This window comes from Gossypium hirsutum, unplaced genomic scaffold (genome assembly GCF_007990345.1).
Source record: "Gossypium hirsutum isolate 1008001.06 unplaced genomic scaffold, Gossypium_hirsutum_v2.1 scaffold_27, whole genome shotgun sequence".
Classification (NCBI taxonomy): domain Eukaryota; kingdom Viridiplantae; phylum Streptophyta; class Magnoliopsida; order Malvales; family Malvaceae; genus Gossypium; species Gossypium hirsutum.
This window is the reverse complement of record NW_024402771.1, coordinates 63662-135750: the sequence shown is the minus strand read 5'-3', so window position 1 is coordinate 135750 and position 72089 is coordinate 63662. Positions and strand designations below refer to the sequence as shown.

Here is a 72089-nt window from a genome sequence, read left to right as displayed (position 1 = left end):
TCGTTCTCAAGTTTCGGTCGGACAATCATATAGAAATTCTAAGAAGCAAATGTGGGTCTTAATCTCAGACTACTTCCGTGGCTAGTGTGGGGAATTTGAGATTTGTTAAGTCCAAGTGCCAACGATGTGGTAGAAATCATTTTGGCCCATGTAGAGCGAATGAATGTTTTCGGTGTGGTTCTCTTGATCATTTTATTAGAGACTGCCCAGAGAGAGTTGAAAAAGAAACATTTCAGAGTATAAAAGCTAGTGGTGCAGACTCGAGGGGAAGATATTCGAGAAAAGCTAGAAATGAAGCAAGCAGCAAAAATGTAGTCAGAGATTCAGCAATTAAACCTGAAGCAAAGGCTCCAGCTAGAACTTATGCCATAAAGGCACGTGATTATTGGTATATTTTCTCTTTACGATGTTAATGTTATTGCTTTGGTTAATCCTGGTTCTACTCATTCATATGTGTGCATGAAATTGGTGTCTAGTATGAATATACCTGTTGAGTACACAGAATTTATGATTAGAGTGTCGAATCCATTAGCCAAATGTGTGATAGTTGATAAAGTATGCAAGAAATGTCCTCTAATGATTCGGGGTCATTACTTTCGGGCCGACTTGATGTTGTTGCCGTTTGATGAATTTGATGTTATTTTGGGTATGGATTGGTTGACACTGCATGATGCTATAGTAAATTGCAAAGAAAAGGTTATAGAATTAAAGTGTGAAAGTGGTAAAATTCTGCGGGTTAAACCAGGCAAATCAGAGGCATTATCTAGTGTGATTTCTTCGATGTCGGCTCAGAGATATTTGAGGAAGGGTTATGAAGCTTATTTGGCATATGTACTCAATACAAAAGAAATTAAAAAGTAAGTTGAATCAGTGACGATTGTGTGTGAGTTCGTAGATGTATTTCCAGAAGAGTTGCCGGGTTTGCCTCCAGTCAGGGAAGTAGAATTTGGTATTGAATTGATACCAGGAACAGCTCCAATCTCGATGTCTCCTATAGAATGGCACCAGTAGAGTTGAAAGAATTAAAGTCACAGTTGCAAGAGTTGACTGACAAAGGCTTTGTGAGACTGAGTTTTTCACCTTGGGGTGCTCCTGTATTATTTGTGAAAAAGAAGGATGGTTCTATGAGATTGTGTGTTGACTATCGGCAATTAAACAAGGTGACAATCAAGAACAAGTATCCGTTGCTGAGAATTATGATTTGTTTGATCAGTTGAAAGGAGCAACATGGTTTTCAAAGATTGACTTGAGATTTGGGCACTACCAGCTGCGAGTAAAAGAGTCGGATGTGCCTAAAATTGCTTTTAGAACAAGGTACGGTCATTATGAATTTTATGTTATTCCATTCGGGTTAACAAATGCTCCTGCTGTGTTTATGGATTTGATGAATCGCATATTTCAGCCATACTTGGACAAATTTGTTGTATTATTTATAGATGACATTTTAATTTATTCAAAAGATGAGACAGCGCATGCCGAGCACTTGAAGATAGTTTTGCAAACTTTGAGAAATAAGCAGTTATATGCCAAGTTTAGTAAAAGTGAATTTTGGCTTCGGGAAGTTGGATTTTTGGGTCATATTGTTTCAGGTGATGGTATACGGGTTGATCCTAATAAAATTTCGGCTATTGTTGATTGGAAACCATTGAAAAATGTAACCGAGGTTAGATGTTTCTTGGGGCTAGCTGGGTATTATCTGCGGTTTATAAATGGATTTTCTATAATTGCTGCTCCTTTGACTAGACTACTTCGAAAGGATGTTAAATTTGAGTGGACGGAAGAATGTCAACAGAGTTTTGAAGAATTGAAAAACTTATTAACTAAAGCACCAGTGTTGGTACAACCCGAATCAGGTAAAGAATTTGTGGTGTATAGTGATGCTTCTCGAAATGGCTTAGGATGTGTACTTATGCAAGAAGGAAAAGTGGTGGCTTATGCTTCGAGGTATTTAAAATCTCACGAAAGGAATTATCCGGCTCATGATTTGGAATTGGCTACTATAGTGTTTGCTTTGAAGATTTGGCGACATTATTTGTATGGTGAAAAGTGCCGAGTATATACTGACCACAAAAGTCTTAAGTACTTGATGTCACAAAAAGATTTGAATTTGAGACAGCGAAGATGGTTGGAGTTATTGAAAGATTACGAGTTTGTTATTAACTATTATCCGAGAAAATCGAATGCGGTTGCCGATGCTTTGAGTAGAAAGTTGCTATTTGCTTTGAGAGCTATGAACACTCAGTTAAAGGTATCAGATGATGGTTTGATTCTAGCAGAGTTAAGAGCAAGATCGATGTTTTTACAAGAGATTTGTGAAGCTCGGAAAGGCGATGAAAGCTTGCAAGCCAAAAGAAAACAATGTGAGGTTGATGCAAGGTCAGATTTCAGAATCAGTTCTGATGGTTGCCTGATGTTTAAAAACCGGATTTGTGTACTGAAAAATGATGAGCTGATTCAAAAGATTTTTCATGAAGCACATAATGGTTGTTTGGTAGTTCACCCGGGCAGTACGAAAATGTATTGGTGGAGTGGAATGAAAAGATATATCTCTGAGTTTGTATCAAAGTGCTTAATTTGTCAACAAGTGAAAGCTGAACACCAAGTACCTTCGGGACTACTCCAGCCTATCATGGTTCCTGAATGGAAATGGGATCGGATTACTATGGATTTTGTATTAGGGTTGCCGTTAACTCGGTGGAAGAAAGATTCCATCTGGGTAACAGTTGACAGACTGACTAAATCGGCTCATTTTATTCCGGTACGTATGGATTATTCTCTTAATAAGTTGGCTGAATTGTATATCAGTAAGATTGTTAGACTTCACGGAATACCTTTGTCAATCATTTCGGATAGAGATCCAAGATTTACTTCACAGTTTTGGCAAAAGTTGCAAGAGGCAATAGGTACGAAGTTAAATTTCAGCACTACCTTTCATCCACAAACTGATGGACAATCAAAGAGAGTAATTCAGATTCTTGAAGACATGCTCAGATGTTGTGTATTGGAATTTCAAGGAAGTTGGGAAAGGTACTTACCGTTGGTGGAATTTGCTTATAATAATAGTTATCAGACGAGTTTGAAGATGGCACCTTATGAAACATTGTATGGTCGTAAATGTTGAACGCCATTGTATTGGACTAAACTCAAGGAAAATCAGATTTATGGAGTTAATCCAATAAAAGAAACCGAATAAAAAGTAAAAGTGATTCGAGATTGTTTGAAAGTTGCTTCGGATAGACAGAAATCTTATGCGGATTTGAAACGAAAGAAAATCAAGTTTCAAGTTGGTGATAAGGTATTTTTTAAAAGTGTCTCCATGGAAGAAAGTTCTTAGATTCAGACGAAAGGGCAAGTTGAGTCCGCGTTTTATTGGACCGTATAAAATAATTGAAAAAGTTGGACCAGTAGCTTATCGGTTAGCATTGCCATCTGAATTACAGAAGATGGATGATGTGTTCCATGTATCTATGCTACGATGGTATCGTTCGGATCCTTCACATATGATTTCATCGACAGAAATTCAGCTACGACCGGATATGACTTACGAAGAAGAACCGATTAAGATTTTAGCTCGAGAGGTCAAGCAACTAAGAAATAAAAGTGTCACTCTCGTGAAAGTGTTGTGGCAAAACATGGGGTAGAAGAGACTATATGGGAACTTGAGGAAACCATGAGAAATCAATACCCACACCTGTTTACTGGTAAGATTTTCGAGGACGAAAATCCTTAAAGGGGGGAGAGTTGTAATATCCCGAATTAGGGCCTAATCAGAATTGTGGTTTCGTGACCACAAATCTGATATAGAAATAATTATTTTATAATTATTTTGAGGTTTATGATATGATTGCATGATTGTGTGAAAAATTCGTGACAAAATTCTATGCATAAAGTGCTTAAGTTGAAATTAGGGACTAAATTGAATAATTTGCAAAACTTGCATTCGAGAAGTTTTTAGTATGAAATTGCTTTAGAATATTAATGAGGAGGTCTTAAATAGAAATTTGACCAATTTCTAAAATTTTGGACAAAAATGGGCTTGTACATGAAAATTTTCAAAGAAAGGTATTAAGGGTATTTTGGTCATTTGGTAATTAAAAGGGAAATTAAGGCCAAAATGTGTTCATCTTCTTCTTACCTTGGCCGAACCTTACCTCTCTCCATAGCTAGGGTTTCTTCAACTTCCAAGCTTCATAGTAAGTGATTTCAAGCGCCGATTTTAATGATTTTTATGTTTTTGGAATCCTGGTAGCTCGATTTAGCTTATGCTAGCAATAATTCAACCTAGGGTTCATATTTGGAAAAATACCCATAGGTGAAATTTGTGTATTTTGGTGTTTTATGATAGAATATGAGGTTTTAAATTATGTTAGATAACTTGTGCTACTCGGTTTTAAGTGAAAATGAGAAAAAAGGCTTAATCGGTAAAAATACCTAATATTCATAAGTACATGTTAGAGTGTGAATTTGATGTTGCTATAGAAGGGAAAAATGATCAGCATGTCATAAAACACAAGAAAATAGGATGAGGTTTAATTTTCGAGCCTTGGGGAAAAAGTGTATATATGTGAAAGTTTAGGGGCAAAATGGTAACTTTTCCAAATTTCGTACTAGGGGCTGTTTCGATGAAGGTATGTATTAAATAAAGTAATTTGGTATTATAGATCAAGAGAAGCAAGATTAAAGTCATGATCGAGGGAAAAACAAAGTTTACGAGGAATAGGCTCGATTGCTAATATTTTGTATCGAGGTAAGTTCATGTGTAAATAAAGTAATATAATTTTTATTTTAAGTGATTTAATGTTATTTATATGATTTCATATTTATCACCATGAAATGTTATGCTTTGTGAATTATTGTTTGATAATATGCAAATTATATGAACAACTTGATAAGTATTAGATACTAGCAAATATTGGTTTCTATATTTTGAAGAAGGCTGTAATATCCCGAATTAGGGCCTAATCAGAATAGTGGTTTTGTGACCACAAATTCGAGAGAGAAATAATTATTTTATAATTATTTTGATGTTTGCATGATTGTGTGAAAATTTCGTGATGAAATCCTATGCTTAAAGTGCTTAAATTGAAATTAGGGACTAAATCGAATAATTTGCAAAATTTGCATTCTAGGAGTTTTTATTATGAAATTGCTTTGGAATATTAATGATGAGGTCTTAAATAGAAATTTGACCAATTTCTAAGTCTATGGACAAAAATTGGACATGGATGGAATTTTTGGAAATTTTAGTAGTAAGGGCATTTTGGTCATTTGTATATTAAATGAAATAAAATGGGAAAAATAACACAAAATGATCATCTTCTCTATATTGTTGCTGTCGAATTTTACCTCTCCCCATAGCTAGGGTTTCTTCAACTTTCAAGCTTCTTAGTAAGTGATTTCATGCACCGTTTTTAATGATATTTAGGTTTTTGAAATCCAGTAGCTCAAATTAATTCATGCTAGCAATAATTAAACCTAGGGTTCATATTTGGAAAAAAACTCATAGGTGAAATTTGTGTATTTTGGTGGTCTATGATATATTATGAGGTTTTAAATTATGTTAGACAACTTGTCCTACTCGGTTTTAAGTAAAAACGAATAAAAGGGCTTAATCGGTAAAAATACCTAATAGTCATAGGTACATGTTAGAGTGTGAATTTGATGTTGCCATAGAAGGGAAAAATGATCAGCATGTCATAACACATAAGAATAAGGGATGAAGTTTAATTCCCAAGCCTAGGGGAAAAAGTGTAATTATGCAAAAGTTTAGGGGCAAAAATGTAATTTTCCAAAAATTTGTATTAAGTGCTGTTTTGATGAATGTATGTATTAAATAAGATTAATTTGGCTTTCTAGATCAAGAGAAACGAGATTCAAGTCGCGGTCGAGGGAAAAACAAAGTTTACGAAGAATAGGCTCGATTGCTAATAATTTTGTATCGAGGTAAGTTCATGTATAAATGTAGTAACATAATTGTCATTTTAAGCAATTTAATGTTGTTTATATGATATGATGCTTATTATTATCATGAAATGTTATGTTTTGTGGTTATTGTTGAATAATATGTAATTATCTGAATTACTTGATGAGTATGAACTATCACCGAGTATCGATTCCGATATTCTGTGGAAGACAACAAAGATGTGAGATCGAGGAAAAATCCCGTTTGAACCTTGGGAATAGATTAGAATACAAGTGACATGTCACTAGGATACTTGAGTTCCGAACTCGTTGAGTTGAGTCCGAGTTCTTGAGAAGTAACTAGGCATCCGAACTCGTTGAGTTGAGTCTGAGTTCACTTATGGATGTGAATGCCCGAGCTCGTTGAGTTGAGTCTGAATTCACTTATGGGTGGGTTACATGGTAGCTTGGCTACATAAGTTCTGCAGGCTATTGAGTTTGTCTAGCTGCGGGTATGGCACTTACGTTCATGAAATCCGCGTATTCGAACTATATTCTAATGTGGTCAACGGGGGAATCTTAAGTGAATGAGAAGAATGCCTAAAATGAAGGTGAAATGTTGGTAAGTGTGGTGAATGAGAAAATTTGACAGGTATGTGCTTAAATCCTAGGGTTGAGAACTTGATATGATGAAATCGTAGAAAGATATTAAATGCAAATGAAACATGAATGTCTTGGCGTTGTTTATACAAATGGTTTTATATAGAATTGCATGATTATGTTACTTGCTATTTGCATGTGAACTTACTAAGCATTTATGCTTACCCCCTTCTTTTCATTCATTGTAATCGGGATAGGTTGAAAATCCGTCCACACTATCCGAAGGCCTAAATTGGTAAAATGGCTTATGTGTTTTGAATGTGGCATGTATGGCAAAATACTCACTTTGTGTAAATGATCTTATGATATGGCTATGGTTTGGCAAGAAAAGGTTTTGTAAATGATTAGCCATTGGAATGGCCAATCTAAGTCATATTTGATGTTATGTATGTTTAAAATGCTATTTAGTCCATGAAAATATATAGTAAAGTAAAATTTGCCATAAAACAGAATCTGACAGCAGCAGTGATGTAAATTTTAAAAATCACTAAAAATAGTAGAAATGGAATTAAATGATGACTAAGTTATGAAATTGAATTTTGGTGAGTCTATTTTCATATGGATGGAACAAAACAGGTATATGAGTTATATTTTGTGAGATATTTAAGGTTTGGTGGAACAGGGTCAGAGTGATCTCTGTATCCCCTGTTCTGACTTTAAAAATTCGCTATAAATTGTAGAAAAACAATTAGGAGTTTTTTCTTACATGTATGAAATGCTTATTAAGTCTAGTTTTATAAAAAAACAAACAGAATAGACATTGAAACCCTGCACAGTGAGATATCTGATTAGTAATACACAGGGGTCAGAGTAGTCGAACCCTGAAATAGGGGAGACTTTAACTAATAAACTGTACTAATTGGATCGACCAAAAATTCTAGAAAAAATTAGTAAATAGATATATGAGTCTAGTTTCATGGAAAATTTACGGATATTAATTTAAAGTTTTAGAACTCGAGATATGAATTTTTAAGCGACTGTGATGCAGTTGGCCAGCTTGTCTGGAAATTTGAAAAATAAATTGTTTGAGCTGTTAAATTAATGAATTAAGTTTAGTAACACCTCAAGCTCGACTCTGGCGACGGTCTCGGGCATGAGGGCATTACATTTGGTAGTATCAAAGCAGGTTTAGTCAGTTCTCGGACTAATGTGTTGTATGTACAGGTTTTGTTATACATGCCATATATATATATTGTGATAGTGTGACGACTTTTGACCTTTTAAATGATTTTTTATAGTAAATGGATCCCGATCCAGTTGCAGCTGATGATGTAGAGAGTAATGCACCAGCTCCAGCTAAAGGGCGGTGCCAACTAAAAATCCACCTCTTACTGTTGGTCAAGGAGGAGGAGAAGGGGCTCGGGAAGCCTTTCTCCAGATGATCAGTGCCTGGTATACTGAGTTCGTTCGTACGAACCCGAATGGACAACCTCCCCCACCTCCCCCGATTCCTCAACTTGTACCCTCGATGCCTCAAGGTGTAGATCTGATGAAATTTCACAGAACTCCAGTTGGCAAAATCCGTAAGTAAGGGGTCGAAGAATTCAGGGCAAATATTGATGATGATGACGAGAAAGCAGAGTTTTAGCTTGAGAATTCTATTCGAGTATTTGATGAATTGTCTTGTACACCTGAGGAATGCTTAAAATGTGCTATATCGTTGTTGAGGGATTCAGCTTATCATTGGTGGAAGACATTGACTTCAATAGTACCAAAAGAGAAAATAACTTGGGAGTTCTTTCAAGAAGAATTTCAGAAGAAATACATCAGTGAAAGATTTATTGATCAGAAGCATAAAACGTTTCTTGAATTAAAGCAGGGGAACATGACAGTTACTGAATACGAAAGGGAGTTCGTCAGGTTAAGTAAGTATGCTAGAGAATATATTCCTACAGAAGCTAAAATGTGCAGACGATTTGAAGACGGACTCAATGAAGACATCAAAGTATTTGTTGGGATTCTTGAATTAAAAGAAATGGTAGTACTAGTTGATCGAGCTTGCAAGGCTGAAGAACTACTTAAAGAGAAGAAAAAAGTAGAGGCTAAGACTAGAAATTGGAAGAAAAGACCGATGAGCAGTTCATGCTCACAGTAATCCAGAAAATCTAGAAATTTGAATCCTCGTTCACAGGTTTCGGCTGGACAATCATATGGAAATTTTAAGAAGCAAAATGTGGGTCCTAAATCTCAGACTACTTCTGCGGCTAGTGTGGGAAATACGAGATTCATTAAGCTCGAGTGTCAACAGTGTGGCAGAAATCATTTTGGCCCATGTAGAGTGAATGAATGTTTTCGATGTGGTTCTCCAGATCATTTTATTAGAGCCTACCCAAAGAAAGCGGAGAAAAAAAAATTTAAGAGTGTAAAAGCTAGTGGTGCAGACTCGAGGGGAAGATATTCGAGAAAAGTTGGAAATGAAGCAAGCAGCAAGAATGTAGCCAGAGATTTAGCAGCTAAATCTGAAGCAAGGGCTCCAGCTAGACCTTATGCTATAAAGGTACGTGAAGATGCTTCATCACCCAACGTGATTACGGGTATATTTTCTCTTTATGATGTTAATGTTATTGCTTTGATTGATCCTGGTTCTACTCATTCATATGTATGCATGAAACTGGTGTCTAGTATGAATACACCTGTTGAGAACACAGAATTTATGATTAGAGTGTCGAAGCCGTTAGGCAAATATGTGATAGTTGATAAAGTATGCAAGAAATGCCCTTTAATGATTCGGGGTCATTACTTTCCGGCTGACTTGAAGTTGTTGTCGTTTGATGAATTTGATGTTATTTTGGGTATGGATTGGTTAACATTGCATGATGCTATAGTAAATTGCAAAGAAAAGGTTATCGAATTAAAGTGTGAAAGTGGTGAAATTCTGCAGGTTGAACTAGATAAATCAGAGGCATTATCTAGTATGATTTCTTCGATGTCGGTTCAGAGATATTTGAGAAAGGGTTGTGAAGCTTATTTAGCGTATGTACTTAATACAAAAAAAGTTGAAAAGAAAGTTGAATCAGTGCCGGTTGTGTGTGAATTTGCGGACGTATTTCCAAAAGAATTGTCGAGTTTGCCTCCAGTCAGGGAACTAGAATTTGGTATTGATTTGATACCGGGAATAGCTCCAATCTCGATTGCTCCGTATAGAATGGCACCAGCAGATCTAAAAGAATTAAAGTCGCAGTTGCAAGAGTTGACTGATAAAGGCTTTGTGAGACCGATTTTATCACCTTGGGGTGCTCCCGTGTTATTTGTGAAAAAGAATGATGGTTCTATGAGATTGTGTGTTGACTATCAGCAATTAAACAAGGTGACAATCAAAAACAAGTATCCATTGCCAAGAATTGATGATTTGTTTGATCAGCTAAAATGAGCGACATGGTTTTCAAAGATTAACTTGAGATCTGGGTACTACCAGCTACGAGTAAAAGAGTCAGATATGCCTAAAACTGCTTTTAGAACAAGGTACGGTCATTATGAATTTTTAGTTATGCCATTCGGGTTGACAAATGCTCCTGCTATGTTTATGGATTTAATGAATCGCATATTTCGGACATACTTGGACAAATTTGTTGTGGTGTTTATAGATGACATCTTAATTTATTCAAAAGATGAGACAGAACATGCTGAGCACTTGAGGATAGTTTTGCAAACTTTGAGAGATAAGCAGTTGTATGCTAAGTTTAGTAAAAGTGAATTTCAGCTTCGGGAAGTTGGATTTTTAGGTGACATTGTTTCAAGTGATGGTATATAGGTTGATCCTAGTAAAATTTCAACCATTGTTGATTGGAAACCACCAAAAAATGTAACCGAGGTTAAAAGTTTCTTGGGTCTAGCTGGGTATTATCGGCGGTTTGTAAATGGATTTTCTATAATTGCTGCTCCTATGACTAGACTACTACGAAAGGATGTTAAATTTGAATGGACGGAAGAATGTCAACAGAGTTTTGAAGAATTGAAAAAGTTATTAACTAAAGACCAGTGTTGGTACAACCCGAATTAGGTAAAGAATTTGTGTTGTATAGTGATGCTTCTCGAAATGGCTTAGGATGTGTACTTATGCAAGAAGGAAAAGTGGTGGCTTATGCTTCGAGGCAGTTAAAATCTCACGAAAGGAATTATCCGACTCATGATTTGGAATTAGCTGCTATAGTGTTTGCTTTGAAGATTTGGCGACATTATTTGTATGGTGAAAAGTACCGAGTATATACCGACCACAAAAGTCTTAAGTACTTGATGTCACAAAAAGACTTGAATTTGAGACAGCGAAGATGGTTGGAGTTATTGAAAGATTACGAGCTTGTTATTGATTACCATCCGGGAAAAGCGAATGTGGTTGCCGAAGCTTTAAGCATAAAGTTGCTATTTTCTTTGAGAGCTATGAACACTCGGTTAAAGGTATCAGATGATGGTTCGATTCTAGTAGAGTTAAGAGCAGGACCGATGTTTTTACAAAAGATTTGTGAAGCTCAAAAAAATGATCAAGATTTGCAGGCCAAGAGAAAACAGTGTGAAGCTGATACGGGATCAGATTTCAAAATCGGTTCTGATGGTTGCTTGATGTTTAAAAACTAGATTTGTGTACCGAAAAATGATGAGTTGATTCAAAAGATTTTTCATGAACCACATAATGGTTGTTTGGTAGTTCATACGGGCAGTACGAAAATGAATAATGACTTGAAGAAAATGTACTGGTGGAGTGGAATGAAAAGAGATATTTCCGAGTTTGTATCAAAGTACTTAGTTTGTTAACAAGTGAAAGCTGAACACCAAGTACCTTCGGGCTTACTCCAGCCTATCATGGTTCCTGAATGGAAATGGGATCGGATTACTCTGGATTTTGTATCATGGTTGCCGTTAACTCCGGGAAAGAAAAATGCCATCTGGGTAATAGTTGACAGACTGACTAAATCGGCTCATTTTATTCCGGTACGTACGGATTATTCTCTTAATAAGTTGGCTGAATTTTATATTCGTGAGATTGTTAGACTTCATGGAATACCTTTGTCAATCATTTCGGATAGAGATCCGAGATTTACTTCACGGTTTTGGTAAAAGTTGCAAGAGGCATTATGTACAAAGTTAAATTTTAGCACTGTCTTTCATCCACAAACTGATGGACAATCAGAGAGAGTAATTCAGATTCTTGAAGACATGCTCAGATGTTGCGTATTGGAATTTCAAGGTAGTTGGGAAAGATACTTACCGTTGGTAGAATTTGCTTATAATAATAGTTATCAGACGAGTTTGAAGATGGCACCTTATGAAACATTGTATGGTCGTAAATGTCGGACATCATTGTATTGGATTGAGCTCAAGGAAAATCAGATTTATGGAGTTGATCTAATAAAAGAAACCGAAGAAAAGGTAAAAGTGATTTGAGACTGTTTAAAAGCTGCTTCAGATAGACAGAAATCTTATGCGGATTTGAAACGAAAAGAAATCGAGTTTCAAGTTGGTGATAAGGTATTTTTGAAAGTGTCTCCATGGAAGAAAGTCCTTAGATTTGGAGGGAAGGGAAGTTAAGTCCGCGTTTTATTGGACCGTATAAAGCAATTGAAAGAATTGGACCAGTAGCTTATCGGCTAGCATTACCACCTGAATTACAGAAGATGCATGATGTATTCTACGTATCTATGCTACGTTGGTATCATTCGAATCCCTCACATATAATTTCACTGAAAGAAATTGAACTACAACCAGATATGACTTACGAAGAAGAACTGATTAAGATTTTAGCTCGAGAGGTCAAGCAACTAAGAAATAAAAGTGTCGCTCTCGTGAAAGTATTGTGGCAAAAGCACGGGGTAGAAGAGACTACATGGGAACCTGAGGAAACTATGAGAAACCAATACCCACACCTGTTTACCGGTAAGATTTTCGAGGGCGAAAATCCTTAAAGGGGGAGAATTGTAATATCCTGAATTAGGGCCTAATCAGAATAGTGGTTTTGTGACCACAAATTCGAGATAGAAATAATTATTTTATAATTATTTTGATGTTTATGATATGATTGAATGATTGTGTGAAAATTTCGTGATGAAATCCTATGCCTAAAGTGCTTAAATGGAAATTAAGGACTAAATCGAATAATATGCAAAATTTGCATTCTAGGAGTTTTTAGTATGAAATTGCTTTGGAATATTAATGAGGAGGTCTTAAATAGAAATTTGACCAATTTCTAAGTCTATGGACAAAAATTGGACATGGATGAAACTTTTAGAAAGTTTAGTAGTAAGGGCATTTTGGTTATTTGCATCTTAAATGAAATAAAATGGGAAAAATAACACAAAATGATCATCTTCTCCGTATTGTTGCTACTGAATTTTACCTCTCCCCATAGCTAGGGTTTCTTCAACTTTCAAGCTTCGTAGTAAGTGATTTCATGCCCCGTTTTTAATGATTTTTATGTTTTTGAAATCCCGACAGCTCGAATTAACTTATGCTAGCAATAATTCAACCTAGTTAAATTATGTTAGGCAACTTGTGCTACACGGTTTTAAGCGAAAATGAGGAAAAGGGCTTAATCGGTAAAAATACCTAATAGTTATAAGTACATGTTAGAGTTTGAATTTGATGTTGCCATAGAAGGGAAAAATGATCAGCATGTCATAAAACATAAGAATAAGGGATGAAGTTTAATTCCTGAGCCTAGGGGCAAAAGTGTAATTATGCAAAAGTTTAGGGGCAAAATGTAATTTTGCCAAAGTTCGTATTAAATGCTGTTTTGATGAATGTATGTATTAAATAAGATTAATTTCGCATTATAGATCAAGAGAAACGAGATTCAAGTCGCGATCGAGGAAAAAATAAAGTTTACGAAGAATAGGCTCGATTGCTAATAATTTTGTATCGAGGTAAGTTCATGTGTAAATGTAGTAACATAATTGTCATTTTAAGCAATTTAATGTTGTTTATATGATATGATGCTTATTATTATCATGAAATTTTAGTTTTGTGGTTATTGTTGAATAATATGTAATTATGTGAATTACTTGATGAATATGAACTATCACCGAGTATCGATTCCGATATTCCGTGGAAGACGCCAAAGATGTGAGATCGAGGAAAAAGCCCGTTTGAACCTTAGGAATAGATTAGAATACAAGTGACATGTCACTAGGATACTTGAGTTCCGAACTCGTTGAGTTGAGTCGGAGTTCGTGAGATGTAACTAGGCATCAGAACTCGTTGAGTTGAGTCCGAGTTCACTTATGGATGCGAACGCCCGAGCTCGTTGAGTTGAGTCCAAGTTCACTTATGGGCTGGTTACATGGTAGCTTGGCTACATAAGTTCCACAGGCTATTGAGTTTGTCTAGCTGCGGGTATGGCACTTACGTTCATGAAATCCGCGTATTCGAATTATATTCCGATGTGTTCAACGGGTGAATCTTAAGTGAATGAGAAGAATGCCTAAAACGAAGGTGACATATTGGTAAGTGTGGTGAATGAGCAAATTTTACAGGTAATTGCTTAAATCCTTGAGTTGAGAACTTGATATGATGAAATCCTAGAAAGATATTAAATGTAAATGAAACATGAATGTCTTGGCGTTATTTATACAAATGATGTTTTATGTAGAATTGCATGATTATGTTACTTGCTATTTGCATGTGAACTTACTAAGCATTTATCCTTAACCCCTTCTTTTCATTCATTGTAGTTGTTGACAAGCCAGCTTGAGAATCGGTATAGGTCGAAGATTCGTCCACACTATCCGAAGGCCTAAATTGGTAAAATGGCCTGTGTGTTTTGAATGTGGCATGTATAGCAAAATACTCACTTTGTGTAAATGATCTTATGATATGGCTATGGTTTGGCAAGAAAAGGTTTTGTAAATGATTAGCCATTGGAATGGCCAATCTAAGTCATATTTGATGTTATGTATGTTTAAAATGCTATTTAGTAGTTTAAAATGCTATTTAGTCCATGAAAATATATAGTAAAGTAAAATTTGCCATAAAACAGAATTTCACAGCAGCAGTGATGTAAATTTTAAAAATCACTAAAAATAGTAGAAATGGAATTAAATGATGAGTAATTTATGAAATTGAATTTTGGTGAGTCTATTTTCATATGGACGGAACAAAACATGTATATGATTTATATTTTGTGAGATATTTAAGTTTTGGTGGAACAGGGTCAGAGTGATCTCTGTATCCCCTATTGTGACTTTACAAATTCACTATAAATTGTACAAAAACAATTTAGAGTTTTATCTTACATTTATGAAATCCTTATCGAGTCTAGTTTTATAAGAAACAAACATCATAGTCATTGAAACTCTGTACAGGGAGATATCTAATTTGTAATACATAGGGGTCAGAGTAGTCAAATCCTGAAACATGGGAGACTTTAACTAATGAACTGTTCTAATTGGTTTGATCAAAAATTCTAGAAAAAAATTAGTAAATAGATATATGAGTCTAGTTTCAGAAAAAATTATGGATCTTAATTTCTAGTTTCGGAACTCGAGATATGAATTTTTAAGCGAATGTGATGCAGTTGGCCAGCTTGTCTGGAAATTTTAAAAATAAATTGTTTGAGCTGTTAAATAAATGAATTAAGTTTAGTACCACATCAAGCTCGACTCTGGCGATGGTCTTGGGCGTAAGGGCGTTACAAAGGCGATCAAAATGTGTAATTGAGAAGAATCCCGTTTGAACCTTTGGAATAGATGAGGGTACAAGTGACATGTCACTAGGATGGTTGAGTTCCGAACTCGTTGAGTTGAGTCCGAGTTCGTGAGATGTAACTAGGCATCCGAGCTCGTTGAGTTAAGTCTGAGTTCATTTATGGATGCAAACGCCCGAGCTCTTTGAGTTGAGTCCAAGTTCATTTATGGGCGGGTTACATGGTAGCTTGACTTCATAGATTTCAGAAGCTATTGAGCTTGTTTAGCTATGAGTATAGCACTTACGTGCACACTATCCGCATATCCGAAATTATATTCCAATGTGTTCAACGGGAGAATCATAAGAGAATAGAGAGAGTACTTAAAATGAAAGTGATTCGATGAGGAACGTGTTGAAGATGTGAAAATGAACAGGTATGAGTTTAATCCTTGGTTGAGAATTTGGTAAGACAAAATTGTGGTAAGATAGTAAGTATTCTTATGACCTGAGTGTCTTAATGATATTTATGTTGGATTGCATGATCATGTTACTTGTTATTTGCATGTGAACTTACTAAGCATTTATGCTTACTCCCTCCTTTTCATTCATTGTAGTTTTGACAAGCCGGGTTGAGAATCTATATAGGTCGAAGGCTCGTCCACACTATCCGAAGCCCTAAATTAGTAAAATGGCTTGTATATTTTGGGTGTGGCATGTATAGCACTATACTCACTTTGTGTAAATGATCTTATGATATGGTTATGGTTTGGTAAGAAAAGGGTTTGTAAATGATTAGCCATTGGAATGGCCAATCTAAATCATCTTTGATGTCATGTATATTTAAAATGCTATTTAGTCCTTGAAAATCTATAGTAAAGTAAAATTTGCTATAAAAATAGAATATTACCGCAGCAATGATGTGAATTTGAAAAATCACTAAAAATAGTAAAAATAAATAAATGATGAATAAGTTATGGAATTGAAGCTTTATGAGTCTATTTTCATATCAAGGAAACAAAATAGGTAAATGAGTTATATTTTATAAGATATTTAAATGTTTGTGAAACAGGGTCAGAACGATTTCTGAATCCCGTATTCTGAATTTATAAATTCACTAAAATTTGTACAAAAATAATTAGAAGTCATGATTTATATGTACAGATTCCTTATTGAGTCTAGTTTTAAGAGAAAGAAACTTCATAGTCTTTTAAGTTCTGTACAAAGATAAAAGTGGTTCGTAGAGAATAGAGGTCAAAGCAATCAAATGCTGAAACAGGGTAACCTTTAACTAATAAACTGTACTAATTGGCCCAACCAAAAAATTCTATAAAATATTTAGTAGATAGATATATGAGTATAGTTTCAAGAAAAATTTATGGATCTTAATTTTGAGTTTCGGAACTCGAGATGTGAATTTTTAAGCTACTGTGTCGCAGATTGACAGTTTATTGCAAAAGTTGAAATAATTGATTTAAATTTTTTTAAATGACAAATTAAGTTTAGTAATACCTCAAGCTCGACTCTGGTGACAGTCTCGGGCGTGAGGGCGTTACATGACCAATTTACAAAACACCACAAAAGCCACATACACATATATATACATAACCAAACCAACCAAATTTAAGCCAACTCAAATTGAAAATCTCATTACCAAAATACATATCCAAAATGACCATAATTCTATACATTTACAAACCATTTCACATGGCCAAAATCATTAACACCACATAATCAAAATGACTCAAAATACCTATACATTCCATATAACCAAAGCATAAACTTAAAAGTACCAAATTGATAGCTTGATAGTGTGATGACGTCTCCGACGATCCCCAAATTCGAGCTAGCTTAGAAATCACTATAAAACACGGAAAAATAAACAATATAAGCTTTATAGCTTAGTAAGCTCGTATGAAATAATTAAGAAAATTTCACCATTCATTTACATTTTTAAATAAGTAACTCAATTTGCATTAAAACATTAAACACCAAGTTAACATGGAATTAACCACATAATGATCGGGTGACCACCTTTACGGGATATTTTAGAAGAAAGCGGGGCCCTCAATGTTCCAACCCATGGTCTTCATCTCTATCAGTGACCAGTGTGGGTAGTGTCGGTAATCCCAAACTGAAATGTAAACATTATAACAAATTTCATCATGGGGAATGTCGGTCTAGAAGTGGAGCTTGTTTTGGATGTAGTTCACTTGACCATTTTCTCAGAGATTGCCCGAAAGAGTTGAAAAAGAAATAGAACCAGCTCCAAAGCCTAGTAATCCTGTTCCGAGAGGTAGACCACTCCATCACCCCAATAATGTTAATGGTAGTCGAGGTACTACAAGGGATACAACAGTTAGATCTGAGGCACAAACACCTGCAAGAACATATGCTATTCGTGCTACAGAAGATGCCTCTGTACCAAACGTCATCACTGGTACATTTTCTCTAATTGATACTGATATTACTGCTTTGATTGATCCTGGTTCACACATTTATACATATGCACGAACTTAGTGACTGTTAAAAATTTAGCTATTGAATTCATTGAATTTGTGGTTAAAGCTTCAAACCCCCTGGGCTAGTTTGTTATGGTGAATAAAGTTTCTAAGAACTTTCTGTTGATGGTAAAAGGTTATTGCTTTCTGACTAACTTGATGTTATTGCCATTTGATGAATTTGATGTGATCTTGGGAATGGATTGGTTAACCCAATATGATGCAGTAGTGAATTGTAAATAGAAATATATTGTATTGAAATGTGAAAGTGGTGAATTACTTCATGTTGAATCTGATAAACTAGATGGATTACCTAATGTGATTTTAGCAATATCAACACAGAAATATGTCTGAAAGGGTTATGATCTTACCTTGCATATATGCTGGATACTAAAGTATCTGAGTCAAATATTCAAATAATACCGGTTGTATGTAAATTTCCTAATGTATTCCCAGAAGAATTACTTGGTTTACCACCGGATTGAGAAATGAAACTCTCTTTAGATCTTGTTCCGGGAAGATCACCTATATCCATAGCACTTTACATAATGGCTCCTACAGAATTGAAAGAGCTGAAAGTACAGTTACAAGAGTTGATTGACAGAGGTTTTACTCGACCTAGTTTCTCACTTTTGGGTGCGCTGGTTCTATTTGTAAAGAAGAAAGATGGATCGTTGAGGTTGTGCATTGATTACAGACAGCTCAACAAAGTTACAATAAAGAACAATTATCCATTGCCTCGTATTGATGACCTATTTGACCGGTTAAAATGTGTCACTATATTTTCGAAGATTGATCTCTGTTCTGGTTACAATCAGCTACGGGTAAAAGATTCAGTTGTTCCAAAGATAGCTTTTAGAACCAGATATGGACACTATGAGTTTCTTGTCATGCCATTCGGCTTGACAAATGCACCTGCAGTGTTTATGGATCTGATGAATAGAATCTTCAGCCCGTATTTGGATAGTTTGTGGTGGTATTTATAGATGATATTTTGGTTTACTCCTGAGATGAAAATGAACATGCTAAACATTTGAGAATAGTGTTGCAAACCCTACGAGAGAAACAATTGTACGCCAAATTTATTAAATGTGAATTTTGGCTACAGAAGTTAGTTTTCTTGGGCATATAGTATCTGCTGAAGGTGCCAGAGTAAACCCGAATAAAATTTTAGCCATTGTTAATTGGAAGCCACCGAGGAATGTGTCAGAAGTTTGAAGTTTTCTAGAACTAGTTAGTTATTATCGGAGGTTTGTAAAAAAGTTTTTCAATGATAGCTTCTCCGATGACCCGTTTGTTGCAAAAAGATATAAAGTTTGAGTGGAATGATAAATGCCAGTAGAGTTTTGACAGATTAAAAGCTTTATTGACAGAAGCTCCATTTTTAGTTTAGCCAAAATCCGGTAAGGAATTTATAATTTACAATGATGCGTCATTGAATGGTTTAGGTTGTGTTTTGATTTAAGAGGGTAAAGTGGTAGGCTATGCTTCACGACAGCTAAAGCCACATGAAAGAAACTACCCGACACATGATCTTGAATTGGCAGCCATAATGTTTGCATTGAAAATCTAGCGGCATTATTTATTTGGTGAAAATGTCATATATTCACCGATCATAAAAGTCTAAAATATTTGATGTCGCAAAAAGATTTGAACTTGAGATAGTGCAGATGGCTTGAATTAATAAAGATTATGATCTTGTTATTGACTACCATCCGGGAAAAGCCAATGTGGTGGCAGATGCCTTGAGCAGAAAATCCCTGTATACTTGGCGAGAAATGAATACCTGATTGTCATTATATGATAATGGTTTAATTATAGCTGAGTTAAAAGCTAGACCAACATTCTTGCAACAGATATCTAAAACTCAGAAAAATGGTAGTAAGTTGCAAGCAAAATGGATACAAAGTGAATTGGCTCCTGACTCAGAATTTCAGATCGAGACTGATGGTTGTTTATTATTTAGAGGCAGAGTATGTGTATCGAATTTAGAACTAGTACAGAATATTTTGAATGAAGCTCATAATGGTAACATGTCTATTCATCCTGGTAGTATTAAAATGTATAAAGATCTGAAAAAGATGTACTAGTGGCCGAGAATGAAATGAGATATTTCTGAGTTTGTATCTAAATGTTTGATATGTCAGCAAGTAAAAGCTGAACATCAGTTGCCTTCAGGAATATTATAGCCAAGTGTGATACTGAAATGGAAATGGGAAAGAATTACCATAGACTTTGTATCGGGGTTATCCCTATCTCCAAAGAAGAAAAATGCAATTTGGGTAATTATTGATTGCTTGGCAAAGTTTGCACACTTTATTCCAGTACGTATGGATTTTTCCTTGGATAGATTGGCTAAATTATATGTTTCTGAGATTTTTAGATTGCATAGAGTGTCTGCATCCATTATTTCAAATAGAGACCCTCTGTTTAGATCTCGATTCTAGAGCAAATTGCAAGAAGCTCTAGGTAATCAGTTACACTTTAGTACTGCATTTCATCCCCAGACAGATGGTCAACCTGAGCGAGTAATACAGATCTTGGAAGATATGCTTTGATGTTGTATACTTGAGTTTGAAGGTAATTGGAAAGGTATTTTCCTTTAGTGGAATTTTCTTACAATAACAATTATCAGTTTAGCATCATAATGGCACCATATGAAGCTTTGTATGATCACAAATGTAGACTCCATTGTATTGGATAGAACTCAATGAGAAAAAGTTACACAGAGTTGACTTAGTCTGAGAGACTAAGGAAAAAGTGAAAGTAACTCGAGACAGTTTGAAAGTAGCCTGTAACACCCTTTACCCGTATTTGATGCCGAAATAGGGTACGAGGCATTACTGGGCTTAAACTCAAACAAACCCCTAAAATCGAGACATGAATTTCCACTCAAATTTAAAAATTTTCTCATGCATTCATATTTTCCCTACAACGAGCCTACGAGGCCCAAAACATGCATTAAAGATGGTTCGGGACTAAACTAGGAACTTTAGAAAACTTTCCAACACTTAGAAAATTTTATTATTTTGGAGGGTCACACGCCCGTGTGGGTTGGGACACGCCCATGTCCTCAACCCGTGTAACTCTCTGTTTATGATGTCATCAACAAAATAGGGTCACACGGCCAAGTCACACGCCCCATGTGCTAGGCCGTGTGGCGAATTTAATTTTCATAAATTTTCATAAATAAGGTACAGACTTCACACGGCCTGAGCACACGCCCATGTCCCAAGGACGTGTCCTTCACACAGTCGAGACACACAGCCATGTTTCGAGCTTGCGTGTTTGCTACTGGGCATTCTATTTCTTAAAACTAAGGTGCAGGGGACACACGGCTGGATCACACGCCCATGGGGCTGATCGTGTGTCACACACGGCTTAGACACATGCTCGTGTTCTACCCGTTGGATAAATTTGAGGCTATTTTCCAAGCCAATTGCCACCCTTATTTGCATAAACACACACAAGACTTCAAAGGCACTTAACATGGAATTATTAAGTAGTTAGACATCATCAATAAGTCATGTTCATGGGCACACCATATCAACTTATACATGCTTATGTTACCATACCTTGTTAAGCCAAGTTTACCAAAACACATGCAATATTTAACATCAATTTACTTCATTTTTCTCATTCATATCTTAGTTATCATTGTAACACCCTGAATTTTGGGCCTAGAATTATTAGGTTTTGAGCATGGGAACAGTTAGGAGGCTGTACATAAATATTTATTTGTGCAAGAAAGTGACACAAATCTGCATCTGTTTCAGTGGTTAAGTGTCTTGGAAGAGGCTTGGGAAGTCTTGGGTTCAAGCCTGGGCAGGTGCAAAAAGTTTTGTTTTTAAAGGAATAAGCACTGTCTCTTGGCGGTAGGCTTTTAAATAAAATTGGGTAAAACATGTCATAAAAAGGCCTACTGATCTAAGAGATAGGGGCGTGTGGAGTGTTCCAAAAGAGGTCTATGGTTCAAGTCCTGCTTGATGCAAGGGGGTGTTTTATTTTGCTAAAAATGATGTGGAGGAGATTTGGTTTGACTGGAACACTGAAGTGTTTAAGTGGAATTCGAACTGAGTAGTTGAAAGAGGAGTGACCAGTTGAGGAATTTGAGGAGAGATTTGAGGAGGGATTTTAGGAGAGATTAGGGGAGGAAAAAGTGGAATTTGAATGTGGAAGAGTTGGGGCCGAAACGGTAAGCTAAGCAACTCAAAATTTGGTTTTGGTACATTGAAGTGCTTTATTTCGGGTTTATGAACATTTTGGGTTCTTTTGTTCTCTGGTTGCTGAATTCTTCTTGTAGTGTCACTCTTTTTGGCATCGGGATTCTTTCGTTTTTCTTCTTGGGGGCCAATTGTAGCAAAGTCTATTTCTGGTTTTCTTGTTTTGGCTTGGTTCGAGGTTGTTCTCCCCTAATTCTCTTACTAGCCGATTGCCTTTTCTTTTCTCCTCTCTTTCAATCAATTCTCTTTTTGGCCGAATACCTTTTCCTTCCTCCTGCTCAAACTTTTTTGGTCTTTAGCTTTGGTTATTGGTGGATTCTCCTCTTCTTCTCCCTTTTTCAAGCGATTCCCGCTTGACCGAGTATAACCCTTTTTTAATACTTTTTAGTGGTAACAGTTTCCTTCTCTTCTCATTTGATCGCTTGTGCTGAATCCATCATCTCCCTCTACTTTTGGTTTTCGGGTAAGATGTTAGTGATCCATCTTTTGCCCTATCGTATCAAGGGCTTTTGGCTTTCGTGTTGGGTGTAAGCCAATTACTTCACTCTCCTAATCTTGGTTTGTGTTTTCGGTAAGTGGTTTGCATTTGTTTCAAATTATGTGTATGAACAATATTGGTTTATAGAATTCAGTTATAATTTAGAATTGCGCTAAGGAGCTTGGAATCAGTCTTTGTCAGTGGTTTAAGTGGGTTAAACCACATTCAATCAATCAAGGCAAGCATTAGTAATTGTTTGGAATAGGTATTAATAAGGGTTGTTAACCCTATTGTCAAATGAGTAATAAAATGACTTGATTGAATGTAGGTTTTGTTACGTGGGCTATTCGCACGTTTTCAAGAACAAGGTGTGTAAACACTACCCAGACTATAGATTGACAAAAAGCCAAAAAATGTAATCTTTGATGCCACATGGGCATGCGCTCGCTCGTGTGGTAATCTAAACATAAATGTGGGCGTTAGATCATAGAGGCCACCATGAGCGATTTCATGGGCTTAGGTAGTTTTGGGCCACGTTGGGCCGAAATGGACTGTGTGGGCATAAGGGCCTGTGGGCCTCACACGGGTAAACTATATGGATTTGTGAAGAATATTGGGCCAGGCTGTGTAGTCCATACAGCCAAGGCCATTTTGGGCTTTGTGGGCCATACGGGCGTGTGGGCCTACATGGGCCCTTAATATGGGCTTTAGGACCATTTTCTCTATTTGACTGTTAAGGTTGCCCGACTCTCCCAAGACGACTGTGGACCTACTATTGGGTGGTAAGTATACCTAGAACCTCAAATTGGTAAAATGATTGTTTTGCCCTTATGAGGTAAAATGACTATTTTGCCCTTAAGTGGTAAAATAACTGAAATGCCCCTACATGGTAAATTGACTAATTTTCCCCTATGTGGGGTATTTATATATATGTACATGTATGACTGTATATTAGCTTGCAATTTAAACTGTAATGGATACATGTATGATTCTATGATATGACATGACATAACTGTATGATGCATTGCATGGGGATGGCTTTATTGTGATTAGAGGAAGTGTACTATACTGGCAGCTCTATTGCAAATCACTGATGGCTTTAAGCCTATTATACTGGCAGCTTTGCTGTAAATACTGTTTAGTGCCGCAACCAGTGCTATATTTTTGGTGTGTAGGGATGGGTGGGTTGGTTTTATCCCCACATAGTGTGTAGGGCTGGACGGAGATGGATTGTAGAGGCTAGATGGGTAGGACTTACATGCTGTTTACTATTTCTGCACTGTTTACTGTTACTGCAATGCGCCAAGGCCCAAACATATGACTGTTTCTATATTGAGATGGGCTAAAGCCCAAACTAATATTGCCACTATTACTAAGAAGGCCTTAGGCCTAGACTGTATTTGCTCACTGTATGTTTGACTGTCTGTTTGGTTTATGGAATTACACACTTAGTTTTCGTAAACTGACCCTTCTGCTTATTTGCACAGGTAATCATTAGGCGGATCGGTGCTGTGAGGGACTCGAAGGTGGCCACACAACAGCTCATGCTTCCATATTTAGTTTTTAATTTATAAGTAATTTAATTTGGGTATTTGTTTTGTAATAAGGCCTCTTTAAGTGTTTATTTTAATTTGGGATTTATTTACCTTGATTCATATCTTTTAGTAGTAGGTCGCGGATATTCAAAAAGAGACAATATTTTTACAAAGTAAACGTAAGCACGCAACTGTTTTAAAAAGCTTCCGCTATAAAATGATTTTGGGAACAAATAACAATTTTAAAGTAAATACCTTTTGATTGGGACGCAAGTTTTGAAATGAACGACACGTTTTAAAATCATCATTAAGGTCACACAACAAAGATAAATATGGAAAGGGTTTTTCAACAACATCACAGTTTGCGAAAAACACTTCAATGTGACAATGCCAGATTCAGCCATAACGCCTAGCCGGGTTTGGGGTGTTACAATCATCGTACTAATCAAATCCCAATTAAAACATCAAACATTCATAGCCACAACATACCTTATCACATACCAACAATCGTCCACATCACAATTGCATAAACATATGCATGCAAGAATAAATAGGCTTACAACCCAATAATCAATATAAGCCATATATCATGGCCATATACAAAATAAATCATCAAGTCATTATTAGCCAACACATTGGGCCAAATTAATATGACACATAAACAAAAAGGCCAAGTCCCCTAGACATGCCATATTCAAAATATTAAAACCAATTATATCCAATGACTAAGTTGATAGTGTGATCGATGCTCCGACAACTTCTGATCTCAAACTAGCTTGGCGACACTATAAGGAATGAAAAGGAAGGGGGTTAGCTTTAAGCTTAGTAAGTTTGCTGTAAATAATAAACAACATTAAAAATTATATAACATACACATAGCATATTTTAAATTTGCACCTAATCATCAAATGATAATAGGCATATCTTACTCATTTGCTTCCTTACCGATAATGCATCATGAATCGAGCTCATTTCTCATGAGTTTTGCGTAGGTACTTGTACCACTTCATAACATAATCATAGCCTTTCACATCGTTAACATAACCTTTAAATTACCCGTTGAACCACTTAGAATGCTAAAGGATACCCGAGAAATTTCATACACATAGTAAGATGCCAATGCCATATCCCAGATATGGTCTTACATAAGATCACATATATCGATGCCGATAGCCTAGCTATGATCTTACACGATGTCCCGTATCAATTCCATGTCCCAAACATGGTTTTACACGAAATCACATATAATGCCATATCCCAGATATGGTCTTACACAAAATCACACATAACCCTAATGTCATGACATTTGTATCCCATCTATTCCTAATATTCAACTAGGAATTTTATCCCATCGAATCTTCGTCGAACATATTCATATCAATAATTAAACAAATCATACAATATCAAATAATAAATGCATAATATAAAGTTTTATTATTTACATACGAAGTTACCTCAGTACAAAATATGGACAACTAATTCGATTTAGTCCAAAATCTTGTTCTTTCCCCGGTCTAGGTTTAGACTCCATTTTTCTTGATCTATAATAGCAAATTTAGCTCATTTAATCATCACATTGTTCAAATCAATCCAAAAATCATACTTTGCAGAATTACAATTTTGCCCCTAAACTTTTACATATTTATAAATTTGTCCCTAGACTCGTAAAATGAAATGTACTCATTTTCTTTGTTACCCAAGCCTAGCCAGACCTATATCATGCTTATACTAGCCCACATTTTCATCAAATGACATTTCTACTACTCATTTTTACAACTTTTACAAATAAGTCTTTTTAGTGTTTTCATGAAAAATCACTTAGTAAAAGATGTTTATCACACATCAAACTTTCATATTCCTCCATTAAACATCAAAATATATGCATTCCACACATGGGTAAGTTTTTGAACATGAACCTTAGCTTAAAATAATGGTAGAAATAGCTAGACCAGTTGATGACAACTTCAAAAATGCAAAGAACATTAAAAACGAGGCTAGGACGCACTTATTAATAAGCTTGGAAAGTGAAGAAACCCTAGATATGGAGAGCTTCAAAGTTTCGACCCTAGCTTGAAGAATATGAGCAAATTTTGCTTCATTTTTCCCTTTTAAATATTTTAATTACATAATGACCAAAATGCCCCTTTTTACTAAACTTTTAATTTTTACCTATCCATGCCTATTTTTTTCGATAAAATTAAAAATTGGGAAAATTGCTATTTAAGGACCTCTAATTAATAATCCATGGAAATTTCATGCTTAAAGCTTTTAGAACTCACAATTTACAATATAGTCCTAAATGCCAAATTGGACCCTTTATCAATAAAATTTCTTTATAAAATTTTCACACAATCATGAAAACATATCATAGAACTTGACACATTCATAAAATAATAATTTCTACTTTAGATTTGTGTTCTAGAAACCACTATTTTGATTAGACCCAAAATCGAGATGTTACACAGCCTCTGATCGTCAAAAGTCCTATGCTGATCTGAAATGAAAGGAAATAGAATTTCAAGTTAGTGATAAGGTATTCTTCAAAGTATCACCTTGGAAGAAAGTTCTCCAGTTTGGTCGTAAAGGAAAACTGAGTCCACGATTCATTGGACCATATGAGATTACAGAAAGAATCGAACCAGTTGCATATTGGTTAGCTTTACCACCAAAACTTGATCAGATTCGAATTGTTTTTCATGTGTCTATGCTACGATGGCATTGATCTGATCCTTCACATGTTATCTCTCTGATAGAGATAGAGATTCGGCCTAATATGACGTATAGTGAAGAACCCATCAAAATCCTAGCTCGAGAAACAAAAAAGTTAAGAAATAAAAAGGTAGCATTAGTAAAAGTTCTTTGGCAAAGACATGGTATTGAAGAAGCTACTTGGGAACCAGAGGACACTATGAGGAAGCAATACGCAAATCTTTTTATTAGTAAGATTTTTGAGGACGAAAATCCTTAAAAGGGAGATAGTTGTAACAGCCCATTTTTAGTGAAATTGGAACAGTGGTTTCGGGACCACAAATCCGACCTAAACATAAAATTTATTTTTATTTTATTAGATGGTTCATATTATGATAGACATGTCGTGTGAAAAATTTGATACAAAAATTTTATCGATTAAGATTTAATTACGAAAACGACTAAATCACATAAAATGCGAAAGTTAAATTCTAGTAGCTAGAAGGATTAAATAGCTATGGAACTCAAAACTAGAGGTCCTAATATGATAATTAGACCATTAAAGAAAAGTATGTAGATTTTTGGTGACTCATCCATGGAAATTTAGAAAAAGGGTAGTGACTAAATTGGAATTTGAAAAAAAATAGGTAATTAATTAAAAGATGAAAAGAAAATATCATCTTATTTTCTCATCTTCTTCAACCTAAAATACATGGAAACCCTCGGAGAGAGAGAAGAAAACTTTCATGGTCTAATTGGGTAAGTTCCCTTATCCCATATTTAGTAATTTTGATATTTTTAAAACTAGGATAGTCTAATCTATATATTTGGGGGATTAATTTGAAAAGTTATCGAGGTATGAAATTTGGGTCATGGATGTACATGCTGAAAATTAGAAATTTATGGTAGAAAATGAAAGGTTGTTGATAGATAAACAACTTTTACAAACTGATTTTTGATGAAAACATGATTTAGGGACTAAAATGTAAACTTTTGAAATTTAACAAAAATTCTAATTTTTTATGGATACATGTGCCGTAAATTTAGTAATGAGATTTTGGTTAGGCTTGGAATAAGGAGTAAATTGCACAAGTTTCATTTTTCGAGCCTAGGGACGAAATTGGAATTTATGGAAAAGTTAAGGGCAAAATGGTAATTTTGCCTAAGATGTAAATTGAGTCCAAATAAATATGAAATATGTGAAATTGATGATTAAAGCTATTTATATAGATCCAGACAACACAAATTCGAGGATAGACTGAGGAAAAGAAAAGGTTTTGGATCAATAGATTTTATACGCAAACAAGTGTCGAGGTAAGTTCGTGTAACTTAATCGAGCATGTAAATATGTTAAATTGAATGTTGTGTTTGTATGGAATGTGACTTATATCGATGCACAATATTTGAATGTTATAATGAAAAATTTAATACGTGCTTGAAATGGTGAAAAAGGGCCAAGTCCTGATTGAATATTGGATTCTAATGATTATATGCGCTTTCTCGAAACAAATAAGGTCCTACATTTGTTGCGGATGGGATTTAGCTCGGACGATTAATCCTATTGACCTTGTTATATAAAGGATTTAGCCCAGATGGGTAATCCTGGTATAATACCTCTCGAGTATACATTATGATTAGGGTTTAGCCTGGACTGGTAATCCAAATTGAGCTCTTTTGAGCATACAGTATATAAAGGATTTAGCCTAGACTAGTAATCCTATTATATGATATGTGGCTCGAGAGTGTGTTCCTTGATTAAGTGTCCTAATGGGTGCCCTCGAATAAGAATTGACAGATTATTGAATCGTACACCCTGAGTGTACTACTTGAGTATCCATCAGAATTTCAATGATATAACAGACATAAAAATCTCGACATAGCATGAGAATTATGAGATGAAATGATAATGTCTTGAAAGAGCATTGCATGATGAGCTCATCTATCCTTACTTGATGTATTTGTAAACTTTGTGACTAACATGTTTGATTAGATGCATGTGTTTAGGCAATTTTGCCAAATGGATGGAAAACATGTTATTGTATGCTTAGATTTAATAAATGGGATTGGTAAGTTTAGTTTCTGTTATACTAACTTACTAAGCATGTAATGCTTACTCTATTTTATTTTTCCCCTATTTTATAGTGCTCGGAAGCTCGTTGAGGTTAGAGATCATTAGAGCATCGTCACACTATCATCTAGCTTATTTTTGGTATACTTAGTAAAATCATTTTGGTATAATGGCAAGTATAGGACAACTTGACCATTAGTGACTTGATAATGTAATCTAGCCATTGGAATGACTAGTAATGGTTGTTTTCATATACTTGTAATGTCATGTTATGGTAGTTAATTATATGTTAAGTAGTTGATCAAATTATGTTTAATAAATGGATTGAATCAAGGTAAAACTGCGAGCATGTATACATGTAATGGCATGCCATGATGAATGATGGAATTGTTTAATTTTAATGCTTGGAATGGTTGGTGTTGGATGTGTGTTTCAAGTGTAGGTCTTGGGTGAAATTTTGGGTGAGAAATGAAGCTAGAAATGGCTTCATTTTATCTACACGGGCATGTGTCTAGACCATGTGTGACACAGAGCCTTGTAACATGGGTGTGTGGTTAGGCCATGTGTCTCCTGCACATTAATTTTGAGAAATAGAATGCTCAGAATTGAGCAAATGGGTAGAGACACGGGCGTGTGTCTCAGCCGTGTGTGCTACACGACCTAGATCATGGGCGTGTGTCTTGGCCGTGTAAAACCTACATCTAATTTCGAATTGAATTAATTAACCACACGGCCTAGCACACGGGCGTGTGGCATGGCCATATGCACAAGTCAAAGAGTTACATGGGGTCGAACATGGCCTGTAGCACGGGCATGCCCCAAGGTCACACGGGCGTTTCCTTTGGACCACAATGGTGTGTGAGCCCTGCACCTAGAAAAATTTTTGAAAAGTCGCGAATAATTCTTAGAGTTCTCGATTTAGTCTTGATTCGATTCTAATGCTCGCATTGGGCCTCGAGGGTCCAATTAAGGAACGTTTTGAATGATTTTAGTTAATAAAAATAATTTACAGAAATTATTTGTAAAATTTCTAAAAGTTTTGGTAATGGTCCGAGACCCTGTTCAAATGATGGATACAGGTTATAGGTGTTACAAAGAAAGATGTTATTTGGGTAATCGTTAACTATCTAACAAAGTTACACACTTTATTCTGATATGTATGGATTTCTCCTGGATAGATTGGCTGAATTATATGTTTCTGAGATTGTCGGGCTGCATGGAGTACTAGTCTCCCTTATCTCCGATAGAGATCCCTGGTTTACATCTCGATTCTGGAATAAGTTGCAAGAAGCTCTGGGTACACATTTACATTTCAGTACTGCATTTCATCCTCAGACTGACGGTCAATTAGAATGCATGATACAAATTTTAGAAGACATGCTTCGGTGCTGTGTGTTAGAATTCGAAGGTAATTGGGAAAAGTATTTGCCTTTGGTTGAATTTGCATACATTAGTAGTTATTAGTCCATGTAACAGCCTGGTTTTACCTAAATCGGAACAGTGGTTTTGGAACCACAAATTTGAGGTCATAAAATTATTTTAATATTATTTTTGGTGTTTACAGCATGTTATTTGATATGTGTGAAAATTGCGTGATTTAATTTTACCGATTGGTTAGTTAATTTAATAAAAGGACTAAATCGCGTAAAATACAAAAATGACATACTAATTGTTTAAGTGCTTATTTGCCATGATTTATTTAATTGAATGTCCTTATAATGTTATTTGACCAAGATTACAGTAAGTGGACATTTATGGACAACCATTAATTAATTTATAAATTAAATAGCCATGGGTAATGTAACACCCCAAACCTGGCCCAGACGTTATGGCCGAATTTAGCGTGTTGCATCAAAGCGTCGTTCAAAAATTGAGTTGTCGTTAAAATTTTATTTCTATAATTAAAACCTTTTTGTATAGGGTGAGCAAATCATCTCGTCACAAACATTTGCCAAAATATTTGCCTTTGGAATATTAATTCAACTTAAATCGCAGAAGCTCTTTTGGAAACTTTGTTGTTTAAAGCTCGTGTACTTTAGAAAACCGTGAATAATTTTGAAAACTCGAGTTTTCCTAGACTAGCAGTTTAATATAAGAAGTCAAAATCCCAATTAAAACTTAAACCCACAAAGGCCTTATTACATAATCAAAAACCAATATGAAATTTAAAATAAATAAAGTCAAGTTGCAGATCCACTGCAACCGTGTGGCCACCTTTGAGTCCCTCGCGGCTCTAAATCGTCTAAGGCTGGGTATTACATGCACAGTTAGATAGAAAGGGTGAGTTTCCGAAAACTCAGTGTGTAATCCCTTAAAAATACAAGCAGTCAAATAAATGGTATACAGAAACAGACTGGGCCTGAGCCCATCACAGAAACAGTATCAGGTGGGCCTTAACCCATTAACAGAATTAGGTGGGCCTAAGCCCAATACAGAATCAGTATCAAATGCAGATATGCAGACAAATTCCCAGCACAGTCCAACCAACACACCATCCGTACCAACCAACACACCATGTGGGGATAAAATTGACCCACCCAGCCAACACACCAAGCTTAGCACCGTTTGTAGCACTAAGTCAACATAATGGCTCAATACCGTAGACAGAATGGCTAAAGGCTGTAAATATCGCAGCAACACTGCCAATTAACAGAACGGCTATAAGCCATAAGTATCACAGAAAGGCTAAAAACCTTGTACAGAACGGCTAAAGACCGTACACTTCCTCCGTCAATAATAAGCCAACTCCATGCAGTATGTCATGTCATATATAATACGTGTATGCAAAGTCATACTCAGTACAGTCATATATGTAAATCATAAGCACATCAGTCATACGGATCATAAGGGCATAATCGTCATTCTACCATACAGGGGTATTACGGTCATTTTATCCTATAGGGGTATTAGGTCATTTTACAAACTAGAGGTATTTCGGTACTTATTACGGCCTCCTAAAAGGTCTATCGTCGCTTTTAGCGACTCGAATAACCTACATGTCCAGAACAGTGTATATGGGCCCAAAACTCATAGTTGGGCCCAAGCGGGCCCACACACTCGTGTGGCTCATTTAGCCCAAATTCAGCTATGGCTATGTGACCTACATAGCCCAATCCAATATTTATCAAAAATTGCAAATTTAATCCGTGTAGGGCCCACGAGCCTATTGGGCCCACACGAGCCTTTTAGACCCATCGAGGCCCATAACGGCCCCAGTCTACGAAAATGCACGTGGTGGCCTTTATAGTCTATCACCCATGATTTGTGGGCTTGGTATACCCCACGAGCGATTGCACGCTCGCGAGGCCTCAAATGCTGACGTTTCAGCTTTTCGGCTTTCTGGATTTTGTCGATTTGCAGTTAACCAAGGAGGTGTGACTACACACCTATTCCGATCTTCTGACAGTAACGTTTCATGACGTACAGTTACACACTTGTTATGAATTATAGTTGAACCGCTTCCAAGATTAACCACCTATGTTAACAACAACCCCATCAATAGCCTCAGCCCCTCATTAATCTATCACAATAATATTGAAAACGTATTAACAAACTAATGCTACTTACCAGTTAGCAACCGCAACCAGTTCTAGCCCCTAAAACCTCGTACTCTGTTTAACACTATAACCTTCGCAAGAACCATTAACCATCTTATATGAATTCACAATCCCAAAAGGATACATTTATGTTATGCTAAAAACACTTACCACAAATAGAAAGATCCTTTGCAGTAGAAAGGTAATAGGCCTACACCCTAGTTAAGGAAAATGAATCCTTAGCCATGAGATACCAAAAACCGAGTATGGAAGAAAAAGCCACCCAAGTTTGGGCTAGAGTAACCACTTACCTAAAAATTGAAGAGATGAAGCAACGGTTAGGAATGTAGAGTATTCAACTTCCTTGAAGAGAAAAGAAGTAATGACAGAGCAAGAAGTAATTGTGTTCGGCCTAAAAAAACTTTAGAAACAAAAGAAGAAATATTGAAGACAAAAGAATAATAGGTTCAGCTAGAAAGAAAAGAATAGGTAGTCAATATTTGGCCAATGAGAGATTCAGCAGCTTTAGAAACAAAGGAGAGAGGAAAACGGTTTCAGTAGGACAACACAAGATATTCAGTATGTTGACACAAAAGACTTGCACTATACAAATCCTGAAGAAACACAAATGATAGCCAAGGAAGTCAGCAGTAGAGACAAAAGAAGCTAAAAACAGAGAACCCCCAAAAGGCCTAGAAGGTAATTCGACCACTACTCAATACCATTTACCGAAAATGCACGCCCCCAAACCCCTTGGCCGAATTTTGCATCATCAAGCTTCCCATTTCGGTTACAACTCTTCTGCACTCAAAATCCTTGAAAATCGCCTTGATTCTCTCCCCTTATGTCTTCCTGATATCCTCTACAACCAACTACAAGACCAATTCAAACTCTCCATCACCAGAGTTCAAATCCAACACTAACTCTTGCCGTCCCTTGATAGCAAAATAATTACTCCTTGTCTGCCATGGAATTTGAACCCTTGCTCTCACAATAGTCATGCCACATGACCACCACTAGACCACAAGCTCACTTGTGCCATCAATCAGTCGTAATAAAATATAAGCCCTACATACCAATGTCCAGATTCACTTAAGAGCAAAAATTAAAATAAATTGCAAGAGCCAAGACTTGAACCCAGGCTCCCTTGCAACCTTAATGATGCCACAACCACTAGACCACATGCTTCCTTGTATCATTTATTTAACATAATAATTTAAAAGGCCTTCATCCAAGCATCCAGGGTTTTATTCACTTGAAACCAAAATTTGCTAAAAATTCTACCCTCTTAATGAAATTTCGTCCTCGAAATTTCCAACTATCAACGCAATCGCTTAACTTAACCTACACCACCACACTTATACTGCGCACTCTAGTACCCAACTATGAATATATCACATTATGGATAAAGTACGTACTAGTATTTGCATCTGGAGCGTCTCTGCCCTCTCAGCGACATGCTGCATAGACCAAAGTTGGTTGCCTCGTTTTAGCTTGACCAGCACCTCTTCCTGGTGCTCCATGGCCCAAATCATTTCCACCCTAGCCTGACCACGGCCTCTTGGCAGTTGTTGACCACCTCTCGCTGGCTACGCAACACGCTGCCGTGCAGCTTGTATCCACCCAAGCCTCTGTAGACAATCTCTCACAAAGTGCTCCACTGATTCGCACCTGAAACACATCCAGTCCTTTCTCGATAGTCACCCCGATGGTAGTTCTCGCAACCCGCACAAGGCTTTGATCTAGTAATAGTAATAGGGGCCTTAACCCGAACTGGCCCATCCATTCTGGCCTTTCTCTTAGGCCTCCGATCTGAATTGGATCGGAGGCTGTCCCTGAAGCAGTCCTCAAACCGAACATAGTGCTCGTATTCCATTGTTACTATTTCTCGATCATACCGACTAAGTCGCAAAAATTCTACCTCGTACTCAGCGACAGATCTATCACCTTAAACCAAATTCAGGAATTCCTTTCTACAAGCATCCAAATAGCTGGCGCCCACATACTTTCCCTGAAACGTGGACTTGAAGAACTCCCAAGTCAATTGATCAGACGAGGTACCCTCTTTTACTGTAAGCCACCATTGATAGGCTTCATCTCCCAGCAGTGACACAGCACCCTTCAACTTTTGTTCCGATGTACAGTCGAGGTCATCCATAACTCTTTCGATGGACTCCAACCAGTATTCTACCTCATTCAGGGCCACCTTGAAACTCCTTTAAAGATCTCTGCTCTATTTGATCGGAGTCATTCTATAACTGACCTGCAGCCCGTAGTAACAGTATTTGACCCAGTAATACCTGTAACCCTTTCTAGAATCCTCAACATTGCTTGGAACAATGCGTCGTCCCCAGCCGCTCGATCAAATGACCCTGTCTTGACTACTGGTGTAGCTGAAGCTTCCATTGCCTCATTGTTGGGCATGTGCCCCGATGCCGATGATCCAGCTCTAGCACCTCTAATGCCTCTACCGCGGCCTCTTGCACCCCTTCTAGTGCTTATTTCCACAATGCGTATTATCTAGTTTAAGAATTTTATGCAAATTAGTTATAATTTCAGTAATTAAACAGATGTCTTATGAGAAACAGTAGTTCAAAGTTTGTTTTCACATCCGTAAGCTCACTATAGTTTTTTAGTTTACTGTATCTATGGAGTTTCAGTGTAGTGCTACTATCTATAGTAGTTTCTCAATATAACATTTCAGTCTATAACAGTAAACAAAGTCAGAGTACATACAAATTCGGTGCCGGTGACTCGGTGTGCCACACTTTTCAGAAAAATACCTCAAAACACTTTACATATTTGAAAACAACCTCATGAAAACTCATTCCACAGCCGATTTTTGCAACTTGGCTTTGATACCACTAAATGTAACACCCTAAACTCGGCCCAGACGTTATGGTCAAATCTGGCGTGTTGCATCAAAGCATCGTTCAAAAATTAAATTGTCGTTAAAAGTTTATTACTAAAATTAAAACCTTGTTTGTAAAGGGTGAGCAAATCATCTCATCACAAACGTTTGCCAAAATATTTTTTCTTTGGAATATTAATTCAACTTAACTCACGAAAGCTCTTTTGGAAACTTTGTTGTTTAAAGCTCGTTTTCTTTAGAAAACCGTGAATAATTTTGAAAACTCGAGTTTTCCTAGACTAGCAGTTTAATATAAGAAATCAAAAGCCTAATTAAAACTTAAACCCACAAAGGCCTTATTACATAATTAAAACCCCAATATGAAATTTAAAATAAATAAAGTCATGTTGCAGATCCACTACAACCGTGTGGCCACCTCTGAGTCCCTCGGGGCTCCAAATCGTCTAAGGCTGGGTATTACCCACAAAGTTAGACAGAAAGGGTAAGTTTGCGAAAACTCAGTGTGTAATCCCTTAAAAATACAAGCAGTCAAATAAACGGTATGTAGAAACAGACTGGGCGTGAGCCCATCACAGAAACAGTACGAGGTGGGCCTTAGCCCATTAACAGAATCAGGTGGGCCTAATCCCAATATAGAATCAGTATCAAATGCAGATGGTAGACAAATTCCCAACCCAGTTCAACCAACACACCACCCGTACCAACCAACACACCATGTGGGGATAAAATCGACCCACCCAGCCAACACACCAAGCTTAGTACCGGTTGCGACATTAAGTCAACAGAATGGCTCAACGCCGTAGATAGAACAGCTAAAGGCCATAAATATCCCAGCAACATTTCCAATTAACAAAACGTCTATAAGCCATAAGTATCACAGAAAGGCTGAAAGCCTTGTACAGAACGGCTACAGGCCGTACACTTCCTCCGTCAATAATAAGCCAACCCCATGCAGTATGTCATGTCATAAATAATACGTGTATGCAAAGTCATACTCAGTACAGTCATATATGTAAATCATAAGCACATCAATCATTCGGATCATAAGGGCATAATCGTCATTCTACAATACAGAGGTACTACGGTCATTTTACCCTACAAGGGTATTACGGTCATTTTACAAACTGAGGGTATTTCAATACTTATAATGACCTCCTAGAAGGGCTATCATTGCTTCGAGTGACTCGAATAACCTATATGGCCAAAACAGCGTATATGGGCCCAAGTGGCCCACAAGCTCTTATGGCCCATTTAGCCCAAATTCAGTTACGGCTATGTGACATACATAGCCCAGTCCAATATTTATAACAAATTGTAGATTTAATCCATGTGGGGCCCACGAGCCCATTAGGCCTACACGAACCTTTTTGGTCCATCAAGGCCCATAACCGCCTCAATCCACGAAAACACATGTGGTGGCCTTTACAGTCTATCACCCATGATTTGTGGGCTCAGTTTACCCCATGAGCGATCTCACGCTCGCGGAGCCTCAAATTTCAAGGTTTCAGCTTTTCAACTTTTCAAATTTTGCCGATTCGCAGTTAACCAAGGAGGTGTGAATACACACCTATTCCGATCTTCTAACAGTAACGTTTCACGACGTACAGTTACACACCTGTTATGGATTGTAATTGAACCGCTTCCAAGATTAAGCACCTATCTTAACAACAACCCCATCAATAGCCTCAGCCCCTCATTAATCTATCACCATAAGATTGAAAACATTTTAACAAACTAATGCTACTTACCAGTCAACAACCGCAACCACTTCCAGCCCCTAAAACCCCGTACTCTCTTTAACGCTATAACCTTCTCAAGAACCGTTAACTGTCTTATATGAATCCACAATCCTAAAAGAATACATTTACGCTATGCTAAAAACACTTACCACAAATAGAAAGATCCCTTGCAGAAGAAAGGTAATTGGCCTACACCCCGATTAAGGAAAATGAATCCCTAGCATTATTCGAATGAGGAAGAAAGGTGTTAGATGAACTTATTCATACGACAAACAAATAGAAAATAGCCTTTCATCCCACAAGATACCAAAAATTGAGCATGGAAAAAGAAGCCACCCAAGTTTCGGCTAGAGTAACCACTTACCCAAAAATTAAAGAGATGAAGCAACGGTTAGGAATGCAGAGTATTCGGCTTCTTTAAAGAGAAAAGAAGTAATGAAAGAGAAAGAAGTAATTGTGTTCATCCTAAACAAACTTTAGAAACAAAAGAAGAGATATTGAAGACAAAAGAGTAATAGGTTCGGCTAGAAAGAAAAGAATTGGTAGTCAATATTTGGCCAATGAGAGATTCGGCAGCTTTAAAAACAAATGAGAGAGGAAAAAGGTTTGAGTAGAACAACACAAGATATTCGGTATGTTCACACAAAATACTTGCACTATACAAATCCAGAAGAAACAGAAATGATAGCCAAGGAATTCGGCACTAGACAGAAAAGAAGCTAAAAATGGAGAACCCATAAAATGCTTAAAAGGTAATTTGGCTACTACTCAATACCATTTGGGAAAATGCACACCCCTAAACCCCTTGGTCGAATTTTGCATCATCAAGCTGCCCATTTCAACTACAACTCTTCCCCACTCAAACTCCTTGAAAATCTCTTTGATTCTCTCCCCTTATCTCTCCTTGATATCCTCCACAACCAACCACAAGACCAAGTCAAACTCTCCATCACCAGAGTTTAAATCCAACACTAACTCTTGCCGTCCCCTAATAGAAAAATAATTACTCCCTGCCTACCATGGGATTCGAACCCTTTCTCTCAAAATAATCATGCCATGCCACCACCACTAGGCCACAAGCTCACTTGTGTCATCAATCAGTCATAATAAAATATAAGCCCTACATACCAACGTCCAGATTCACTTAAGAGCAAAAATTAAAATAAATTATAAGAATCAAGACTTGAACCCAGGCTCCCTTGCAACCTTAATGACGCCACAACCACTAGACCACCTACTTCCTTGTGTCATTTATTTAACGCAATGATTTAAAAGGCTTTCATCCAAGCATCCAAGGTCTTATTCACTTAAAACCAAAATTTGCTAAAGCCCAGATTTGAACCCAAGATTTCTCAAACACTTCTCAGGGCCATTAACCACCAAAGCAAACATTTAATTGTGCCATTTCCCTACATAATTAAATACTTGTATACAACCTCCTTATGGACCCATACTCAAGGCACAATACTTTTTGGCCCAAATTCGAGGCGTTACAGGTAAAATGGTAAATTATGTATTAATGTTAACAAATTAAAATAAAACAAAAGGTTAGTGGAGTGTTCATCTTTGTTTACCAAAATTTGAAGACAAAAGAAAACAACCATGGCTATTTAGGGTTCGATCATTTGAAGCTTCAATTGGTATGTGATTTTTGTTCGATTTTTGATGATTTTTACGTTTTTCAGATCACTGTTTTGTATATTACCTAGCCCATGCTTTAATTTTCAAATTTGATGATGAATTTTTGAAATTCCATTGATGAATATTCAAGCTTTTTATTTTTTGATGATGAAAAATAAATATTTGTTGTTAGATTTTCATAGTTTATTAAGTGATTTTTGATAAAAATGCTTATTAAGGATTAAATTGTGAAATTTGTAAAATGAGGGGTTAAGATATGAAATAAATGGAATTAATGGGCTACTAAGGACCTAGGGAAGATTCGACCATGCTTGGGTCTGATGAAATTTTGTGTATTTTATGTTGTTTTGAAATAGGGACTAAATTGTGAAAATGTGAAATGTTAGGGGGTTAAAGTGTAAAATGCCCATTCATGTGTTTTCGGGTGAAATTGAATGAATTTATGATTAAATAAGTTAAATTTGAATTTATTTAGATCAAGAAAGAAAGAAATCGGATTTGGATCGAGACAAGTCGAATGTTGTTAAATAGTTGTTCCGATCCATTCGTTTTCGTACGAGGTAAGTTCATATGCAAATAAATGATTTTAAATTTAAATGTATATATTGCCGAATTGAATTGTATATATATATATGTTACCGGATTGAATTGAGCATTGGAGGACCTGTTTTGAGCATGAATTGATTGAGTTACGAAGTTAAAAGCCCCGTATAAACCTTAGGAATAGTATAAGATACTAATGTCATGACATTAGGACTTTCGAGTTGTGATTTCGTGTAAGAACATGTCTGGGACATTGGTATCGATATGAGATTATGTGTAAGACACTATCTAGGACAAAGGCATCGATATGTGATAACATGTAAGACCATATCTGGGATATGGCATTGTATGTGATATATGTGTTTCCGAGTATCGTTAACGATTCTAAATGGTTCAATGGGCAATGTCAAAATGAGACTGAATGTGAATTTGATCTAAATGATTCAGGTACGTATGAAGTTTATATGTTCATTGAAAAATAAGGTAAGTGAAGTTACTTAACTTGGTAATATGGATTATACGAGAAAAGTGATTGTATATGTGTATTAGATTAGTTAAATGTGGCCTATTTGAGTTGAATTATTAATGTTCTTGTGATGATTTATTTGCTTATCGCTTACTAAGCTTTCAAATCTTAGCTTGTGTGTTCTTTAATTGTTCTATAGATATATAAAGCTAGCTCGAGCTTGGGGATCGTCAAGGATCATTGTCACACTATCAATCGCTATTTCGGTACTTTGAAAGCTTGTAATTATGACATATGGCATGTATAGGCTAGTTTTGATATGGTTAGTTTTGAATTGTGTATAAATAGCCATGTGAAAATGGCTTGATAATGATGTTAATGTTTGTGAATAATCGGCCTTGTTATAGCTCATTTTGGGAAGTTTTTTTGATGGTATATTTTGCATTTGTAGATAGTTACAATTTGGTTTGAGTGATGGTAATGTGGTTAATTATTCGGTTAGATGTTAATGTTGGTATGTGTTCATATTTTCTATGTAATGACTATGCTATGCCATGTGAATTTGGCTATTTGGTGTGGTTATTAATGACCTATGTTTTGATGTATAAATTTCCTTGTGAATTGGTTTGTGAATGATGAAAATTACTTTGGTCATTTTGTGATATAAATTATGATATATGATATATATATTTACATTCTATTAATGATAGGTAAAATAAATACATATGCCTATGACATGTTTGTTTGTGGTTCAATATTTAAAGGTCAAGTTGTTGATTTAATGCTTGATTACGAAATGTGTTATATATGTGGTTGTATATTCAGTTATGGTATTTGGTTCATTTTGATAAGTATGAGATTTTGGTATATGGTTTGTTTTGTCTTGATATGCGAATGTGCATAGGTATATAAAATGGTACGTTGGTAATTAGTTAAAAAAATAGATGTATACAAATGGATATCTTGATATATACTCAATATATGAAATGAAATATGTTTAATTATAATTTAGTTATTCGAATGCCATGAAATTAATGGACGTATGCTTTGAACATTGAATTTATGAAGCGTAAGAAATATGGTATTGATGTATGTTAGTTTGGTTAAAAATTTGAATAGATAAATGAAATTGAAATAGTTGAGTTTTGAAGCATAGTTCGTACATGAGATGCGGTTAGTAAAGAGTGATTGTTTTAGGTTGGTTATGTACCTTAAATATGCGAATTTGTCTTATAGGAAATAAGAGGATCGTTGTTCTTTGATTTTGGAAATTTTATAAAGGAAATGATATTACTTTGTGCATAAATTATAATAAATGACTGTTCGGAACTGTGTTATGATCGGTAATGCCTCGTAATCCTAATCTGGATACGGGTTAGGGGTGTTACAATCCAATATTAAAATGGCACCGTATGAGGCTCTGTATGGTTGTAAATGTAGAAATCCATTGTATTGGACAGAGTTTAGTGAGAAAAAGATACACGGAGTTGACTTAGTCCATGAAACGGAAGAAAAGGTAAAGGTGATTCAGGATAGTTTAAAAGCAGCCTTTGATTGTCAAAAGTCTTATGCCGATCTTAAACGAAAAGAGATAGAATTTCAAGTACATGACAAGGTATTCTTGAAAGTATCACCTTGGAAGAAAGTTTTCCGGTTTGGCCGTAAAGGAAAACTGAGTCCACGGTTCATCGGGCCATATAAGATTATTGAAAGAACCGGACCTATTGCTTATCGATTGGCATTACCGCCAGAGCTTGACAGAATTCATAATGTTTTTCATGTCTCCATGTTACGACGGTATCAATCACGTTCTTCACATGTAATTTCTCTGACAGAAGTTGAGATTCAGCTTGATATGACTTACAGTGAAGAACCGATCAAAATCTTGGCATATTAAACAAAAGAGTTAAAAAATAAAAAGGTAGCTTTAGTAAAGCTCTCTAACAACGACATGGTATAGAAGAGGCTACCTAGGAACCAGAGAATACAATAAGAAAGCAATATCCGAACCTTTTTACTAGTAAGATTTTCAAGGATGAAAATCTTTAAGGGGAAGAGTTGTAATAGCCTGTTTTCAGTGAAATTAGAACAGTGGTTTCGAAACCACAAATCTGAGTCATAAAGAAAAATTATTTTAATATTATAGCATGGTTTGCATTATGATAGGAAAGATGTATGAAAATTTTTATAAGAAAATTGTGACAGCCCTAAATTGACCCTAGTCGGAAAGTGGTTTCGGGACCGCTAAACCGAGTCACCGAAGTATTTGAATATGATATTTATTGTCTAAAATATGTGAATATGAATGTGTGAAAGTTTTAAGCTTCGATTTAGTCGATTGCATGTGAATTTAGTTAATAGGACTTATGTGTGACACTTTTGAAATGTGATAGGTTAATCTATAAGGATCTATTAATGCATGTTTTAAAAATGATGGGTTTGCATGTCAAATTTCCATTTATAATAAGTAGTGGCCGGCCATGGTATGGGCTATTAATGATAATATGTATTTTTTTATTGACATTTTTAGTTACAAAATAAAATAATGGATTAAGAATAATAAAACATGAGGTGAGTGGGAGGAGAAACCAAAGTTGTTTCATCCTTGCTCCTCATTGCCGTAACTAGAAGGGAAAAAGCTTGGAGAAATTCAGCTATGGTGGTTAGCTAAATCAAGATAAGTTCTAGGATTATTCTTGGATTTTTAGCATTTTTGTTGAGTTAGTCATTAAGTTCTTTGCTTAACCCATGACCAAATTTGAAATGGTGTGGTGTCTTGAGCATTCGGCCATGGTAGGAAATGGAAGAGATATATGGTTGTTTTCATGTTTAATGAATAAGTTACAAATGGTTGTTAATTAAGATAGTTTAAGGTATTTGTAAGTAGTTTGAATAAATGAACAATAATAATAAATCATCTAGTGAATTGGTGTAATTGCCGAATTTTAACTAAGAAGTTATTGAGTAATGTTTGTATTTTAAGTGATAGAATAGAGTGAATGCTTGGAATGTGATATGTATGAATTATAAGTTGGATTAAGGGCTGTTATATTGCCTTATCATTTTCGGAAATGTGCTTTGTCAAAGAAATTGAGGGTTGATGTTTAAGTGAGGTAAGTATAGGTATATTCGGCTTGTAGTTTTATAAATGTGATATGAGTATTTTGTTTTGTAAATGAGTAGTAAGTATGTTAAGAATGGTTCTTGTATGTATACGTATATGCAATGATGTTTAAGTATGAATGTATTTGGATGGATGTGCTTATAAGTATAACTTGAGACAAAATGGTATTTAGTCAATACAAATAACCATATTTGTAGAATGTATTAAATATATAATCGGCCTTAACATAGATATGCATATATCTATAAAAATTGTTAATGCCTAAGTAAGATGTTGGGTTGTGCATGACTAGAGAAAATATATATATGCGTATGGTGTTTGATAGTTAACCATTAAGTCATATGTACCTCAACCTTATAATATACATGTATTATATTAAATCGCCTATTTGATTTGAAATTAAATGAATTCAATTGTTTAAAATTAAGCTCAAGAGCAAAGAGCATCTAGATCTGATAAGGGAAAGGAAAAAGTAAACAAATTGCCGTTGAAGTCGTTCGACAACATCCGAGGTAAGTCTTCGAGTAATGGAACTTAGTTTATGATTTGATTAAGTCATGACATATAAGCATAACAAATAAACGGTGATATGATGATTCTACTTGAATTATATATTGAGGTAATTGGTTTATACTTATGATGGGCAGCCAAATGCGTATAGAGATCATGTTATAAAGCAAATCAAAATCATGCCCTTTGTATGTGGCTATTGAGCCGAAAATGGTAATGGTTGATAAGTGTCTTGTGTTTGAGTTCTAGTAATGAAAATGAAATATAGATGTGTTATGATTTATTGATATATGTGCATGATTATTCGGATGATAACCGGACTAAGATCCGAAGGCATTTGTGCGAGTTACTATATCCGGGCTAAGTTCCGAAGGCATTTGCACGAGTTACTATATCCGGGCTAAGTCCCGAAGGCATTTGTGCGAGTTACTATATCCGGGCTAAGTCCCGAAGGCATTTGTGCGAGTTGCTATATCCGGCTAAATCCCGAAGGTACTTGGGTTTGGAAATGAGTGATCTTGCTGTAATAATTTTAATTAATACGCTCATAAAATCCAAATGATAAGGTATGTTTCGTATATGCATCTGAAAGTTGATTCCTTTTAAATAGTATTCACTCAATTGATTAACAAACTTCCGGCCTTAGTTAGGTTTGATCCCCTGTGTATGAATATACTGGTTGAAGCGTGAAGTAAGTATGATTTTGGGAATACGCTTATATGCAATTATTCATTTAGTCATATGAACACTATACTTTAGTCGTAAATAATTTCATTACCTAAACTTACTAAGCATTAAAATGCTTATTCTGTTGCTTTGATTCTCTGTTTTATAGATTTTGTTCGTCAGCTATCAGACTCGGGAGTGTCAAAGTCGAAGTCATCCACACTATCTAAGCCCTTTTGGTACTCTTTTAGTTGACTTTTGATAATGGCATGTATAGGGCTGACCCTTGTTGTTAATTAAGTATCTTTTGGTAATGTATATTCGTATAGCCATGCGAAAATGGCTCGTATATTTTGAAGTATATCATTACGATCTTATGATATGGTTATTAAGTGGTGTGGAAATGTTTGGTAAAGACTAGCCATTGGAATGGCCGATCACGGTCCTATTGGGGCTACGTACGTCATGGCTAATCGTGATTATACTTGAAAATAATGTATGTCAATTTACTAATGGATTCATGGAAAATTATGAAATAGGTAAAATTTACCTTAAAATAGACGCTGACAGCAGTAGTGATGTAAGTTTGAAAAATCACTAAAAATAGTAGGAATGGTATTAAATAGTGAATAAATTATGTAATCTAATATTGATGAGTCTATTTTCATATGAAAGAAACGAAATGACCATATGAGCCATATTTTATGAGATGTTTAAGTTTTCGTGAAATAGGGTTAGGGCGTTTTCTGGACCCCCTGTTCTGATTTTGAAAATTTACCATAAATTAACCAGAGACAATTAGAAGTCATGATTTATATGTATGGATTCCTTTTTGAGTCTAGATTCATTATAAACAAACGGCATAAGTATTTAAGCTCTGTACAGGGAGATATCTAAGCCGTAATGCATGAAGGTCAGAGTAGTCGAACCCTGAAACAGGGGAGACTTTAACTAATAAACTGTACTAATTGACCCAACTAAAAATTTTAGAAAAAAATTTGTGGATGGACATATGAGTCTAGTTTCAGGAAAAATTTATGGAATCGGTTTTCGTGTTTTGGAACTCGAGATATGATTTTTAAAGTGACTGTGATGTAGTTAGCCAGCTTGTCTGGAAATTTTTAAATGAACTGTGTAAGTAAATGAATTAAGTCGTTAACACCTCGTGTTCGACTCCGGCAACGGTCTCGGGTACGGGGTGTTACAAAAATTTTATTGATTTCATGTTTAATTATGCAAATGACCAAATTGCATAAATGCAAAAGTTGAATTCTAGTAGCTATAAGGATTAATTAGCTATGGAATTCTAAACTTGAGGTCTTTATATGACAATTAGACCATTAAATAGAGTTAGTAGATATTTTTGATGAATCATCCATGGAAAATTAGAAAAAGAAAAGGACTAAATTGGAATGTTGAAAAATTAATGGATGATAATAAATTTAAATAGAAATATCATATTATTATTATTATCGTCTTCCCCAAAAAACATGGAAACCCTAGGAAAGAGAAAGGAAATCAAGCAAGCTTAATTGAATCCAGAAAGATCAAATAAAGAGTTAGATCGAGGAAAAGAAAATGTGACGGATTAGTAGATTTTCATAAACGAACAAGTGTCGACATAAGTTCGTGTAACTAAATTGTGTTTATTTTGTAACATCCCTTACCCGAGTCCGAGGCCGGGACAGGTTACGAGACATTACCAGACTTAAACATACATAACTATGTAAAACAGGCCATAAAAAAATTTCGTTTAAATTAAAAACATTCAATCTTATTCATAATGTTCCTTATGCGGGCTTACAATGCCCAAAACCTACATCGGGGTGGTTCGGGACTAAACTGAGAACTAACGAACTTTTTACAACACTTAGAAAATTTTCTAGTTTTGGAGAGTCACACGCCCGTGTGTGTAGGCCGTGTGGTCACACACGCTCACGTGGCTCAGACACGCCCGTGTAACTCTTTGTTTATGATGTCAGCAATATTTTCAGGTCACACGGCCAAGACACACGCCTGTGTGCTAGGCCGTGTCTTCCACACGGCTGAGACACACAGCCGTGTCTCTGTCCGTGTAGCCAACACTTAGGCTATTTTCCAAGCCTTGGTCAACCTTAATCCCTCACACACTTATACTGTTATACCACAGTTATCATCATACTAATTAACTTCAAATTAATTATAGAAAACAAGTAAAACCACATCATAGAAGATCTCGGTACATATAAACACAAGATCACATTTCAAGGCGTTAGCACATTGCACATGGATAAATAGGTTTACAAACCCATAACTAATATAAGCCACATCTCATAGCTATATACACTTGAATCATTATAAGAAAATATATTTGGCCAAACCATTAAACACATAACACAAATGACTAATTCTCTATACATTCCACTCACTTGAAAACATTTAAGGTTTGTCGATACCCCAAAATTGATAATTTGATAGTGTGATGTTGCCTCCGACGATCTCCAACCCCGAGCTAACTTGACAACACTAAAGAAATGAAAAGGAGGGGGTAAGCTATATAGCTTAGTAAGTCCGTATGAAAATAATAAGCAATTTATTAACATGTTTCTACCAATTCTCACATCATGATCTCAAGGTAAAACAATCATAATTGCACTTTTACCTTATGTTATTGTCAAACTGGTTACTCGCATCATAGTTACTAAATTATTAATATCTTGAGATACAGAATTCTAAATTAAAATCTATTAAAAGAATTTGAAACCAGACTCAAATATATTTCTACCATAAAATTTTCAGAATTTATGGATTAGCCAATAAGTACAATTTATTCTTCAAAGTTACCCATGTTCTGTTGTTTGACAACTTTGATCTTTCTTTACTAAAAATTAATTATCTCTTAGTACGGGATTTGGATGATGTTCCCGTCTATTTTTATTGAAAATAAACTCATTAATAATTTTATTCATACAAATTATAACTAATAATTATTTTCATACAATTTTTAATAATTTTCTAAAGTTAAGATAGGGGAGCCCAAAATCACTCTGACCCTGTGTCTCAAAAATTCAAATATCTCATAATATGAAATTATTTTGCTTACACAATTTCCTCTATGTGAAGCTAGACTCAATAAGATTTAATTTCATATCTTATTCAACCTCCAACTCAATTTCCAAAATTTTTGGTGGATTTTCAAAGTTGGACTACAACTGCTGTCCAAAACTGTTTTAGTGCAACATAATGATAACTATCATAAAATCATTCTTAATTAATCATGAACTCACCATTTCACGGATCCCATACTCAATTACACAATAGAGCTTAATATAAACATTGTTAATTCTCATGTGCATACTTTACCCTACATTCCATCAATTATAGATAATTTCACAAGTACATACACTTAATCAACACGTTAGTCTCATGTTAACAAGTAATATCAAATAATCATAGATGAGCTCATTATGCCATATACACATTCTATTTCATGTTTCTCATGTTTCATATATATACTTTATCCATTGAATCATTGAATTTTCGATGGATTTTCATCAAGCAGTACACTCTAGGTGTACAATTCCATTATCCGTCAATTCATATCCAGTAGTACATTTTAGGTACACTCTCGAGCCACATATCCTACAGCAGAATTACTAGTCTAGGCTAAATTCTAACTGTAATATATACTCTAAGGGCTTTGTCAGATTACCAGTCTAGGCTAAATCCTTTATATGAAAAAGAAATTCCCTATAGAGTCCAATCTGGATTACCAATCCAGGCTAAATCCAGTCAATTAGGATTACTAGTCCAGGCTAAATCCTAATTGAACCATATGCCTGGAAGGCTCATTTCAGGATTACCCGTCCGGGCTAAATTCTTTCCATAATGAGATCAATGGATTACCCGTCTGGGCTAAATCCTTTCTGCAACACATACAGGATCCCATTTCACATAAGATGTAGCCTATCCATCGGAATTCAGTACTCAAACGGATTACAACCCATTATCAATAAATTCCAGGCTTATGGACATTTTCACACAATTCAATATTTTTACATTACACATTCAATTCAACACAACAATTAAAATCAACATATTTACGTATTCAATTAAGTTACACGAACTTACTTAATCACGATCTAACCACAATTTCATCCATACTATGAATTCATCACGTGTGAACCTCTTGTGCTTACTTGTCTCACCTTATAACATAATATCATATTCTTTCTCATCGAATGCATCCGTATAATCAATCACAAAATTTATGTAATAACAAAAAAAATAATAAAGCATTAAAATTCAAGTATTCATTACATTATTATTATCCTACGAACTTACCTTGACATAAAAACGACAAATGGACATAATAGTCATATTCTTTGATTTCCCTCGTTCTAAGTTCGAATCTCGTTTTTCTTGATCTAAAACATCACATTTAGCTTATTTATTAGTCACATTATTCATTGTGACCCACAAATCATATTATGGAAAAATTACATTTTTGCCCCTAAACTTTGTCACATTTACACTTTTGTCCCTAGGCTCGTAAAATGAAATTTATTAAATTTCTTTGCACTTTAAGCCTATCCGAAACATTTTCATAACTATAACAGCCCACAATTGCCACTAGAACACACTTTTACTACATATTTTATAACTTTTACAATTAAGTCCTTTTAAGCATTTTCATCGAAAATCACTTAGCAAAAGTTGTTTCTCCAACCATAAACATGCATGATCTACTACTAAACATCAAAATGCACAAATTTATAATAGTTTCAACCCTATACCCTCATCATAACTCAAATAAATGGTAGAAATAGGTAGATCTTGTTACGAGGATTTCAAAAACATAAAAATCATTAAAAATGGGGCAAGAACGGACTTACAATCGAGCTTGGAAGCTTGAAAAATCTAGCCATGGTCGCTCCATGCAATTTTCAGCCATAGCTTGAAGATGGACAAAAATTGGCTTTTAATTTTGTTTTTAATTCATTTTAATTACTAAATAACCAAAATGCCCCTAACTTAAAAATATTCTATTTCACCTATTTCATGTCCATTTTAGTCCAACAAATTAACCAATGGTCTAATTACCATGTAAGGACCTCCAATTTAAAATTTCATAACAATTGGACACCTTTAGCATGTAGAACTCAACTTTTTCACTTTTTATGATTTAGTCCTTTTGACTAAATTGAGTGCCCAAACGTCAAAATTTTCAAAAAAAAAATTTACCAAATCATTTCATGAAATCGTAGACCATAAAAATATAATAAAAATAAATTTTCTTACGTTGAATTTGGGGTCTTGAAACCACTATTCTGACTAGGCCCAAAATCGGGCTGTTACAATTTTTATGCTTGAATTGAGTGTGGTATGTGTTTATATGAATTATATAAATGTTAAAAATGTATGAAATAATTACATGATAAATAATTTTATGAAAATGCTAAGTTCCATTTGAGTAATGAAATTCGATGGATACATGATTTCCATATTGAATGCGGTCCTGCATATGTTGTGGACAGAATATAGCTCAAACGAACAATCCTTTTATAAGCCCTCTCGAGCATCTTGTTATATAGTTCCTGCAAGCATCCTGATCGATAGTGATCCTGCATGTGTTGCGCACTACCGCAGCTCTTTGTGAACTTCCTGTTACACGATTTGATCGGTTGTCATCCAGTATTTATTGTAGACACAAATGTAGCTCTTCGTAAGCGTCCTGATATAGGCTCTTATGAGCTTTCTGGGATGGCTCGCTTGAACTCCCTGTTATGCTATCCAGAGCTCCCTGATAATAACTCTTCGGAGTTACCTGTTAAGCTCAATGAGCTTCCTGTTATAGACTCTTATAGTTTCTTGATATAGGCCAAATAAGCTTTCTGTTACATATCTCATATGAGCATCCTGATATATGGCTCGAGAGTGTGCTTCTTGATTGTGTGCCCTTATGGGTACCCCTGGATTGATTTATATACCTCGAGTATACTATCAGGTATCCATCGATATTTCAATGATTCAAGGATAAAACTTCTGTTAAAACAAAACATGAGATTAATATGATTTATTTTTTTGAATATCCCTGAAATACTTAGAAATTATTATACGATGAGCTTATCTTTGTTATCTTGATATACATATGAATCATATAACTAACTTGTTTCATGAGAGCTTGTGTTTAGGCAATTGATCAAAAATGTTTGGATGCATGTTATACATGTTTAATTAATTGAGCATGATTGGTAAGTCAAATTATTGTTATACGAACTTACTAAGCATAAAATGCTTACTCTATTTTATTTTCTTCTGTTTTATAGTGCTTGGAAGCTCGAAAGGGTTGGGAATCGGTTAGAGTATCATCACACTATCCTTCAACTCGTTTTGGTACAAATAGTAAATTTATTTAGTATAATGGCATGTATAAGCTAAATTAGAATAAATGATGAAATATTTTGGTTGTACTAGCCATTGGAATGGCTGGTGTAAAGTGTATTTTGATGTAATCATAAAAGACCATATCATGTTGAGATGTGTTGAAATGGCTAAATGGTAAAAGACATATAAACCAAAGGATGAATGAAATTGAGTTAATAATTGGTAAAACTTGCAAACAAACGTAAATGCAATTGTGGTAAGTTAAACATTTGAATATATAAATGTGTTAATGTATCATACATACTATTTGTATTTGGCTTGGATTATAAGTGTCAATTTGGTTTGGAAATATGTTGGGGTGTTGATGTAGGTGCAAGGTAAAAAGGGTGAGAAATAAGGCTTGAAAAATTACCTTATTTTGTCCACACAGGCAGGCACACGATGTGTGTCTCAACCGTGTGTGACACACAGTCATGCGCACGGGCGTGTGGTTTGGCCATGTCTCCCCAACATCTTAGAAATTGAGAAACAGAATGCTTAGAATTGAGCACACGAGTAGAGACACAGGCGTGTGCCTCAGCCGTGTGAGACACATGGCCCAACACATGGGCGTGTGTCTTGGTCGTGTAATCCCTGGACTTAATTTTTGAAAATTAAGTTGTCCACACGGCCTAACACATGGGTGTATGGTTGGCCGTATGACCCAAGTCAAAGAGTTACATGGGTAAGGACACGGGCTAGGACACGAACGTGTCATTGGCCATGTGATCCATACGGCCTGACCACACGGGTGTGTGTCCCCTACACTTAAGAAAAATTTTGAGATTTCGCGAAAATTTTTTTGTGATCCCAATTTTGTCTAGACTCGATTCTAATATGTATATTTGGGCCTTGAGGACCCATATAAGGGACATTATGATTGATTGTGATTGATTTTTGGAAATGAATAGTAAATGACATAAATTAACTGTAATTGAACTGTAAACTCTGACAATGCTTTGTAACCCTGTTATGGCGACGGATACGGGTTAGGGGTGTTATATCATCTATAAATGCCTTCCATAACAATGAAAAAGGGATCTTCTTCCCTATTGAAAACCTTAAGCACTTACTCTCTACACTTAGCCTTTCTCTACCTTCACAACAACCTTCCTCTTTCTCTTTCTCTTACCCTTTTCCGGCTGTCTGCCTGTTTATGTGAACCGACATTCTTTGCACCCCGTTTTCTCCTCTTTATCTCCTCACTTGTTGATATCCCTCATCATCAAATCTATATGGAAAACATGGCAAAATTTGAAAATCCTAAGCCTAACCCTAGGCTTCCTTCTCTTGTATGCCAACGTGATAACATTCTTTCTTGCAAAGGTTGTCTGTCACCTATCGTCTTTCTTACTTACTAGTTTTCAATATACCATGGAGATGGGGTAGGAATTAGGAAAGAAAAAGGTGCCATTAATGAAACTTGGAATTGAAGTTGAGGCTATGGCTGATCGTGGAGGAGGACGGCACAAATACTTATTATTTGTAACAATGCAAATATGATGGATATTGCATGTAATATGGGGTTGGGTTTTCGGTGGGTTTTTGAAGTACTTAACTAATATATATAAATATATAGTGATAGATAGCTGACGAAAGATCATGCTCAGAAAATAAGCAAAATTTCTATAAGATTTTATTTTTGATTGTTTTCACAAAATCCCCTAAATTAACTGTTTTTAATTGTCTTTGAAGATATAAAATACAAATGAAGATTGTATCTTAATTTTCATGTCTCAATTTAGACAATCGGTCATCTATATTTTGCTAAGTTTTACTTTTATGGTCATAATATTCCAATATCTCGAGGTTACAAAATTGAAAGAAAACAAAACAAATAAGAAAGAATGATAGAGCTTACATATATATTAAAAAAATAGTAGAGTTGGGAATGAAGCTTTGGGAGGATGCATTTAACCTATATAAGAACAACAAACTATGTATAATGATGTCGATGTCCCGTTCTATAAGTGAGTTGTATTTGAAACACATTAAAGGGCTTTTGTATTATTTATAATTATATGAAATTAGAATTATAATATTATTATTGGTTGAGGTGGTAGCTGTTTTGGTTAACTGAGAATATAAATTAAAACTTCTAAAGTGCACTTTATTTTTGTGAAAAGATTCTTTTATTTTTGTGAAAAGATTCTTTTTAGATGTTTAGTAAATTGAATTTTTTTTAAAATTAGACTAATTTAATTTTTGTTAATTTTAGAAGTGAGAAATTAAGAATAATTAATAGGAATGTTAACCTTTTCCGTTAATTGTACATATGTTTTATTAGTAAAATAACAACTTTAGCCTTCAAATTTTACACATTATGTCAAATTTATCTTAATTAAATAAATTTAGCCCGCAATATTTACGTATTTTGTCAATTTTTACACAAAATATATAAACACCGAGGATTAAATTTGTTACTATAACAATCAAAATCATGTACAATTGGAAGGAAACGTTAACGCTGTGATTAATTATTCTTAATTATTCTTAGTTGCTCACTTTAAAATTTTATTAAGATTAAATTACTTCAATTTTTTTAAAAAGATCAATTAGTTCAATATCGAAATTAAACACTTCATTTTTAATATTAATATATTTTTAAATACCCGGATCCAATAAACTTAAGATTAGAATTTTAACATTTGCAATCATGAGCAGATTTTAAGATATGAATTTCAAAATCAGCAATCCATTTTGTATTGTGGCAGTATATATATAATATAGACACTGAGTGGTATGGTCTTCCTTTGGCACGAAGCTTTGCCTTGTAATACTTTTAAGACAAATCTAGCAAATTTCCCATTATTATAGTAATCATCAGTCTGGCCAAGCAAGCGCCATCATTGGAAATCAATCACTCTCTCTCATTCTAGGGGAGGAAGTTGAAAAGCGTTAGTGTCCTCTCGACGTTTCATTCATGATAAAGTGAAGAGCTCTTTTGAGTGCCACGACCCTTCTACCAAATCCCAACAAAGTAATACTATCTTTTTACTAGTTTTTATCTTTGGCTTATATAACAAGACAAAGCAAAACCCAATGCCTATGCAATTGCCCACCACCTTTGCTTATACCCGAAAGCACCAAACCGTCGCATTGAATTTTTCACTTCCAAAACTCTTGCGAGTTCAGAGATAAAAGTGAAAAAAAGAACAAAACAAAAAAAAAAGAAAAGAAAGAAAAGGAAACAATGGCATTAATCACATTTCTCTTGCCATCTCTAAAAGGCTTTTATGCTTCTTTAACAAGAATAATCCAATGTGGACACACTTTCTAACTGACCTTAATCATGCTGTTGCTTCTACTACACGTGTCCTTAAGATAAGTTTTTTCCAAGCTTTTATAGTCGACGAGAATCTTTAAAAAATAATGAATCGCCATATTCAGTTTTGCTGTAGATAAATATTTAGTTGCTTGGATCTTCTCGGCCAACTAGTGTCGCGAAATGGTGACTTCAACTGCTAAGATACTCATTGGCATCTCATTAAACCCAGATGACAGCAAGGAACTCTTGTCATGGGCAATCAGAGTCCTAGCTCGTCCAAATGATGGCATTATTGCACTACATGTTCTTGGTTCGTACATTCGTTAACTTACAATATCAAAGTTCAATGCCAATTGCGACATCAGACATTTTTCTTTTCTTTTCTCGGTTGCCAGTTCAAATTAATCATATTTTCATAGGTTTAACATAGTCTTTCTTTTTCTTTTTCTTTTTCGAATAGTTGAGACTTGAACACATTTGTTCATGATGTGTAGCATGGTTTTAGTTTAAAATATATACAATTTTGCTTCTGTATTAAAATGCAGTTGGTGAGGAGCCGAAGAAGTGTAAATTGGTAAGAAACGATCAGTCAAAACTTCGGCAGGCGAAAGCTCATGTTATATCGGTGCTTGGAGAATTTGCAAGGACGTGTCAGTCTAAGCAGGTAACCCTTTTTTTTCAGATAAATTCTGCAGATAGTTTAACCTGTCATTCAGTGCCATAATATATATATTCTGTAATTTATGTTCTGAAATTTATAGTTTATAAGAAGCAATACCCTTGTTCAGGTAAACTTGGAGGCAAAAGTAAGACTTAGCTCGAGTGTTAGAAGGGGACTAATTGAGGAAGCAAAGTCCATCTCAGCTAATTTTCTTCTTCTTCTTGGCTCCAGAACACGATCAAGAGAGTGAGAAAATAAAACAAGCCTTAGATGAACTTAAACTCAATTATTATATATTCTGTGATGTTTGATATTCCCTTTTTTTTTTCAAACTTTTTTCTTTGGGTTAGAACTTCACATAAAATTACAAGTTACTGTTTCGAGCATGCCCCCGAAGGTTGTGCAATGGTTTCAATAGGGAAGTCAAAGCGGCCACTGCAAAACTCAAATTCTACATATGCACATCTTGATGGTCAGTTTACTTCCTAAAACAGACTTGTATTAGTATAAAATTTCCATTTCCTACTATCTGAAGTTTTGATTCTGCAGAAACTGGTCAATGGAGCATGAGATGGTCTAACACGAGTGATAACAGTGAAGAGGCATCTATCTCCCCTGTTCAAAATTCCATTGTCTCGAAACGAAAATTGCAAAAGCCTTCACCAAGAACTGTTCTAGATGCACTTCTAGGAGAATCAAATAGCACAGAAGATGATAACTCTAGTTTTTGGGACTCAACAATGTCCGGATCCCCTCCTCACCCGCCAAAGTTTAAAGGGCAATCATTTATAAAGAAACAGATGTCACCTTACAAATTTGTCTCAATGGTCTTTAGGTCTCCACTAAGGAAAAGAAATACCAATTTATCCAATAAACAAAAGGCGCAGCCTTTGATGAAGTGCTTTAGCTTTGAGGAGATCTCAACTGCTACAAACAACTTCCATCCAGGTAAAAGAACAAAACGATACAGTTACTTCTCGGAAAATAACTGTTGTAGTCATTTGTTCATGAAATCGAGATGTTTGAGTTCAAGATTCTCATGAATGTATCAGAAAATATAGTTGGTCGAGGCGGGTATTCAGAAGTTTACAGGGGTGACCTTTCTGATGGAAGAGCTGTTGCAGTGAAGAGGTTGGGCAAGGACAACAGGGATGAAAACAAAGAGAGAGAATTCCTTACTGAGTTGGGCACAATCGGACATGTTTGCCACCCCAATACTGCAACCTTAGTTGGCTGTTGCGTGGAAAATGGACTTTATTTGATTTTCAACTTCTCCGAGAAAGGAACTCTGGCCTCTGCCTTGCATGGTAAGAAACAACAGCTGCCTATTCCGGATAAATTGCAATGTGAGCAAGAGATTCTATTTTGTGATTCAACTTCTTAATTGGTTCTCTTTCCATTGGGAGACTACTTAGGTAAAACAAATGTGGTTCTGGATTGGCCGGTGAGATACAAGATTGCCCTTGGAGTTGCTAGAGGTCTTCATTATCTGCACAAATGCTGCAAACACCGAATAATACACCGTGACATAAAAGCTTCTAATGTCCTTCTTGGACCAGATTACGAACCGCAGGTGGATCAACAGACAACTTACAGAAATGTTTAGGAAAAGTAAAATATATGGGTTCTTTTTATCTGAATGTAACTATGATTTTCATCTCTTTGTAGATCACTGATTTTGGCCTTGCTAAATGGCTCCCTAACAAATGGACTCACCATGCTGTGGTACCAATAGAAGGAACATTTGGGTACCTAGCACCGGAGTATTTCATGCATGGAATCGTGGATGAGAAAACAGATGTTTTTGCATTTGGGGTTCTTCTCCTCGAGATCATCACTGGTCGCCGGCCAGTGGATTCGTCAAAGAAAAACCTCCTCTTATGGGTATGCACATCGCAGATCTGCAGACTTCCAAGCTATTGAAATGAATATCCTGTCTTAGTCTAAATTACCTACATAATTCCCCACTCTGTTTCCATTGTTGCTCTAAGCCATATTGCATCCACTACGTATTGAAATGATTTTCATGTATAGGCAAAGCCATTTATGGAATCTGGGAACATCACTGAACTAGCTGATCCGAAACTGGAAGGTAAATATGATGAGGATCAAATGCATAGATCAGTTCTAACAGCTTGCTATTGCGTGAGGCAATCAGCAGTATGGCGTCCATCAATGAGCGAGGTACTTAAAATATGTTCTGTAGAAAATTTTCAGGTCAGGCAGTGCATTTGGATGACATTAAATTAATGCTTCCACTTCTCAGGTGTTGGAGCTTCTAATGACTGGACATGACTCCGATGTTGCAAAGAGCTGGAGAATGCCAAAGTTTACGTCCGATGAGTTGGATGATTATTCGATGGTTTTCGGATACGAGGTTCCAACGGACATTTCCCTGGAGGAATTCTTATGTTGAGTTTCTCCTTTGTAACTTTCCATACATTTAAACATTTGCTAGGTTTCACAATATCATTCCGTTCTATAATTGTGTTTGGATCTTTACATTAGAGAAATTTAGAATCTTCATTCTTCACTGCTCAGAACAACAGCCTTTCCCTAGATTTATACAAATTAGACAAAAAATGAATCCATATTTCAATGAATGGAAATTGTCAGGAATTTTGTATGACTGCGGACAGGGAGATTTTCTTTCACAACATGATGCATTCGTTTCATTGAGCTGTATCTTTTCTACTCGATGGAAATGGAAAAGTAAATTAACCAACTTAAACAGGGCCAAAGATGATCTTTAGTGGCATTCTATTTCATGCTAAAGGAGATCAATTCCTTTCTCAAGAATCACTAGCCAATAAAAAGTTAAAAGCATGCACTACATTAATTTGTAACGACTGTGTTATATTTCCTGAAAAAGACCACTTATTTAAAGTAACGACAGAGAAGTAAAATACAGTATTATTTGTTATACTGTTTTAGAGAACAAAATGCAGAAAAAGAGACATAGCGTTCTCTCGCGAGGGTTCCTTGTGCGAGCTCTCATCTTAGGATTTTCTTCTACTGTTTTGACGAACAGAAATAGGGGGGGGGGACATAGCGCTCTCGTGATTGTCTGCTACGGTCCTTCATTAAATCTGTTTTCTCTTCTGTCATGGTCTTCCAATTTGGGGTTTTCTCTTCTGTTTTCTGCGTGCACACCAAGTGTTGGGCAATAGGCTTGAAAGAACTTCTTCACACTTCAATCAGTCCACCCGGCTCCTTCTCTGGATCTCGACTTCCTACTGATGGTTTTATCTTTGGTCTGTCTACGGTTGAGACTTGGTTCTCTGGTCGATCCCCTGCTTTATCGCACGTGCTTTATGGTTTTCTACCAGCTCGCACTCAGCACATAATGCTTTGCCCGAATGGTTCCCCTTTCACTAAGCTCCCTGAGTTGCTTTGTTTTCCTTTAATGCTCGTTTATATGCTGATTTTTGCATTTGAGCTTTATGACGGATGGTTTTCTTAAACAAATATCAAATGCATATTGGGTTCTGCTGCTCATTTTCTTTACATGAGATTTCTTGCTTGAACTGCTCTATGATATATAGTTTATGGATTTACTTGCTGGACCGACTTAACTGTTTCCTCCGTCTTGGTTGTTTTGCCTTGGCTTTCGGTTTTCCTTCTCTCTTGACTAGCATTCCTTTCATGGAATTGCCAAGGTTTGGGCAATTTTTTGGCTTGTCGTGGTGTCAAGAACCTTTTCCATCACCAGCATCTCACAGTCTAATTCCTCTAGAAAACGAAGCAAAAAAGAATTTTGTTAAACTCCAACTCATGCGAACCCCTCAAAACCCTCCTTGAAAATCTTGGACTAACTACCCATATGACATGCGGGTTCACTTATTAGTTAGTATCGAGATTGTAATGTCAGAACAAGACAATCTAAGACACAAGGAAGACCACACATGACATATTTCAATGCCTACCTACCTATGCTAACAGTTGCTCATTTGGTATTAGAGTATGTTGTAACATATTCCGTTAATTAGCTAGGTTGGTTAGTAGCAGTTTACTTTTACTTGTATGTGTATAAATTTTCCTCTCAAGTTCTCAATCAATCAAGCAATTATCTCAAGGTTAATCATAAGAAATTAGTGTGTTCATTTCTTATTGTTATGAGATTCTTTCATGGTATCAGTCGCCAACAGTTGAGCTAATTTTCACTGTGCTCCATGGCTGCCACTCCACCCAAAGTATCTGCAAATGTAGTGTCCATGACGACTTCTGCTCCTGTCCACAGCTCTTCCTCATCTTATTTTCCTGATGGCGATAGACACTATCGTGTTGTTCAGTCGTTCCCTCGCCATGAAATAATAAAACTTAGAGAAGACACGTTTGTTCAATGGAAACATCAGTTAAGGTTGATTATTGATTGTTATAGACTTATCGACTACGTCAATAGCACTCTTCTGACTCCGTATCGATTTATGCCGGATCAAGAAGGGATGTTAGTTACTAAATTGGATTTTGTCTTTCCATCAGCAAGATAAACTTCTTGCCTTTTGGCTATTATCCACAATCAGTGGCAATATTTTGTCCTATTTTACAGGTGCTAATACCGCTCAGGAAGTATGGAGCAAAGCCACTCACCTATTTGTCGCTGCCTCCAGTGCGAAGATTTCCAGATTAAAGCATGACCTACATTCGTTGAAGAAAGGTCATATGTCTGTTAAAGAATTTCTGGCAAAAATAAAGAGTGTGTGTGATCTATTTTGGTACGTTTGGACACTTTTGTTTTGAGTGTTGAACAAGTTGAAATAGTGCTTGTGGGTCTTTCCGCTAATTTTGAATCGGTTCTTACTCTTGCGTCATTTTCGCCAGAACCTATCTAGATGGATCGACTTGTTGATGTGTTGTTGGAATGTGAATACGAACAAAAGAAGTTTGTTTTGAAAACTACTCTTCAGGCCAATATGGTTCATCCCCCTCCATCGACTCCTTTATCAATGTCTGGCTCTCCCTCGCTGACAACTCTTTTGTTCATGCCTAACTCTTGCTCGCTTAGTTCTTTCTTACATAGTGGTCAGGGGTTTTACGGTGGTCACGGTCGGAGAAATCGAGGCTGATCTCAATGTCAGATCTATGGGCATCTTGGCCACCTTTCCCAACGTTGCTATTACTGGTTTGATCGGTGGTTTGGTAAACCTCTAGTGGTGACTGCGGCATCGTCTTCTTCTTCGCTTCTTAAAGGGCTTTCAATGGCTGCACCAAAAACACCCCAAACCCGGCCTAGACGTTATGGCCGAATTTGGCATGTCACATAAAAGTGTTTTCTATAAGTAAACCTCTTAAGTAAAAACCCGTTCTTGAGTATAAATCTTTTTATGTCATTTAAAAATGGTTCTTGTCAAAACCTTTACCAATTTACTTAGACTTTGGTATATTATACAATCTAAATCGTGGAAGCATCTTGAAAACTTTGTTGTTGAAAGCTCATGTTCATTAGAAAACAGTGACGATTTGAAAACCCGTTTTCCCTAGACTAGCAGTTTAGAATAGAAATTCAAAAGCCCAATTAAAACTTAAAACCACCATTGGCCTTATTACATAAACAAAACCCTAAAATGAAACTTAAAGAAATAAAGTTATATGTAGAACATCAGCAATCGTGTGGCCACCTCCGAGTCTCTCGCAGCACCAAATCGCATAAGGCTAGAGATTACCTGCATAGTTGAAAAGAAAAAAGGTAAGTTTACGAAAACTCAGTGTGTAATCCCCTATCGATCAAACAGTAAATAGTGCACGCAGTAACAGTCTGGGCTTGGGCCCTATTCAGTATCAGTACAGTCTAAGCCTTAGCCCTATACTGTAACAGTGTGGGACTAAGCCCATTTCAGTATCAGTACAGTGCAGTCATGTAACCCACCCCAATCCAACCAACACCACCCGTACCAACCAACACACCATGTGGGGATTAAATCAACCCACCCGACCAACACACCAACATCGTAGCGAAGCTACTAACAGTAACGCAGCAAAGCTGCTAATAACAGTAAACGTGGCAAAGCCACCAGGGCGGTAATTACGTGGCAAAGCCACTAATACAGTACTTCCTCCAAATCATAAACCCAACCCCATACAGTATGTCGTGTCATAAATATTACGTGAATGTAGTATGTCATACTCAAACCAGTCATATAATTGTCATGCACACATCAATTAACCTACCACTAGGGGTATAATAGTCATTTCATCGATTAAGGGTGAAATAATAATTTTACCCTTTAGGGGTATTTTTGCCATTTAACCTATTTTAGGGTCTTAGTACAGATAAAGACCTTTTAAAAGGTCTACAGTCGTCTCGAATGACTCAGATAGCCCATTTGGCCAAAATAGTATAAATGGGCCTAAGGCTCATTAGTCGGCCCAAGTGGGCCCACACGCTCGTGTGGCCCATTTAGCCCAAATCCAGTAGCGACTATGCGATCACCATAGCCTACTCCATTATCTGACACTTACCGTAAATTCCATCCGTGTGGGGCCCACGAGCCTACACGGCTCATCTCTGCCCAACGAGGTCCATAACGGCCCAAACTAACGAGAACGCTCGTGGCGGCCTCTACTGTCTGTCGCCCATGATTTGTGAGCTTGATTTGCCCACGAGCACTTGCGTGCTCGTGAGCTTCAAATGTAGAAGTTTCGGCTATTCGGCTTTTACAGATTCGTAGTAAAATAGGGGTGTAAATACACACCTATTATGATTTTCTAACAGTAACGATTTACGGTGTACAGTTACACACCTGCTATAGATTGTAGTTGAAACGCTTCTCAAATTAAACACTTATGAAACAACAACCCATCAATAGTCTCAAACCCTCGTTAATCCATCACCATAATATTGAAACGTTTTAATCAAACTAACGCTACTTACCAATCAGCAACCGCAACCACCTCTAGCCCCCAAAACCCCGTATTCTTTTCAATGATATTACCTTCACAAAAACTGTTAGCCGACACATAAGAATCTACAATCCCAAAAGAATATATAAACTATGCTTAAAACACTTACCACGAATCGAAAGATCCCTTATAGGGGAAAAGTAATCGGCCTACACCTTGGTTAAGGAAAACGTGTCCCTAGCAACATTCGAATGAAAAAGAAAGTGTTAGAAGAACTTATCCTTACAGCAAACAAAGAGAAAATTTCCCTTCGGCCCAAGAGATACAAAAAATCGAGCATGAAGAACGAAGCCAACCAAGATTCGGTTTGAGTAACCACTTATCCAAAAATCGAAGAGATGAAGAAACGGTTAGGAACGAAGAGCATTCGGCTATCTTGAAAAGAAAAGAACAATGAAAGGGGAAAAAAAAGAAGTTGAGTTCGGCTTAATCAAACTTTAGAAACAAGAGAAGAAATGCTGAGAATAAGAGAATAAAAAGTTCGGCTAGAAAAGAAAGGAATAGCCAACCGATATTCGGGTAATGAGTGATTCGTCAGCTTTTGAAACTAAGAACAAAGAAAAAGTTTGAGAAGAAACGATACAAGACTTTCGGTATATTAACACTTACAATTCAGCACAAAAGACTTGTACTAAACAAATCCCAAAGAAACACAAGTGATTACCACAGAAATAGGCACTAGAGAGAAAAGGAGCCAAAAACTCAAAAACCTTAAAATGCCTAGACGAAATTCAGCCCCTACTCAAACACCATTTTCAGAAAATGCCCATCCCAACCCCTTAGCCGAATTTTGCACCAACAAGCTACCTATTTCGGCTACAACTCTTCCCAATCTCAAACTCCTAGAAAATCTCTGATAAACCGTGATTTATACATATTTTTATCCCATGCTTAGCACATTTATGGATGGTTTCTCCTTAGATTTGGTGAATTCGATGCTCCTAATCCTTTAATTTCATGTTTTATTCTTAGGTGAGCATAGGAGAGATAAAAAGAGCGAGAAACGGGCCAAAAATGGAGAAAATAGACCCACATGGGAAATCAACACGGCCTGGACTTCCTCACATGGGCGTGTCACACAGTCGTGTCCATTTGGCAGGATCGAAGCACGACTTACACGGGTAGACTACACACCCGTGCCTATTCAACAGCCTTGACCATGGGCTGCAGTAATCGCACACGGGCGTGTCCCTGCCGAGCCTAAGTATAGCCCTACTCGGAAAAGACCACTTTTAAGGGCTCTTAGGCATTTTAAAGACTATTTAGACACCGGATGAGGCACTTAGAACAGGCGCACGGAGTAGGAAGCAAGGAATTACTCAAGGGAAGCCGATTGGTCCAACTCAAAAGCCGGATTCATCGTCAAGATTGAAGATCTCCCTTCAATTTCCATTCAGGGGTTTTGGGTTTTCTTTATGTTTTGTATTAATTATTCTTCTGAGATGTTTTCTTTTATAATTATGAACAAAACCCCTTAAATACCTAAGGGGAATGAAACCTAAGACAAATCTTGTTACTATTATCTGAATTATATGATAAACTTGACTTATTCTTAATTATGTGTTCTTAATTCTTGTTTTAAAATTCCAGGATATTGATTCAAGTTAATGCTCTTATTTAGAGGAGGAAAAGACCTTGTCTAAGAGTAAATTTTTCGTATTTAAGCGGAGTTGATTGCACGCCTAGAGATAGGGTGATAAGATTTTGCTGGATTAGGGTGAAACCTAATAAGGGGATCTATAGATCGAGTTAATGCAACACTAGAGCGTTAATTAGAAAGAGATTTCAATTAAATCAACCTACGGTTAGGCGTTATTAGTCTCGAGAGAGATAATAATATAACTTATGGATTTCTACAGATCAAGTCAAATGAATAAATTGTCTGATTTAGATTCAAATAACAAGTGAAGTCTAGGTGGATTTTTCCTTGGGTATTGTCTTAATCAATCAAATTTTCCCAAAAGCTTTTCCCCAATTTCTCTCTGTGCATTCTTAGTTTAGTTAATTAGTTTAGATAAACAAATCCTTTAATTTTTAGGCTAGATAATAAAAAGAAAGTAATTACTAGTACTCTTGGTTCCTTTGGGTTCGACAATTCAGTCTTGCTAAAGCTATACTACTGTTCGATAGGTTACACTTGCCTTCATCGTGATAATAGTTAGTTTCAAGAATGATTAATTATAAATTTTTAAACCCTGTCGCGAATATCACGTACCAAGTTTTTGGCGCCGTTGTCAGGGAACTAGGATATTAGGAACACTTAATTTTAATTACTTTAGCCATTCTACTTTATTTGCAATTTAAATTTTTATATTCTTTTCTAATTTTTCTTTTATTCGTTCCTAGAAGGTTTTTATAGTGTATGACTAGAAGAAACCCGTCGGGAGCATTACTATTTGATAGTGAGATCGATCGAACAGTTCACATAAACCAAAGAGAAATAAGGTGAAGCTTACGGTACATAGAGGAAGAGCAAGAGGACGATACTTCAACCACAACCGAGGAGATGGCTGAAAACCAAGAAAATCCGCTACCTCCTGCAATTACTTCTAATTAGAATCCTGCTCCACGTACTATGTATGATTATGCTAAACCTTCTTTAACAGGAACTGAATCGAGCATAGTTAGGCCTGCTGTTGCTGCAAATAATTTTGAACTGAAACCTAACACCATTCAAATGATCCAACAGTTTGTTCAGTTTGATGATTTGCAAGACGAGGATCCCAACGCTCAGTTGGAAAATTTCTTAGACTTTTGTGAAGCTTTTAAAATCAATGGTGTTTCTGATGATGCCATTCGCCTTCGGTTGTTTCCCTTTTCGTTGAGGAATAAGGCTAAACGATGGTTGAACTCATTACCACGAGGGTCAATCACTACTTGGGAACAAATGACCGAAAAGTTTTTATTAAAATATTTTCCGCTGGCCAAAACAGTCAAATTACGTAATGATATCTCCTCTTTTGTGCAGATGGATTTAGAAACACTCTACGATGCATGGGAGAGATACAAGGATCTGTTGAGAAGGTGCTCTTACCATGGGTTACCACTCTGGCTATATGTTCAAACGTTTCATAATGGCCTGAATCATTCGACTCGACAGATGATCGACCCAGTTGCTGGTGGAACTATCAATAATAAGACAACTGAGGATGCTTATGAATTTATAGAAGAGATGTCACTGAATAATTATCAGTGGCAAGTCATGAGGACAAAGCCAACGAAAATAGCCGGTGTTTTTAACATCGATTCGGTCACCATACTCTCTAATTAGGTAGAACTTTTGAATAGAAAAATTGACGATTTTCTTGGTTCTTCATAGGTTCACCCAGTAATGCAGTGCGAAGTAAGTGGAGGTGGATTAAGCAATTCAAAATACCCACCTTATGGCCACAACATGGAGAAGGAGCAGTTAAATTACATGGGTAATAATCCTCGATCTCAAAATAATCCTTATAGTAATACTTATAATGCAGGTTGGAGGAACCACCCAAATTTCTTATGGGGAGGCCAAGGGAATCAGAGACCACCACCTCTAGGCTTCCAACAACCACCCTACCAACAAGAGAAAAAGCTGAACCTTGAGGAGATGCTAACAAAATTCATCTTGGTGTCAGAAAAAGGTTTTTAGAATACCGAGACAGCACTTAAGAATCAACAAGCATTGATCCAAGGGCTCGAAACTCAGATAGGTCAGCTCGCTAAATTGATATCTGAATGACCACAAGGTAGCCTACCGAGTAACACTAAATCTAACCCAAGAGAGCAACTCAATGTAATTACCATTCAAGATAAGAAAGGGTTAGTTGCACCTGAACCAGAACCGAGGCAAGAAACTGTGGTAAGTAAAGGTAAAGGTGAAGTGGACCACAATGACCCGAAACTGGTAAGTAAATAGTACAAACCTCGTGTGCCATATCCCAATGCGACAAGGAAAGACCGCACAGATGAACAATTCGGTAAATTCCTTAAATTATTAAAGAAGTTACATATTAACTTACCGTTTATTGAAGCTCTTTCGCAGATGTCAAATGCAGTCAAATTCATAAAGGAACTTTTAACAAATAAGTGGAAGTTGGATGAGGCGTCGCATGTAGAGCTAAATGCGGTTTGCTCAGCCATACTACAGAATAAGCTGGCAAACAAACTAAAAGATCCAGGGAGTTTTATGATTCCCTGTTTAATTGGTAGCCTTGATGTTAATAATGCTTTGGCTGATTTAGGAACTAATATCAATGTTATGCCTTACAAAATGTTTAAGCAACTAGGTCTTGGGAAACCCAAATAAGTTAGGATGAGTATTCAATTTGCCAATAAAACAATCAAATTTTCTAGGGGGATTATTGAAGATGTATTCGTTAAAATTGACATTCCCAGTTGATTTCATTGTTCTAGACATAGAGGAGGATAGTAACGTTCCTTTAATTTTAGGGAGGCCCTTTTTAGCAACCGCTAAAACAATAATTGATGTTGGTGCAGGTGAACTCACACTTTATGTGGGAGATGAAACAATCACCCTTGAAGCTCGTAATACAAGTAACACATCAAAACTTGGAGGTGGTTGTATAAATCATTCTACTCAAACTGACCATGTGGTGCAACCTACTTTGCAGGAAATAAGTTCGAAGAACCTACATGAGCCATGTTCAAGCAACAATAAAGGACCTTTGTGTGACAGCCCAAAGTTGACCCTAGTCGGGAAGTGGTTTTGGGACCGCTAAACCGAGTCACCAAAATGTTTGAATGTGATACTTATTGTCTAGAATATGTAATTATGAATGTGTGAAAATTTCAAGCTTCAATTTGGTTGATTTCATGTGAATTTAGTCAATAGGACTTATGTGAGAAAATTCTAAAATGTGATAGGTCAATGTGTGAGGACCTATTAGTGCATGTGGACAAAGGGGGGACTTGCATGTCAAATTCCCCCCCTACTAGTAGTGGCCGGCCCTGACAAGCATGGTAGACCAAGTTTGATGGCCAAGACATGTCATAGACATGTTTTGTTGGTGCATCATGGGTGGAAAAAAATAAAATAATAGGCATGGAAATTAAATAATGAAAAGGAGTATGATGAATACACAAAAAAAAAGTGTGTAGTTGATTCTTTTGCCCCCCCCATTGCCGTGAGCTAAAGAAAAGAGAGGAGAAGATCTTTGTTCATCCTTTTCTCACCTTCATTTAGCCTAAATTAGAAAGAAAAACAAAGAAAAAAATTTCTCATCCTTTGGTTCATCCTTGGCCAAAAATTTTAAGGAGGAAAGAAGAAGAAAGGTGAAGAGATTCGGCCATGCATGTAGCTAGGCTAAGGTATGTTTGATGATGTTCCATGAGATGCATGCATGTTTTAGTTGTTAGCTTGAGTTCTACCTAGCCCATGGTCTAAATCTTGCTATGTGATGGAAATGGCACTTGACCATGGATGCATCATTCTTGGTTGGTGTTTGATGTTGTGGTGATGAGGCATGAGGATGAGTTAAGATTCGGCCTAGGTGGAGGTTGTGTTAATGCCATTGCATGCAAAATATGAAGCTTGTTAATGATGCATGTGATGATGGCTTGATGATTCTTGAACCTCCTTTTTAGCATTTTTGTGTGAGCACATATGTGCATTGGTTGCTAAATGGAGAAGAATCGGCTAGCAAGATGTGTGCTAAGGCCGAATGTAACTTTGCATGTTAATGAGCAATGCATGTGTTAAATTGATGAAAAGGGGGAGGATGCTTTACTAGTGTGTATATGTGTGTATTAAGTGTTGAAATCGACCCCAAAAATAGACATGCATATTCGGCCAAGGGGAAAGAAATTAGCTAATATGTTGTGTTGATGCATGATTTTTGCATGTATGAGACTTTAATGTCTAATGTATAAATATGGGCTAAGTGCCTTGTGTTCATCTTTTTGATGCCTAAATGATGAAATCAATTTATTTGTTTAATTAAGCTCAAGAGCAAAGGGGAAATAAATCCGATAAAGGGAAGGAAAAAGTGGTTGAATAGCTAGCGGAATCGTTCGACAACACCCGAGGTAAGTTCTTGAGTAAGAGAGCTTAAATTACGATGTGATTAAATCATGCTCTATGTGAGGCTATTGAGCCGAATGTGCAAGGACGATATGTGCCTTGTGTTTGAGTTTCGCAAATGAAAATGAAATATGAATGTGCCATGAATTATTGTTAGATGTGCATGATTAATTGAATGCTGTCCGGGCTAAGTCCCGAAGGCTTTGTGCTAAGTGAATATATCCGGACTAAGATCCGAAGGCATTTGTGCGAGATACAAATTCCGGGTTAAGCCCCGAAGGCCTTTGTGCGAGATACTAAATCCGGGTTAAGTCCCGAAGGCATTCGTGCGAGTTATTAAATCCGGGTTATGTCCCGAAGGCATTGTGTGAGTTACTAAAACCGGGCTATGTCCCGAAGGCATTTGAACGAGGAGCTATATCCGGTTAAATCCCGAAGGTACGTGATTTGGTAATGAATGAGCTTGCTGTAAAATTCCAGCGAATACTCGAAAAACATCCCAATATGGGGATATGTTACGTATGTGTTGAATTTAATCGAGCCCTTACAAATAAATGTTCGCTCAGTTGATAAACGAGCTACCGGCCTTCGGCTAAGTTAGTCTATTGTGTATGTACATAAGGGTTGTTAATGTTGTGAAGCAAGTTTGATATCGGTAAATTGCGTATTATGAAATATTCCGTTTAGCTAAATGTGTGTTATTCTTTGTTTATGCTGGAATTCCTTGCTCAAAACTTACTAAGCATAAATTGCTTACTCGTTACACTGCTCCTCTGTTTTATAGATTTTTGGTTCTCCAGCTATCGGACTCGGGATCTTGAAGTCGAAGTCGCCCACATTATCAAAGGCTCTTTTGGGTACTATTTTGGTTGAATTTTGATATGGCATGTATAGGACTACCCATTGTTGTTTTTCGAGTACTTTATGAAATGTATAAGTGTACAGCCATGCGAAAATGGCTTGTAGAAGTGGAGTATGGCATTAGACCATTCGTGTTTATGAATGTATAGATGGTTTCATGATGTAACTATAGTTGGAATGGAAGTGTTGAGCAAATGATCAGCCATTGGAATGGCTAAGTATGATCATATGTGGGCATATGTATGACAAGGCCCTAGTTGGTCCATGAAACCCCGAAAATAGGTAAGGTTTACTTTGAAAACAGAGGCTGACAGCAGCAGTGGTGTGGATTGGAAAAATCACAAGAATTCGTAGGAGTGGAATTAAATAGTGAATAAATTATTTAATCGAACCTTGATGAATCTACTTTCATATGAAAGTAACGAAACAATCATATGAACAGTACAGTAAGAGATGTTCAGGTTCTTGTGGAACAGGGCCAGAACAGTTTCTGGATTCCCTGTTCCGACTTTGGAAATTCACCATAAATTTACCAGAGATAATTAGGGGTCATACCATATATGTATGGATTCCTCTCTGAGTCTAGTTTCCATAGAAACAAACGGCATCAGTATTGAAGCTCTGTGCAGAGAGATATCCAAGTCGTAATGGGAAAAGGTCAGTGTAGTCGACCCCTGTAACATGGGAGACTTTGACTAATAAACTGCACTAATTGGCCTGTCCAAAAATTATAGAAAAAAATACATAGGTGGGGACATGAGTCTAGTTTCAGGGAAAAATCACAAAACTGATTTTCGAGTTGTGAAACTCAAGATATGATTTTTGAAGCGACTAGTACTCAGACTGGGCAGTGTCTGGAAAAATTTTTCAAAGTTTGTTAACATCTCGTGTCCGACTCCGGTGTCGGTCTCGGGTTCGGGGTGTTACATTAAATTGGTATCAGAGCTACGGTTTAGTCGATTCTAGGACTACCGTAATGTGTTGGGTCTAGCTATACATGCCATTTTATGTGATTACTTGATAGTGTGGTGATTTCTGACAATTGTAAATGTGTTTATAGTAATGGATCCCGATCGTGACCGAGAGGTAGCTGATGATCTTGAGAGTGTAGCGCCTGCTCCCGCACAAGGGACAGTGCCGGCAGACTCTCAACCTAATGCTAGTAATCCGAATGATGAAGCTAGACAAGCATTCTATAGCGTGATGAATGATTGGTTCAACCAATACATTCGAACTAATATGGCTGTTCCACAACCTCCATTCCCGACAAATACTACCCCCGCACCTACAATACCACCGGTAACGGACCAAATAAGGTCAAATAAGCCCCCAGTTGACAGAATCCGAAAACATGGGGCTACTGAATTTAAGGCTATGGATAGCGATGATGCCGAGCAAGCTGAATTTTGGCTGGACAACACTATCCGGGTACTCGATGAGCTATCTTGTACACCCGATGAATGCCTAAAGTGTGCTATCTCCTTGCTACGTGATTCTGCCTACTATTGGTGGAGTACTCTGACTTCTGTTGTGCCCCGAGAGCAAGTAACTTGGGAGTTTTTCCAAACTAAGTTTCGGAAAAAGTATATCAGTCAGAGATTTGTTGATCAAAAACGGAAGGAATTTCTTGAGCTTAAGCAAGGCTCCATGTCGGTTACTGATTACGAGCGAAAATTTGTTAGACTTAGCAAATACGCTCGGGAATGTGTTTCGTCCGAAGCTATTATGTGTAAACGCTTCGAGGATGGGCTGAATGAAGATATAAAAATGTTCGTTGGCGTTCTTGAAATACGAGAGTTCGTGGTACTTGTTGAACGAGCTTGTAAAGCCGAAGAGCTTAGAAAAGAAAAGCAAAGAGTTGATGAGGGAACTGGAGAGTTTCGTAAAAGATCCTCGGGAAGGTCTCTTCAACAGACATCGAAGAGATTTCGAGATGATGCGGGCCAGTTTAGAGGCACTTCGGGCCTTTTTAGACGAGATCGTGATCGACCCCCTGTGGGTACACGAGGCACTTCGGTCGCCAGTGTTGGGAATGAACGTCGAGATAGAACGAAATGTCGATATTGCGGTAAATGGCATTCGGGGAGTTGTAGATTCCCTGACCGCTCCTGTTACAAGTGCGGATCAGTTGACCACTTCATTAAAGATTGCCCGAGGTTGTTTGAACAGAATGAAAATCAGAGTGGGAAACCGGGTGCTACCACTGCTCGAGGTAGACCATCTGGAAATACGGGCAATGCTAGTGGTGGTCAGAGAGGATCTAGAGATGATATAACCAGATCCAAAGCTCGTGCGCCTGCTAGAGCTTATGCTATACGTGCCCGCGAGGATGCTTCTTCGCCTGATGTTATTACCGGTACATTCACTCTCTTTGATACTAATGTAATTGCTTTGATTGACCCCGGTTCTACTCATTCTTACATATGTGAAACCTTAGCATCCAGTAAGACTTTACCTATTGAGTCTACTGAGTTTGTAATTCGGGTGTCAAATCCCTTGGGTCATTACGTGCTTGTCGACAAAGTGTGTAAGATATGTCCCCTGGAAATTCGAGGTTCCTGTTTTCCGGCGGACTTGATGCTTTTGCCGTTTGATGAATTTGATGTTATCCTTGGTTTGGATTGGTTGACCGCGCATGATGCGATTGTGAATTGCAAGAGCAAGACTATTGATTTGAGGTGCGCAAATAACGAAGTAGTCCGAATTGAGTCTGCGGACTTGGAGGGGATGCCAGCTGTAATATCAGCAATGTTGGCACAGAAATATGTAAGAAAAGGGTGCGAAGCATACCTTGCGTATGTACTTGATGACAAAGAATTAGAAAAGAAACCCGAATCAGGTAAAGAGTTTGTCATTTATAGTGACGCATCCCTACTTGGGTTGGGTTGCGTATTGATGCAAGAAGGTCGAGTCGTGGCCTATGCGTCGAGACAATTGAAGCCACACGAGAGGAATTATCCGACCCATGATCTCGAACTAGCTGCCATCGTGTTTGCTTTAAAAATATGGCGACATTATCTGTTTGGTGAGAAGTGCCATGTATTTTCGGATCACAAAAGTCTCAAATATTTGATGACTCAACGAGACTTGAATCTGCGACAAAGACGTTGGATTGAGTTGTTGAAAGATTACGAGCTTGTCATTGATTACCACCCGGGAAAGGCTAACGTGGTTGCGGACGCCTTAAGCTGGAAGTCATTGTTTGCTTTACGAGCGATGAACGTGCATTTGTCTGTTCTACCAGACAATGTGTTAGTAGCTGAATTAAAAGCTAAACCATTATTGACTCACCAAATTCGTGAAGCTCAGAAAGTCGATGATGAATTGGTTGCAAAACGGGCTAAGTGTTTTCCGAACGAGGAATCGGAGTTTCAAATTGATGATGATGATTGTTTGAGGTTCAGAAATCGTTTGTGTGTTCCAAGGAATTCGGAACTCATTTCGATGATTCTGAACGAAGCCCATTGTAGCCGAATGTCAATTCACCCGGGGAGTACGAAAATGTACAACGATTTGAAACGTCAATTTTGGTGGCATGGTATGAAACGGGACATCTCCGACTTTGTTTCGAGATGTTTAATATGTCAACAAGTGAAAGCGGAACATCAAGTGCCTTCAGGACTACTCCAGCCGATCATGATACCCGAGTGGAAATAGGATCGAGTCACAATGGACTTTGTGTCCGGACTGCCCTTGTCAGCAAGTAAGAAGGATGCGATATGGGTTGTTGTTGATAGACTGACTAAGTCGGCTCATTTCATCCCCGTACGTACAGATTTTTCATTGGATAAACTAGCTGAATTGTACGTTTATCAAATTGTGAGATTACACGGGGTACCTGTTTCTATCGTGTCGGATAGAGATCCGAGATTCACCTCACGATTTTGGAAGAAATTGCAAGAACCTCTGGGTACCAAGCTGCATTTTAGCACTGCTTTTCACCCCCAAACCGATGGTCAATCCGAGCGGATAATTCAGATACTTGAGGATATGTTGAGATGTTGCATCCTCGAGTTCTGTAGTTCATGGGAACGGTATTTACCTTTGATTGAATTGGCTTACAACAATAGTTTTCAATCAAGTATTAAGATGGCACCTTACGAGGCTTTGTACGGTTGTAAATGCCGTACACCATTGTTTTGGACCGAGCTCGGTGAAAGTAAAATTTTTGGAGTTGATTTAATTAAAGATGCTGAACAGAAAGTAAAGCTAAT

The 72089-nt window shown here is 36.5% G+C and overlaps 1 protein-coding gene and 1 non-coding gene across 3 annotated transcripts; one reads left to right on the top strand and one right to left on the bottom strand.

Annotated features, from left to right (window-relative positions):
- Positions 1–53524: 53524 nt before the first annotated feature.
- LOC107957110 (probable receptor-like serine/threonine-protein kinase At5g57670) lies at positions 53525–56826 on the top strand. Of its 2 annotated transcripts, none has more exons than XM_041110276.1 (10): positions 53525–53744; positions 53980–54098; positions 54223–54341; positions 54446–54567; positions 54645–55043; positions 55148–55402; positions 55502–55668; positions 55764–55979; positions 56130–56279; positions 56362–56826. In XM_041110276.1, exons 1-10 carry the CDS (start codon positions 53615–53617, stop codon positions 56509–56511), a joined length of 1827 nt encoding a protein of 608 aa, XP_040966210.1. In that variant the 5' UTR covers positions 53525–53614; the 3' UTR covers positions 56512–56826. The 2 variants fall into 2 exon arrangements, with proteins under 2 accessions (XP_040966210.1, XP_016748035.1); XM_016892546.2 differs by having other exon boundaries at positions 53527–53744; positions 55511–55668.
- A 7104-nt stretch (positions 56827–63930) lies between these two features.
- On the bottom strand, positions 63931–64037 carry LOC121226119 (small nucleolar RNA R71). The gene has a single exon (XR_005923996.1). It is a non-coding gene; the product is annotated as a small nucleolar RNA R71 (small nucleolar RNA).
- Positions 64038–72089: the final 8052 nt, after the last annotated feature.

Coding starts and splice junctions, on each gene's coding strand:
- LOC107957110 (XM_041110276.1), top strand. CDS start 53,615: ATGGTGACTTCAACTGCTAAGATACTCATTGGCATCTCATTAAACCCA. Junction 55,044..55,147: donor TACAAACAACTTCCATCCAG/GTAAAAGAACAA, acceptor TGAATGTATCAG/AAAATATAGTTGGTCGAGGC. Junction 56,280..56,361: donor GGCGTCCATCAATGAGCGAG/GTACTTAAAATA, acceptor TCCACTTCTCAG/GTGTTGGAGCTTCTAATGAC.